The sequence below is a fragment of the Trifolium pratense genome, linkage group LG1, assembly GCF_020283565.1.
Source record: "Trifolium pratense cultivar HEN17-A07 linkage group LG1, ARS_RC_1.1, whole genome shotgun sequence".
NCBI lineage: Eukaryota > Viridiplantae > Streptophyta > Magnoliopsida > Fabales > Fabaceae > Trifolium > Trifolium pratense.
Genome location: NC_060059.1, coordinates 44,708,965 through 44,781,053, shown reverse-complemented (window position 1 = coordinate 44,781,053; position 72,089 = coordinate 44,708,965). Strand labels below are relative to the sequence as shown.

Below are 72,089 nucleotides of genomic sequence, written 5' to 3'. Positions count from 1 at the left end.
CTACAGTTTGATGAACTTTTTTGTGTTAACAAGGAATATTTTCCGGAACTTTAGGTTTAATGAATATTTTCCAGATCTGAAAACAAAAATCAAAGGTGACGATGAAGGTTTCTGTGGGTTTCGGCGAAGGTGACGATGAAGGTTTATGTTGGTTTCGTTCAAGATGACATGTTTATGTTGTTTTTGATTTTTTTTTTTTTTGAGAGAAGGATGAAATTATAGCAATATTGAAGAAGATGAACCTTCAACCCCAATTACTATCGTTTTTTTCTTCTTTTTTTCAGTTTTTTTTTAATTAAAAAAATAATAATTATACAATCATTAATGAATTGACAATAAAAAAATAAATATAAAATGAATTCATTCCACTTGTATGTGCCACGTCATCAATTTTGTCCAGTCAACATCCATGTTATCGACTGAGGGGGGTAAATGATGGAATCTTCATTTTACAGGGGGTAATCACAAAAAAAATTTTTGCAGGGGGGTAACGCAAAACTAACCTATTTTGCAGGGGGGTAAAACCCTATTTACCCTTTTTTTTTTTTCACCCTCTGGCATCACGTGGTTCCAGTCTCCTCCCAAATGCAGTTGTGGGGGATCGAACCGCGGTCCTTTCTACCAAGTTCAGCGTCAATCACCACTGAACCAACTAGCATTTGGTTAAAAAAAAATGAATTTTAGTCTCAAAAGATATATTTTGTCATTAAATTCAATATTTGGGCCTTTAAAGCACTTTTTTTAGTTAAAAAAGATACCACTTCTAGAGGGAAAAACATCCGCTAAGGTTAAATTTACAACAAATGTATAAATAGAGATCAAAAAGTTGGATTAGTAAAGGAATACTATTTTCATAATTTTAATAAAATAGGAGACTAAAAGTAAAATTAAACCAATAATATAACAATATATTAGTATAAAAAAATGGTCATGTTAAACAATGCCCCGGACACTTGTTAAGCATACCAAATAAGAAATAAAAGATAAAGTTAATGTTGGCAACACAACTTTTTACATTTTTAAGATATTGAATACACAAGTTCCAAGACAGAATTTCCTTTTTAATATGTGTAGGTCATAGTCCCCCTACTAGTTTCATCCCCGAGAGGGAGTACTTTTTATTGGCTAAATTTTTTATAATTTTTTACCGTGCCGCTTTGGTTCTTCCTAACTGTAGTAAGTTGGTTCATTGCTAATTGTTGCCACTCAATGCTTCTACTACTAGAACCTATTGTGAGTCTACTCCTTCCTCCTCCTGTGGACGATTTGGAAGACATAATTGGAGGGCATGTATGGTTGGGTTCCATTTGTATACTCGTTTATTTATTGGGCGGTCCATTCATAATTTTTGCCACCTTTTTTATAGACAATCCCCCCAAAATGAGTAAAAGGACAAAAGTTAATATGCATAAGCTTTTTCTTATGTATGGTGCATAAGTCATTCACGGCCATCAGATGATTTTACACATGTAATAATCATAACTGAAGAACTTTCTATTTTTGCTTGCTCAATTTCGGCCACATTTTACATGCGATTCGATCACCGATTTCGAAAAATAATACCGGAAACATTCATAAAATCGAACGACGATCAAAACGGTATAAAGAACGTCGAGTTTCGTTGATTATTGAGGGAGAACGAACCGGGTCGACGAACCGGGTCGTCGTGACCCGTTCCTGCAAAAAATGGGTGAGGAAGATGATGAACAGTGACGCGCGTCCACGCCCACTCTCACTGGAGGCGCGTGGGGGCGCGTGCGGTGCCAAGGAGACTCCAAATTTTTTTATTATTTTTACATAAAAATAGTAAATAATTTTCTGAGAATTTTGGGACCAGTTTGGTATTTTTCTGAGACCTGAAACTATTTTTAGTTAATTAAATGAGGTAAATATGCTTTTATAAATATAAGATATTAATAAAATTTTCCCAAAATTTTATTTAGGGTATTTTGAATTATTTGGAACGGTTGGGGATACCTCACTCTCTTCGGTTTTATATCGTCTTAAAAATTTAAATTTATTTCACAATTTTTATTAAGGGTTAAATATGTTTTTTGAGAACAACTCTTTGAAACCATTCCACAGCAAAAATGGTTTCATACCGTTATACACTGAAACCATTAGTCTAGTTAAATGGTTTCATGGCGTTATACACCGAAACCATTATTATAGTTAAATGGTTTTATATGAGCATTAGTGTCAAGATGTTATACACTGAAACAATTAGTCTTGTTAATTGGTTTCAAGATGTTATACACTGAAACCATTTGTCTAGTTAAATGGTTTGATACTGTTATACACTGAAACCATTATTATAGTTAAATGGTTTTATATGAGCATTAGTGCCAAGATGTTATACATTGAAACCATTAGTCCTTTTAATTGGTTTCAAGATGTTATATACTGAAACCATTTGTCTAGTTAAATGGTTTCATACTGTTATACACTGAAACCATTATTCTAGTTAAATGGTTTCATAGCGTTATACACTGAAACCATTAGTCTTGTTATTTGGTTTCAAGATGTTATACACTGAAACCATTAGTTTAGTTAAATGGTTTCATAGCGTTATACACTGAAACCATTATTTTAGTTAAATGGTTTCATATGGGCATTAGAATCAAGATGTTATACACTGAAACCATTGTTATTAAGTAAAACATCACAACCATTTTACAAAACCATGCTACATAAAGCAAAAAATCATATAAAGCAATTAGGGTTAGTTTAGTTGAAAAAAATTTGGATAGTATGCATGAGATATTGGATTCGTTCATTTTTTGATTGTAAAGAAAAATCGATATATATATATATATAAAATGTATGAAATTTTATTTATATTGTGATTATGATTGATAAAACTTAAAATTAAATTGTATGTTTGACAAGTATGCTTTATATATACATGAACCATTCGTTATTATGTTGGGCTTCGAGGGGGTGTATGACGAAAATTAATTAAAAATGAATTTTTATAATATATACTTCAAAGGAACAAAAATTATTATTTAATTGGAAACAGGGGGCGCGCTAGAAATTTGGGGGAGGGGTGCGCTAGAAGTTTGGAGGAGGGAAAAAAATTGGGGGCGCGCTAGAAATCTAGGAGAGGAAAAAAAAATTGGGGGGCTCACAAGAAATCTAGGAGAAAAAGGAAAAAAAAACTGGGGGGTGCGCTAAGCAAAAGGGGGGCGCACAAGTAATGTGGTAGTATATGGGGGGCGCGCGAGTAATGGATTGCCTAATTTTGGGCTTGGGCTGACCTTTGATTGACTTTTGGTGTAGGAAGCAAATATGGTGGGTGTAGGAAGCAAGTTTATGCATGGTGCATAAATTTAGGCTTATGCACCATAACCACACCCACCATATTTGCGTTTCCTCTTTTGTATGCAGTTGCACACCGGTAAAGAAGGCAATTGAACTTTCAAAATATCTTTCCAATTTCACCAGAAATCAACTTTAAGTAGTTTGTCAAAAAAAAATAAAAAAAATTCAATAAGTATAAATTTTGCCGGAAGATATTTTTCGATAATATATTTACACGAGCAATTACTCATTTTTGCCAATCCATTAACTTCCATGTCATAATTTTGCTTATTTGTTATTCCTTCGGGTCTCATGTACTTACAAACAAAAAAAAATTACATCCTTTATGAAAAGCGGTTAGTATTCTTAATCTTGGGTGTAGGTGGCGAATTGGTAGTGGCGATAATATTCATGTTATGTATGATGATCCCTGGCTGAATGGGAGTGATAATAGAAGGGTGTCCTCGCCTCAACCAGCAGGTCTATGTCAGTTATTTGTTAAAGATTTTTTACACGAAAATTATAAAGCGTGGAATATAGCTAATGTCCGTAACTTACTTTCAGCAGATGTAGTGGAGAGAATTCTTGCAACACCATTTGTTGGCTCGGTCAGAGAGGATAAAGTGGTCTTAGAGGAGGAAAGGAATGGATGTTACTCAGTGAAATCCGGTTATAAGTTAACCATGCATTATATTATACGTAGTGACAAATATCATGTGTGGGTCACCGGAATGGTATGTGAAAAGCTCAAGCCCCGCACGCCATCTATTTTACTAAAAGTAATTGTAATTTGTAAATTACTCTTCATGAGAACTTGTTCCATAAGAATAAGACAATTTCTCTTCCTTCCTCTTTTTCGTGTTGCTCAGAATTCCCTCAACTTTATTAGAAGATATCTTCTTATAGAATATTTTATTGCACAAAACGGAACAAAATGGGGGAAACAATTACAAGTTGTCTACAAGTAGTTAAAGTTATTAGTTGGAATATTTTTGAGTTTGTTACTTGTATTGTGTAAGCAATTATTATACTAAACTATCTCTCCAACTGACCATTACTAGTAATATTTTTAAGTAATATTTTTGATGTTCACAACTAATGAAATAACTTTGCATCCATTATTCATCTTTCTCATTCCTTTAGTTTTACGCAAGTGAATGTATGTTCATCTTTTTGCTTGGTTGCATCTATTGATAAGCTGAAGCCCAGGATTCAGGTTATGCGCCTATCGTGCTCATCCACTTTGAGCTCATCCTGCGCTCATTCCTGTTTGTGTTCTTGAGCCTATCTTGATTCTTGATCTAACCATTCCCAGTGTAGCTCCTCCACTGAGTTCAAACTTGACAGCGAGACATGGCTGAATTGTTCAGTATTAATAGATGTATTTTCACCCACTTAGTGAGATTCTGATTGCATGAGACTAAAATCTTGTGCCTTAAGAATAAGTACATGGAATGGAATCTCATGGCGATTGAGCTACAATAACTCTACACCACTTCAAACTCACTAACCTATGCAAATTGCTAAGTTAGGAAGATCAGTCCCTTAGTTTGGCATTGAAAGGGTTCACATTTCCCCTGATGCATAAGGATTGCATGACTATAGATGCTATAGTTAAGAGATTGCTCAAACAATTGAGCAATAAGTATAGGCAAGTTGTTTTACACCTTAAACATACTATAGTACCTAATTATCTATTAGGTACATACTAATCTCTCATTAAGAACAACAAAGGCATTCTTGATAAGCCGTGATATTCCAAAATTGTATATAAGTAATCCAAAAAGACCATTTTCAAAGAAAAATAGCCACTTTTGATTTTTAAAGGTTATTACATTGATTTCTACTTTCTAGTATACAAGTGTACTATATACGTATCCTCTTTTCTACTTGATGTAGCAGATCCAACCTAATGAGAGGTAGTGTCACTCATATCCATCAAGAGGTTCTAACCTCCACTCACTTCCATAATAAGAATTAGGCAAACCCAACCAAAACTTAAATGCCTCAGCAGCTCTTTTTCTCTCCACTCTTCTGTCTTGTCTAGCCTTTGAAGCATGTTTACTAGTAAACATTCTTGAATGCATTTCCACATATATTCTAGTATACTTGGTCTTGTTAGGAGATATCCCATTTTCTTCCATGCAAGCCACAATTTCCAAGGCCTTTTTAAAGAAAGCAGCCCTCACACATATATCAGCAAGTTTATCCAAAAGCCCTTCATCAGGTTTCAAAGGTGGAACAGAAGAATCAGTTTTCCCTCCTTCCTTATTCAACTCACACCTTTCCTTCACTTCATTCCAAAGTATAAGTGCTTCACCAGGTTTTCTTGCCAATGCAATTCCACTGGCAAAACTTCCATAGGTGCTCACATTAGGGTAAAATCCATTTTCCTTCATCTTTTGAATAACTTTCTTTGCCTCTTCTACCAACCCTAACTTGCTATATCCTTCAACCAACATATTCCAAGCAATTAAATCCACCCTAACTCGAGTGTCATTCGCCATTTCGTCGAAGACCCTTTGAGCTAGCTTTGGCTGACCAGACAAAGCAAAAGCTTTCATCAAAGTTGTGTAACTAATCTTTGTGGGAGCTATCCCCTTTGCCCTCATCTCATTAAAGAAGGAAAGAGCACCAGCACTGTCATCAACCAATATACAACCATCAATAAGTATATTATAGGACACCACATCAGGCTGAATCCCGGCATTCTCGTCCATCTCCTTAAGCAGCTCCCTTGCCATGTCCATCTGCAGCTGTTCACAGTAACCCTTGAGGAGAATATTGTAGGTTATCCGGTTTGCAGGCACACTGATTCTTGTCATTTCAGCAAGAACTTCACGTGCCCGATCCATGAAACCAGCTTTCACAAGTGCCGAAACCACAGTGGTGTACGAAACATGGTCAGGGTGACTGGCACTATCATCCTGACAACGCATTGCCTCGAGCATTCGTACCGTATCCGTAACACGCCCTGCCTTCATATAACCTTTCATTAGAGTGGTGTAAATTCTGGTGTTAGGTGTATATGCTTCTGGCAACAAAAGTGCATCTTTCTCATTACCATTGCCATTTCCACTCTTATCCATCATCAAATTTGGAAGCAACTTATGAAAAACAGAATCATCATCATCATCAGAATTTTCAAAAGAATCTTGTGAATTGGACTCTCTAAGTATCCTACAAATATCTCTCCTTTTTTCCCTCATTGCCTGAACAATTTTCTCAGCAGTTTCCAAATCATTAAAATCAACATAAGCAGCAACAAGTGAATGCAAAGTGGTCATACACAAAGGTATATTCAACTGAAGAATCCTCTCCAACACAAACACAAGCAAATCCTTCCTATTATTTCCACAACACAGTTTCATCACAATGTTATAACTCAAAGAATCAGGCAAAACACCAAACTGCGTCATTTCATCAAACACCTGCAAGAACATCTTACCATCACCCAAATTAGCACATGCATTGAGCGCAGCATTGAAAGCCACCGTGTCAGGTGCCGAATCCGCCGCCAAGTTGATGTCAGGGAGCTTCTTTATCCGGCGCGTGACAGCTTGGAAGAGACGGAGAGCCTCAGAAGGTCCCGAAACATCATCGTCAGAGGCGAGACAGCTTACAACGGCACTCCAAGCTTTGACATGCGGGAGGTAGCCGGAGCGAAGCATGGATTTGACAACAGAGGAAGCGTAGAGAGTATGGCCAGCTTTAGCAGCGGCGACGGCGAGTAGGCCGAGGGAGTTGGAGTCAAGACGGTGGAGTTGGGATTCATTACGGAGGCGCGTGAGGATGGACTGTGCGCGCGTGAGAGAAGAAGGAGTGTTAAGGTAAGAAAGCTGAGAGAGTAAACGGCTGAGACAAGTGGGGTTAGGGAGGTGAGTAGAATGAGTGTACACGATCCAAGCTTCCTCTGTTTTTCTTTGCTGTAACAATGTTAGAAGCTTTTGGTCGCGTGGTTCTGTTTTTGAGGTTGTTGTGATTGATGATGATGTGTTTGAGTAGTTTAAGATAAAAGAGTTGGTTTTTGTTTTGGTGTTGATGAAGTTGAATGGAGAAGAAGAATGGTGGAGTGGTGGGTAAGAGAGTGAGATTGGTGATGATGGTGGTGGTTGAAGTAGAGTAATGTTCATGGTTGCTTCTTCTCCATTTGAGAGTTCTTCTGAGTGTTTGTATGGATAAGGATGTTGAATTTGAACCTAGCTACGTTATTGTTTTCCATCCTCATGTTTTTCTTTTTGGACCATTTTCTTTCTTTCCTTTTCTCTCCCTATGAATAAAAGTTTCTTTTTGTTGAGAAAATCAGATATTTAAGTAGTCTTTTTGATATTTAAGAACTAATATAATATAATGATATAAATTACTAATCTAATTATAATACTATAAATATATATTATACTAATTAAAGAAACGAATAGAACAAATAAGTTTGCAAATATGGATCAAGTTAATTGCATCTAACCATATTACTAATTTCTTCTCTTTTAATTGTAGGGACTGGTGCTTCAAGAATCTTAGCAACGAGTATGGAGCGCAAAAAGAAGGGTGAACATCCATTTTCATGGTGGCATGCTGGTATATGTGGAAATGGCGAAACAAATCAATTTTCGATGAAAACTTTCGACGACCATCAAATCATATTCATGTGATCCTCAAGATGGCTAGAGATATTGACAGTTGCAAGCATAATCATATTATTAGAGGGCAACGGAAAAAGGACACCATTTTCATTGGTTGGAAGCACCCACCTGAAGGTTGGATAAAGCTTAATTGTGACGGGGCTTATAAAGAGTCAGTGGATCTTGCAGGGTGTGGCGGTTTACTTCGAGACTCAAATGGTCAATGGATTCAGGGATACACACAAAAGATTGGTGCATGTGATGCTCTACATGCTGAAATGTGGGGTATGTATACGGGAATGAACTTGGCTCGAAGACAAGGAGTTACTCATCTCATTGTTGAAAGTGACTTCAAAGTACTAATTGACATGGTTACAAGAAGATGCAATTTTAATGGGACCACCCCCATATTGATCCGTAGAATCCAGGAGCTCATAAACTTAGATTGGCACATCCAGTTTAAGCATACGTGGCGAGAAGGCAACAGAAGCGCTGATTGGCTAGCTAATCATAGTTTAGCACATAATTCTTTTGATGTAATATCTTTGGAGAGTCCTCCTAGAGAGCTCCATAGTATCCTCTTTGATGATTTTTCCGGGGCTTGCATGCCTAGGAATGTGTGTTTAGTTCCTTAATTTCTTTTTCTTTTGGGCTTTTGCCCTCTTCATGTACCCAAAAAAAAAAAGAACAAATAAGTTTGGATGAGATTTTTTATTACTCTTAAAGTATGCATTTTTAGATGAACCAAAGGGTGGTATTTATATTACTAAAGCTATGAATAAAATAACTTACGTTTACTATTGTAAGTTGACATTTACATTACTTTTTTAAGTTGACATTTTAGATAATATTTCAACATTAATAGTAACAAATGGCTTTCATGATAATTTAGTGGTTTTCCAATTTGTTATAACACTCCCCCGTTGAAATATCTATCACGGTACTTTAATTGAAGTTTAGTCAACGAGAATGTGATGGGAACATACGTTGCCTCGTTAAAAATTTTATTAGGAAAAACTCATTGGGATAAAAATCTTAGGGTGCGTTTGATTCGTAAAACAGCAAGGACCGGACAGAATAGTACAGGACAGAGCAAGATAATACAGGACAGGACAAACATGTACCGGAAAGATATAGGACGATAATATTTTTATATTCGAAAATAAAATGGGTATTTTCGTATTTTTTATATTTGTACTGTGGACAAAAAGTTGTCCCGTGATTTAGTGGGGGACAAAAAATCTTGTTTTTGTCCTGTCCCTTGCTATCTAATTTGTCCAGTCCATAACAAATTTCAAATCAAACAGAGTACAACAAAAGTTGTCCTGTTCAGTCCCCTGTTTTTTAGCAAATCAAACGCACCCTTAATAAGGGAAAAAGAGTACAACATTATGCTCTCCCTCAACCAAGCACATGTAGTTCTTCAAAGATCTTGAAGGTGGCACATTCCAATACTTCGTACGTGTTTCTTGAAAACTGATGTAGGAAATGCCTTTGCGAAAAGATCCGCCACATTAATATCAACCTCTTTATTTCTTTCTAGCTCTTTCATGAATGAGAAATTTTTTGGAGGATGTTGGTTCTATCACTTTTGATCCTTAACTTCTCCAAAGAGTGTTAAGTATGAACTTGAGTATTTTTGTGAGCCACTAAACTAATAAAGGCAAAAGTAGAAGTAAAACATAAAGATGAAAGAAAAATGGTGAGAAATAGATTTGTTTAGTTGATTGTGTTTTTAAAATGAAATGTACAGGAGCTATTTATAGGTCAAACTAATCCCACTAGTCAAAACACCATGACCTACAAACTTTAGCCTTGACCTTGCCTCATTTATGCTATTCTCGCAGGTAGTATGTTTCTTTCTTGGGTGTATGTCACATGTGGCGGAGCCATACAATGTTGAAGGGGTTCAACTGAATCCCATGGACTTAAAAATCACATATATTCATATATTCAATAGTTGGCATCAAATTTTCCATTAAACTATATTTAGTTACCTACTACCTGCTTTATCAAGTTTTCAATACATGATTCATCGCAGGTGTTTATTTTGCAGTCACAATGCATAAATGAATGGAAGTAAACAAGTGGAATGAAATTTCACTGAAAATCATATCATAAATAGCAAAGCTAGCAGGCTAGTATTATGTTATCACTGCAAACGGCCGTTAATCATTAAGGTCCCTTCCATATACAAAATACTAGTACTGTACAAAAAATATTAAAGCATGACCACTTAAATAAATTGCCCTCCGTTTCTATACAGCGGACACAATCGAAAAAACAGCTAGTAACTATCGGCAGGTTATATACACCCCCCAACATTTGTAGTCAGTGAAGACAGGAGCTTTGTCCCCAAGAAAGTAACTTGTTTGATCAGCACTGCCAGCAACTGGTTAAATACTAGTACCCCTTATCTACATCACTATCAATTACCCTAATAATTACACCTTCAAAATCCAAATACTTATCCAGTCAACAAGAGAATGAAGTCATGAAAGGTGGAAAGATCCTTGACCCTCTGTTATGGCATACAAGAGCTTCTCTTTCATCTTCAACTGAAATTCAACAGTGTCAGAATATTTAGATTTCTTTTTTTAAAAAATATTTGTTGAAAGTGTTTAAAAGTTTGAAACAGAAAAATTGATACGGTACTTTTGACGAATAAGGAGGTAGCTTAAGGTAATTTGCACAAGTCATCACACTAGGTAGGTCTGTGTCTGCTTGGTTGCTACAATGCTGTTGAACACACAATATAAAAATGTTACAAAAAAATTTAACAAGAAAAAGGATATGTTAGTGTAAAAGCCATGGTGAAAAATAGTGTATCAATATAATTTGTAGACCTTTCGGACAACTGTTAACTTTGGATTGAGAGATGCCAATCCTCCTGGAGGAAGTCGGGGTGTACCAGTCACGAACTGGAGAAATGCTCGTCGCTGGCCATGGTCAAAGTCTCGGATAATTTCCAACAACTGAGTCCCCATGACAGAAATTCAGTCAAAAAAACTAATTCAGAACATAAGATCAAAAAAATATCTAAAATTAGATGTGTGTATATATATATATATATATATATGCTTACATTAACAATTGGAGGACTGCTGGCGGTGTAACCATGATCGAACTTAATGTGATCTGCAAGTTCATTGACCTGCTAACAAGACATTACTATGATTAAACCTTTTTTTTAAAACAAAAAGTTGTTTTTCATTCCGCTCACTCAAATAGGAAAAAGAAAATACAAATTGATTAGAATAAATTACATACAGCCCAAGAATCATTCTCTCCACAAAGTATACGCTCAAGTTCTTCTTCGTAGAAAATCTGAAGATGTTCAATGGAAAAAACCTACAAGTTTAAAAAAATAATGAGAATCCCAACGAAGATACACAAGACATTCATGGGCGCTCTAATAGACACAAATAAGAAATAACTTTGACAGTCAAGTCACAAAACCTAGTTCTGACAATATATTTATTGAACATCATTTTTGCATTGAAGCAGTCAATGCAATGATCCTAGGATTGTTAAAGTATTTCAACTATTATTAAAGACAAAGCAAATGACCTGGTTAAAGCCGGATTTAAAAGCTTCCACTTGTCTTGAAATTCCAGACTTCACGGTTGCATCCACAATAAGTGAAACATAATCCTCCAAGTTTCTCATATTTACCTACCAAAAAGGTTGAAAATATTAAGTTTATAATCTAACAACAAAAGGGTTAAAAAAAAATTGCAATGCAAAATATTAAGCAATATTTTACCATGGTGTGATCCGACCCTGAAGCAAGAACAATATCAGAATACCCAGGAAGAGTAAAATCAAGACAAAGATCCTCTATTCTGGAATCTCGAAAGCTTAGTCCCTGCTCCAACTCAGAATTCCCTTCAAAGACAGATTCCAAACAAAATTTCCTGTTAACTAGTGCTTGAAATTCATGCAGTACCCTACCAAGCTCAGGATCAAGTGACTGTATGTCGTAGAGACAAAGTTCCTAAAAAGACAGGTTATAAGCAAATAGAAATGATAAGTCAGTTATAGTGGCCCTCTCGTTATACATCTTACTACATGACGCAAGCTTTCCAAAATCAATACCTTTCCAAGAATAAGTTTATAGAAGGCTTTAGAAAAGTGGAGATCTAAGACCCTTCCATCTTGAAGTGCTTTAGCAACAACTTGACCTAAAAGGAAAAATCTATTTGTTACTTCAGAGAAGTGTATGCCACCAGATGTATCTTGCGTTGACAACCATGGACGGGGAAAGAGTCCATAAAAAGAATGGATTCCAGTTTCCTCAGCCTGCAAGTTTGTCTTTAAGGTATATGAAGAAGCATCCTCTCTCCACATGCCCGAACCAGACTTCTGTAACTCCTGACACACCAAGGTATAAAATTCCAAAGTTGGTCCAAGACCAGTGCCCACTTCTTCATCATATTCCACTTCAAGAACCACTTTATGACTGGCATGTAGTTTCATCATTTGTGCAGCAGACTCCAAGATTCGGTCACGGTAAACTAAAAACTTCTTTCGAGGCAATACACCGTGGCTCGGTCGCCTGTCACTTACTGTTTCAGAAGAAATGTGAGGTGGTATCCGTGGCTGACCAAATGCTGCCAGTTTGAAGTACTTGCATCTTGCTTCAAAACTGAATAGGAAAGGACAAGAAGCCATTAACTCATTACACCACAAAGGCATACTGCCAATGCAGACTGCCAAAGAATCCCTCATCTGTTGCTCCAGCTTCTCTGTCAACTTGCTGCTCACAAACTCATTTAGTTGAACAGTAGGAACTGTTAGTTTTAGGCTATCCAGATTATCAGCTTTACCTTCAGCAAAAGCACAAATTCTTTCGCGTGACATAAGATGAAATATAAATCTGTTCATGCCTTCCAAGCTTTTAAGAAGAAACAGAATGTCATAAGTTGGACTTGACTTCTCCAAATCAGAAACAAGTTCACAATAGAACATGTCTGATAAAAAAGGTGTCTGCTGATAAAATGCTAAAACTTTATCATGAGAGAAATCTTCAGATGAAGAATGACAATCCGAAGGCATTATGTCCTCAGATTTCACAGCTGTTCTATAGGTTAATGTATGCACATGACTCCATAATTTCGCACCAAAACCAGAATCATTTTGTTTTATTATTTGGTGAAGAATTGCCTGATATAGAGTCAATTTCTGATCTAGGGGTTGTTCTTCAAGGTAAAAAGTAAGTTTATCAGCAGATTTGTTGCTACGAGATGTTGGATGCTCTTTTTCTAGTTTTGAGTCTGGTTCTGCAATGAAATGCATTTCTTCATCTGCAATCTGTTAGAAAAGACAGTTTAAATATATGTGAAAGTGTAACATAACTAGACATACTTTGACACAAATAACATACAAGAATGTTCTGCATTATATCCTAATTAGGAACAAGATTAAAACCTGCATTCCAGAAGAATAGTCCCCAGCATTCACATTGACTGCTTGATCAGGTCTAGGCTTTGATGACTTTGACTCTTCTCCCTGAAAAATCAGTATAGTTGAATTTATTTATTTATTTTAAAAGAAAACACTAATTTATGAAACAACCACTCATTCCCCCCAAAACAAGATAAATTTACTAGGGGAAAACATAAATAGGCTGTCACTTCAATAAACCAGTGACAGTGGTCACAAATATTACCTGTGATTCACGGAGATCTGTCGACATGCCTGCAGGTGCCGAAATTGCTGGAATTTCTTCTAGGCAGGAACTTGTATTTGATGGCAATTGAAGCGGTGGACTTTCTGGCCTTTTCACGCTAACCTTTGGCCATAGATATCTTTCAATGGAGTGCAAAGAAGAAAATGGGTCGACGGTAAAAAAATCCTCAGTGCAGTCACTCAAGCAAGTTTCTTCCTCCCCCTTGACAAAACGGACTTTCAGGCAAGGATAAGGAATGCAACATCCATTAGGAACAGTAGCAAATGAATTTCTCATTTTTTGTACATTGCTCAGAATAATAGGGAAAGCTTCCAATGAAGTCAGTGCACCCAACAGATTCCTGATTAATACAGAAAGGGGTGTGTCGCCAGAGAGAGGCTGAAAAATACGTAAGCATACACTAGCAAAAGCCTCAAAACGTTTTTCTATGACAGCAGTGTGACCACAAACACCATGCACCCTGTTGTTTTTCCTCATATAATGGCCAAGAGATAAATAATTAACAAGTGCTTTGGCAACTCCACTCTCAATAAATTCAAAAGTAGAAACTTCTTCCTTGCCAATAAGCTTATCCATAATTTGATCCAGTACCCTATTGATCTTCTCTTCATACACAGCAAGAGCACTTACGTCAGTAGACATGCTCAACAAATCATTAGACAGTGCTCTTAGATTCTTCAAAATATCAGTCAATCCTTTCTCAGAATCATATAGTTCCGGTGCTAAGTATTTTGTTTTAATATGCTCTGCAAGATGATGAACAGAGTCTTTGTCAAGTTTGCAATTTCTGGCTTCTGATGATGTAGGAGATTGGGTAGTTGAAAATGTGTAACATAGACACTTGAGGACCTCCCTAGAAGCAGACCTTTGACCAGAGTCTAATGACAGCTGAATGCCACTAAATACTGGGTACACCGATTGTGATGATCTTTCAGGTGTTAAGAGTGCCTCAATGGCAAAAAAGACACCCTCCTTTATAAATAACTTTAAGAAAATATCAGAAAAATTTTGAAGGATTATCTCAGCAATCTGTAAGGCTAACATTAGCATATGATGATCCTTCCGAGTGAATACTCCAGCCAAAAAGCTGTCACATTAACCAGATAAATCAATACGTTAACAAAATATAAATAATATTGCAAGTCCGAGGATAAGAAAGCCTGCTTCACCTTGAAATACTGGCATTCTTCAGCAGCTCCACAAGCATGCCAGATTTGGTCAAACATACAAACTTGTACATGACAAATAGACATCCATGGCAAACATATAAACTTGCACCAGAATTAAACACCTGTGCAAAGATGAGATAGGTTAGGTATTTAATTGTAATAATCATGAAAGAGTATTGAGCTAACTACAAGAAAATCAACTAACCTGGATTAACATGGGAAACACATCCATCCCAAGCTTCTGCAGGAGATCTGGATGATTAGCTAGGAAGGATTCTTTGTCCAATGCTAGTTGATTATTCTGATCTTTTTCCAGGCCAGGGAGAAGTTCATTGAGCAATTTGAGTACTTCATATACCTAGTAAGTCGACAAAAAATAAGAAAACCTTTCACACTGTTCGGTACAAGAAATCTCAGAAATCACACAAACAAGAATCAATTAGAAGAAAAACCATCCACTGTTTCAGACTGACACTACTAGATAAATACTAAGAACAAAATTAACCAATTGTACGAAAATAGTAATTTTACCTCCAAAGGCTTTTGTTGCATAGGTAATAGAATATAGCTCAGCTCATACCATAATAGTTTTAAAAAAAATGAATAGAACATTTATACCATTCCTCTAAAGTACAGAAATAAATCATTTCAGCCTCATCAGAAATTTATGCAATTAAAACTGTCCACATATGAAACTGGCCAGTGATAAAAATGAGTCATTTAACCCACCAAATCGATAAGAATTAAAAATGTGCGATGCAGAGATATGGAATGCTGACAATCAAATACACTCTGTAGTTCATGTCATAAATTAAATTTAAAATAAAATTGAATATGATTTTGAAATAGAATAAAGCAAGTCATCACTTTATTCAGCAACAACTATAGTTCAATATGTCTTATTGCAGCCTTCTAGATACATTTTTCACTTAGCTTCCTAAAAAGCAGCGTGTCATGTTGGACCATAAAGACTTCCCAGTTTGATAGGCTGTTCCAGAAGACATTGATAGACATTCGTCTGTGTTTTTCAACTTTTGGCACATTGGTGGTGCAAGCAGGTGGGTCAGGGAGCATAGGTCGCACGGTGAAGGACCAAACCTCAGATATCCAATGCTAATCAAGCTACAAGCTCATTGGATTTGTGTTCTCTTTTTCCTAAATTACTTTCTTACAGCCATGTGACTAGGAAGTAGGAAGTCACATGTTTGAGTTGTGAAATCAAACACTTAAAAAAGTAAAGACTTCCTACAGCAGACTCAATGAATCAGGTCCCTCCTTAGACCCAGTTATGATGAGAGTTTTAAGGTACCAAGTTACTGTTAATGTGTAGAGGAATGACTCTTTTAGGGGCTAGTGGCAACATAGGGATATTGGCTTAGATTCTCGGAAATGAATATTTAATTGTGGTCCTGCATTATTAGTACAATTAATATGAAAATTTGCCAATTACTGAACTTGTGACACAGCTAAATGACGATGCCAATATATTCCACTTTTAAACAGGAAACTTGTCATACTCTAAAACTGCACACCGGTAGAAAGACAAAAACAGAGCCAAAGACAAAAACAGAGCCAAATCCAAGCCGCATACCCGATTACAGTGTCCACCAACAAGCTGTGAAGTTGATACACCATGTGAGAGGTCAAATGCAGATAATATTTCTCTTAATATGCTGCCTATATTTAGCTCATATAAAGTCCTGAAGGCTACAACTGATCCCGATGAAAGTTTAACAAGTAATCCTATCAATCCCTGTCAAGGAAAATAATAGATTCATAATTTTATAGCATAAGTTCATACATAATAAAATGGAGAACTGTAGGATACGAAAATAGCATATAAAAAATTGCTTACATTATAAATTAATTGGGATAGGGTCGCTCGGCCATTTACACTTAAGAGATGTGTGACCTGTTGAATCAATCCATGCTTACAAAGTTCATCCAACATTTCTGAGGAATGAGAAACTCGATCAACAATTTTGATTAAGCAGGTAGCAACGTTTTCGACAAGCTGTGGAAGTACATTTGCACTTCAGTATACAATACAAAGAAGAAATTCAAAACCGTTACAAATACAAAAAGTATAATATCTGAAGTCCATTCATCGGTACCTGCCGATCCTCATATAGAAGAAGATTGCATAATATGGGCACGGCCTCCATGAAAGGCGTGGGGCTTTCTGAGGGAAGCTTCTTGCATATGTTCACCACAGTAGAAAGAGCCACTCTCTGTGAGAGGAAAAAGAGAGAGATCAGTAAAATAAGAAAATTATTCTCTACTCCTCTAATGACTTAAATGGTAAAATATTTTTTATTTTAAATTTTTGGTTTTTTAACAAAAAATAAACTGCCAATACTTATGATGATGATGCCTTTGTATTAGATGCTTACCTGTATACTTGTTGAGAAGAAATCAATATAATTTAGAACAGCCATAATTGCCCCAGCCTGCAAGCAAGCAAGTGGTTGTTCTCGCGATATTTTCTCCAATGCTTGAAGGCACTGAAGAAATACAATATCCATAACTTATATTCCTTTCCTTCTATCAGAAAAACAACAAAAGAAAAGCAAAAAAAAAAACATATCTTGCAACCAAATAAGTACCAATTACCTGTTCAGCTACGTCTTGGTACTCCATAGTCAGCAACCTTTGACATAAAGCAGAAACAGCATCATGACGAACAAGAAAACCAGCTGATCGAGGATACAGATCACATATATAGGTGATAGCCCTTATAGAAAACAACATTATATCCGGGTTACTATCATGCTTTGCCAGCTTTACAAGTAGTGGTGATAACAAGTCTGAAGTCATGCTGGAGAGTGAACCCTCTGTGCAAAATGATAAGACTTCACAGAGCTCAGTAAGTACAGCCAACTGACCAGAAGGTTCAGTCTGTCCACTCAAGCTTGATATAATGTTTTTAAATTTTCCATGATCACTCGATAGTCTCCGTCTGTGATATTCGTGGAGACTGCTATGATACTGCTCCATTTCATCTGAATCACATGATCCATAAGCTGAATCCTTCTCTGGCTCACCCTCTGATCGACTTGAAGCCGAAGCAGACGAGGAAGTATCCATGTCATTATCATTGGGCTCCACTGTGGATTGTGTTGAATTTATATCGGTTTGAACCGATGCGGTTGAAGAACTAGGTCTAAAATCGAACGAACTGCACGCCCTCTTATCAGCAGGCAGTTCATCTACCATTTCTGGACGCTTTTGACCACGACTTCCCATTAATTGCTCCTACCCCCAATTTGGAAATTGAACCCTGGGCAGTACAAAAATCTAGTCAATTTACATTCATTATTATATAATATAATTCCTACCAAATAAGTCAGATTTCCGAGCCGGAAACAGATGCCGTTTCTGTTCCAGTTTAGGAAGAAAAATAAAAAGGAAAGTTCATAACTCCAATCTAGAACAACAACCAAACTAAACTATACCGTTAATCAAAGCTTTCCTTAATTATAAACAGCACAAGTAACCATTTTTCATGATTTTCAACATCGCCCAAAAAAATCTTAACACTCACCCAAAAAAAATTAACAGTGCTACGAGTGTGGTGATGATGCATTCTCATAACATCATAATAATAACATTACAAACCACTTTAACCCAACACAAGCAAAACCAGTCACATTAGGATCAAAAGACTAAACCTAAAGTCTCATGCTAAACAAATCAAACACAGGTTCCATCATTGACTTTAACAATATTGTGCATTAAACATATGTTAAACAAAAAATTACAAAAACGAAAAGAAAATGAACAAAGCAAGCATAATAATAATAATAATAAAAAAAAAAAAAAACAAAAACAAACAGAAACACACAATGAGAGAAAAAAGAACAGGATCAGTTAAGAACATAACAAACACAATCAAACGAAGTAGAAAACTCAAAAACAAAACAGAAACAAAACTTAAATGGTTATATCTGATAAAATACCTAGTTTTAGTTGTTAATTGGTGTTCGAGAAAGTCGAAGACCAAATTTTTGTATGAACAAAGTAAACGATTTATGATGATTTTAACAAAAACGCTTTTGTTCTTCCGTTCACTTTATCATCATGATGATCATCGCCAAATTGTTTGTTCTGCGAGATAGAAAAATAATAATAAGCGATTGAATTGATGTTTAATAATGAAAAGGAAAAACAATAATGAAAAAATTAATTAAGAAAAAGAGATTGAAGAAAATCAGAGGAGGTGATGGTTACAGACGGAAGAAAGCTTGAAAGATACAATAGAAAAGAAGAGGGTGGTGGTGATAGTGTAAATAGTATTTTATGTGGATGATTATTTTGGTTAATTTACCGATTATTAGTCTCGTTGATAATTCTATTATTATTTCTTGGGGGAACGATGTGGTGTTTATATGAGGTGTCAAGCTTGATGCAATGCCTCAATCAGTAGTAGTAATCCTTATTTTGTGATCGTGGATATAATTTATAGGTATAGTTGTTGTGACTTTGGATTAGGTTTTTGATAGGCTTAACAATGAAGCAATTGTTAAATAGCGGTAAATTATTTTTATTTGTTTTTATTTTTTACTATTTTTTTTTGGCTTAAATGCAGTTTTGATCCCTCTATTTTGAATTTTTTGAAGTTTTGGTCCCCCTATTTCAAAAACCAACTTTTTAGTCCCCTATTTTAGATTTTTTTTACTTTTGGTCCCCCACCCACTTCATTTTGAGTTAATTTTCATGATGTTGCAGATGACACATGAAAACTACAATTACACGTGACATTATTGTTTATTTTATTTCAATAAATCATTTTATTAAAATTTATTTTGATTAATAAAATATTAAATAAAAAAATAAATTAAAAGAGATTAATCCCAAAAATCCCTACTTTTCCCAAATTTCTTCATCTACGATCATCATCTCATCTCAAATCTAGATTTCTTCCTCATCTCATCTTCAAAATTAGGGAATGCTTTGTTGAGTTGGTTTCCCTTTGGGTCTGAAGTTTTATACTATGAGGAAAGTTATAGAAAAATAAACTTGGACGGTAAATAGGTAATTTTATTGATATTGGGAAACAATGAACAATTTCCTGATTGAAAAAACATGGAAAAATTTCTTGTTCACATTAGTGAGATTTTTGGTTACGAGGAGTTAAGTGGAAGAAACATAGAAAGGTTTTGGTGGGGTTGGTGATGAAGTTGAATAAATTTGGATTTTTTTTTTGTTGATAGACGAATAAATTTGGATTTGGAAAAGAGAGGATGAACACAACTATGATGGTGAAGAATTCTAGGAAAATTAGGGATTTTTGGGATTAATCTCTTTTAATTTATTTATTTAATATTTTATTAATCAAAATAATTTTTTTTACTGTAATCAAAATAATTTTTAATAATATGATTAATTGAAATAAAATAAATAATAATGTCACGTGTAATTGTAGTGTCCATGTGTCATCTGCCACATCATGAAAATTGCCTCAAAATGAAGTGGGGGACCAAAAGTACAAAAAATCTAAAATAGGGGGACTGAAAAGTTGGTTTTTGAAATAGGGGGACCAAAACTTCAAAAAATTCAAAATAGAGGGATCAAAACTGCATTTAAACCTTTTTTTTTAACAAATTATCACCCACCAATGGAGAATCTCACCGGCACAAAGTGTACCAGAGAGAATCTCAAAAACATATAACATGGAATCAAATACATTGAAAACAAAAAACTTAATTGATGTCCATAATATATAAACAAAAGGGCTCGACCACACATGTGAGAGTGTAAACCAAGATTGACATCAACAAAGCGAATGTAACTTAACTTTATCTAACATTTGGTGAATTGGAGTTTCCTTAGTCTTAAAAGATCTATTGTTTTTAGGGTTGTCAATTTGCATCTGGTGGAGCAGATCCCCGCGGGGATTGCCTTGTTCAAAGCTCCGAAAACAATAATTTTATCCCCGTGGAGATGGGGATTGAGGCAAAAATTCCCCCGCGAGCACTTCGGGGCATGGATCAGGGACGAAGCATCGGTCCCCGCAGATTCCCTGAATCCGTCCATATATACACTATATATTATTATTATTAATATTAACTAGACTCTTACCCGTGCAATGCACGGGTGTTATTTGTTGTTTATAATATAACGTCAACTAAAAAATTTAAATAATTGAAGGAGGAATGACCTATAGTTGAAACTTGAAATAAATAAAAAATCATGAACATACATTTTTTTAGGCAATGACATACATAGTTCATAAGTTGTTTTTTTGGTACAAACATAATTCTTCAAATTCTTCCAACTTTGTAACCAAAAATCAAACAAACAAATCAATTATTAAGCATAAACAGTGTCAATTACTCGGAGAAACACAATTATACATATAGATAAAGTATATCAATCTCTAAATTAAAAGCAAAATATATATAATGCAAACATAAAAAGTATAAATAAATAAAAAATAATACACTAATGCTTCAAAAAAAAATAATACACTATTTAATATATATATATACTCCCGTAATAGAAACCCAAAATAAATAGTAGCATATATAAAGACAATTGTATAATAGTAGTATTATATTATAAATATATAAGCAATCACACCAGGTCTTACTTCCATGATGATAGTAATATCTACCTGGACAAAAATTAAAATAAAGTATTTGTTAGATCAACCAATGTAAATTAGTATATCTACAAAACAAAAGATTTTGTATATATTCAAAGCATATGAATTAAAACTACTGCTGTAAATATCTTGAATGCAAGTAATCAAGGGAGGAAACGAAAATAGTTAAAATGACGAACTATTACCTAATACCATGAGCAAGCACATTAAAAAAGAACTACATGAAAAAATAAGAAGGATGAAGAAGTGAATGTTAAAGGAAGATAAAAAAAAATATAGGTAAAGAAGAAAATCAATTATTTCCAAATGACTAAGGTGGTGGAAAGAATTGAAAAACAAACAAAGAAATAAAAAAGTATTTATAATGTCCACCGAAAAGATAGGTGCTTATATGAAATTAAATTTTTACAACTTTTCATTGCTTAAAACAACTTTTCATTGGAAACCATTAGATTTCTTGGTAATTAAAATGGGCATATGAAAAGGATAATGATATATGAATAGAAATGAAATGAAAAGACATATGAATACTTCAAATTAAATGTGGCATATGACAAATCATTAGAAATAATGTGGCATGTGGCTAAATAAACAATTAATTACAACTGTTAATTTTTTTATTATTTATTTTTTAAAGAAAATGATTTAAAAGCTATGATTGGTTAATATAATTAGGGTTATGATTAGTGGTAGGAGAACTATTTAGGATTTATATATATAGTGAAGGTGTGAAAACACAAGAAGGGGGGGGGGGGGGGTTGAATTGTGTTTTAGTCAAGTTTAAAACTTTTTCAAGTTCTTAACAAAACTAAAACGGCAGCGGATAAATAACACAATAAACAAGAAGAGAGAGAGAGATCACACACAAGCAATTTATACTGGTTCCTCTCACAAAACGAGAGTAGTCCAGTCCCCTTGCACTTCCAAGGGATTTCACTATAATCACACAAGATTACACCTGCTCAAGCACACAAGCAAGAGACTTCTCAACAATGCTCAAGCACACAAGCTTAAGACTTCACACTTAAGCACACAAGCTTAAGTTTCCTCAAGTAATAGTAAAGTATATAAAAATATACAAATGCTCTTAGATGAACCTAAAGAGAGCAAATACAAATAGTACAGAGTATTTGACTAAAGTGCAAAAACACTTGATGAAAGGTTCAGAGCTTGTATACAACGAGTTCAGAGTTTGTTCAGCGCACGTTCAATTCTTGATAAAATTGTATATGTTGCAGCTGATCCTTCTAGTATATATAGTACCAGAAAAGAGTCGTTGCAAAAAGAACCGTTGGAGTTGATAATCTTTTGTCTTCAAGCAGTCTGTCTTGATGCAGTTTGTTTGTATCTAAACTGAGTAAGAGTTTCAGATACTTTGACTACTGCAGAGTAGACTTTCCTTATTCAGCTAACAATTCTGAAGACCCACGTTCTCAAGAGAGTACAGACAAACTGAGGGTAGCTGAACTGATCAGGCTTGAAGGGTCCTTTTCTTCATTGGTAGAAGAGTTGACTTGCAAAGGGAATCTTCACAGATATCAAAAAAAGATCTTCAGAGGTTGATGACGCTTTAGTCACTAAAGAAGTTCTGAAGTCTTCATCCTCTGAAGGTTGTAACTTCTGAAGTCCAACATCTTCTGAGCGCTTGTGAACTTCTGAATTCACATTCTCTGAGCTTCATTCAGAGCTTATATGATGCTTATATCTGCACACTTAAAATAAATTTTTAGTCCTTCCAATTGTTTATTAATACTTTGTTATCATCAAAACCTTTATAGATTTAGGGGCTAACATTTTAAATCAATTTTGTTCCAACAATCTCCCCCTTTTTGATGATGACAAACATAAGTATTAATTGACAATTGTTGTTAAATTAACTTATCATGTTTCTCTTAGGTTTGTGAGGTTTGCAAGCTCCCCCTAAGATTGATACTCCTTAAAGCCAAAACTTTAGGTTATATCCATGATATTTTAATTTAGTATAAGATTAAGATAATTTTGAAATAAAACAAATTTCATATCTTTCTTCAGAGTGAGAGGTTTGCAAGCTCTCCCCCTAAGTCTCATAAGGCTAAGTTAAAATTGCACTCTTAACTTATCCTTACTTATGAAATTTTTTTTAGTTTCAACTAACTTAGTCTCCGCATTGAAATACGTAACACAACTTAAAAGTAACAACTTTTAACATAACGGATAAAAGCGAGATAAAAGTGTGGTTTCAGTTTTGAACTTATCACTTATCAATTAATGCGTAACTACTCCCCCTTTTGTCATTATCAAAAAGTAAAAAAAATTTATATAACCAAGACAGTCAAAGAAGAAGAGTGGTTGTTACAAAGGTGAATTAATTTCAAAAACGAAAACCAACGCGCTCAAAGGTTTATAAAAAGTGAACGAGTTAACATGCCTTCTTCACGTAAAAACAAGAATAAACAAGTGAAACAAGAGAGATTAGGAATAATGAAAAGATTTAGCTTACGCATCGCAGAGTTTAAGAGAAAGAAAGACGAAGAGAAACGCGAAAACGATGAGAAAGATAAAGAAGACAACAAGAAACCACAAGATGCTGAGATAATAATCATCTCATCAGATTCTGAAGCTGAAGAGAATGAAGATGATGCTGACTATGTTGAGTTCTTGGCTGGCTATGTTCCAGAAGAAGAACAAGAAGAAGAAGAAGAAGAAGAGCAAAACCCAGATCCCATAGAAATTTCATCAGATGATGCTGAGGAGAAATCAGAGATTTCTTCTGAGTTTTATCCATCTGATTAGGATTAGGTTGTCTTTTTCTTTTTCTTTTTACCAATGTACTCAACATTGTTAGATCATTAATAAAAATTTTCGTTTAAAAGCATCGTGTGTTCTTATGTTCTTATTTATCAAAGACATAAACAAAACATAAACAAGGATATATAAACCAATAACGTGAAAAAATATAAACCAGACAAAAATTGTTCAGAAGATAATCAAGAAAACAAACAAAAACAGGTTAAAACAAGTGCATAGAATCCTAGGGTTTCTTAAGGAAAGCTAAGAGTTGGTCAAATTTGTCATTCAGCGATCCCACATTGGAAACTAAACCATCCACCTTGGTTTCCAATGTTAGTTGAGCAGCTCTTTGCCTTTCCAAACCTTCCTGCTGTTCCCTCAGGGCTTCTTGAAAGATCTGCAACTGATCAGCCATCACAGGAGCTTGATCTTGAACCAAAGGCGCTTGTTCTTCAACCAAAGGTGCCTTGCCTTTATCAGAGGGTTCACCTTCCTCTGGGTAATCAATCATCAGGACATCATCCTGGTTCAGTACATTCAGTACATCCTCCTCTGTGGCATCCTCATTATGTAGCTCATTTGCCAACTGGGCAACTCTAGCAGCAACTTCTTCCAGACGTTCATTCTCAATCCGTTGATCCTCAAGACCTTGCAAAAGAGTAGAATCAACCCAGCAATCCTTGAATGCAGACAGACGCCTCACAGCAGCAGATATAGCGGCAAGCTTAGCACGCTCATGCTCTTCATGATTGAAAGGCGTTAACCTCTTCAACTCAGCCCTAGCCAAACTGTCCTTCATGAAGCTTATCACATCCAGATCCCTCTTACCAACAACAGCCTTAATCTCTTCAGCAGCATCATCCAAAGCATTGCAAATCCTTGCCTTAATGCTTGACACTTCTAGGTCCACATCAGAAGGACAAACTAAGAACCTGTCCTTTATCTTAGATAATCTAAGTAAGTCATCATGAAACTGAGTGGATAGATTACTAAAAGGGTTAGATGATGAGGGTGAAGGATTGGGAATGGTAGAGAGATTAGGTGTTTCAGTAGCAGGGTTGTCAATAATCACAACTTCTGCCTCTGAAGGCTTGGGAGCACAAGTGTGAATACGCTCAGGAGAAGCATGTTCAGCACTTGGGTTAGGATGGGGTTCAGGGGTTGCTTCAGATGATGAGATATCAGAGGTTGATTCAGGATAAATGTGTTCAGGAGATGGTTCAGGAGATATATGTGGAGAGGGTTGTTTGATGGGAGAGGTTGGTTCAGCATTTGGAATATCTGGTTGAGGTTCAGATGGTGGAATGTCAGGTGATAGTTGTTGTGGTTGAGGTTGAGGTAGAGGTGATTTTGGTTTAGGAGGTGAGTTAGATTTGTTGTGGGTTTCATGAGAAAGAGGTTGATTATTGAGAGGGTCAGGGCTCAGATGTTTTTCTAGTTCAGAAAGAGGGTTATCAGAAGTTGGAATAATTGTGGGTTCAGGAAGTATAGTCCTAAGTGGTTTTGTATAACCTATTCCAATTTCAGCTTCATTAAAGATGTACTTAGGAGACTTACCTTTAGGATCAGGAACATGTTTCTGACGCAGCCTAGTATTTAGAGTTTCTTCATCAGACTCAGTTTCTGATTCAGAGGATTCACTTTCTTCACTTTCCTCTTCATCATCAACAATAATAGGCTCCTTTGATGATGTTGCAGCAGCTTTTCCAGTCAAAGCTTCATGTTTCCTCTTTGTTCTTTGCTCAGCAGCAGCTTCTTCTACCTTAACCTTCTTCTGAGCCAGAAGATCTGGTTTTTCTTGTTCAGCTTTCCTCTTTGGTTTCCTCTTAGGATTATACATGTTTACAGGAGCTGGAGGGACCATACTCCTATCAACAGTATATCCTTCTTTTCTCAGAACTTCCAGATAGTCTTGGATGATGTGCTCAGCATCCATTTCAGAAATTACTGGATATCCATCCACATACAGACGATCTTCAAGACTAGCTGTAAACTCTTGTGGAGGTGGAACCACTTTGGATGAGATGAGACGCATCTTGGTAAGAAAGCTGGCATTCAGAATCTCAGGAGTGAATTTCTTTTCGACAAGTTCTGGATGAAACTTCTTCAGATTTTCAACAACATGACCTTGATATAGAAGGTCTGAGAGTAATCTTGGATAGGCTATAGCTGTCTTCCTCTGAGATTTGCTTAAGAAGATTGCCTCACAGATCCTCTCAAAGAAGTATTCTCCCAGATTCACCTTCATTTCTTTCAGAAGAAAGTAGATCAGATGACGATGAGTCCAGGAAATTGTATCAGTACCACCAACTCTTGGACTGATAGCAGCTAGTATGATCTTGAACAGCACTCTGCAGACGTCAGTCAAACCCTTGCCTTTACCCTTCAGTTTCAAATCTGTACACATCAGAGCCAGAAGATCATCTCTGTACCTTGTGTCCTTCTCAAAAACATCCAACTCTATCCCAGAGTTATCCAAACCAAGCAACGCATTAAAATGAATAGGTGAGAAAGCTAGGTTCATACCACAGATGTTAGACCTAATTTGTTTTCCAGTGAATTCCAATAAACCCATTTCTTTCCTAGATTTACCTTTTAAACTAGGATTTCTCTCAATAGCAGCAAGTTCTTCCTTCTTAGCTTCATGCTTGTCAAAGACCTTAGCTTTCATCCAGAATTTCTTCAAGAGATCTGGGTAAATAGGACCATTTAGCATGCTGAAGTACTTATCCCAACCTTGAGCGGAGAAGTAATGTTTCACATCAAACCCATTTGCCTTTAGACTGTCAAAGTCGATCATCTTTTCAGAAAGAAATATGAGCTCAGATTCTGGAAACTCCATTTCGTTCCCAACGATTTGGAGATTTTTGAACATAAACGGTGGAATCTTTGTTGACGAGGAAGACGAAGGTCCGGCCATTGTTGGAGATTAGGGTAGGGTTTGAAAACTAACGAGAGAGAAAGAAAGTTTGTTGGAGGTTTAGAGAGAAAAAGAAAGTGTAGGTTGTGAGAGTGAGAAGTGTGCAAGTGTATTGTGTAAGTTTTATTTAAATGCACACAGTTAACACGAAAATAGCAAATTTGGGAAGTTACGCTAATTGACAGAAAGTTGAATACCAAAAGTCATCATTAACCACCCACTACCTGACACACGTAGACCACGTGCAGAGATTTACTCGGTAACTGCTATTTTAATGGACAACTGTTCAGCAGTGAATACTAAACGTTTCCCACTTAAATAGTTCAGAGCCTCTGAGTTATTTAAAATTCTCTATCAGAGTTAGGTACTTCAGAGCTTGTGTTTCAGATGATCTGAATCATAAGTTCTGATATACATAACCTCTTACACTTTAAAAACCCAAAAAAAAATTTCATTCAGAGATTGAAAACATGTTCAGATTTTTCTTTATAAAATCAAATCTTTCAACAGGTAAGGCTTTAGTAAATATGTCAGCCCATTGATTTTCAGTATCAACAAACTTAATATCTATAATGCCTCTCTGAACATAATCTCTGATAAAATGGTGTTTAATTTCAATATGTTTGGCTCTAGAGTGTAGGATAGGATTTTTAGATAAATGAATGGCTGCAGTATTATCACAATATAAAGGAATATTGTTACTGCTTACCTGATAATCTTCCAACTGATATTTTAGCCAGAGTAGTTGTGTACAACACTTAGCTGCTGAAATGTATTCTGCTTCTGCTGTAGACAAAGCTATAGTAGTTTGTCTCTTACTAGCCCAGGAGATAAGGTTTTCACCAACAAATTGACAATTGCCACTTGTGGATTTTCTTTCAATTTTATCTCCAGCATAGTCAGCATCACAGAATCCATTTAGCACATAATCATTGGATTTCTTATAGAGAAGTCCAAGATTAGTTGTTCCTTTCAGATACCTAAAGATTCTCTTTACAGCAGTAAGATGAGACTCTCTAGGATCTGACTGGAATCTTGCACATAAGCATACACTGAATAAAATATCTGGTCTAGAGGCTGTCAGATAGAGTAAGGAACCAATCATACCTCTGTAGACCTTTTGATCTACTTTTCCTTCATCATCTGACTTGCTCATGTTGGTAGTTGAGTGCATAGGAGTGTTCATTATCTTGCAGTCATCTAGATTGAACTTCTTCAGAAGTTCCTTGGTATATTTTGATTGATGAACATAAGTTCCTTCCTTCTTCTGATTGATTTGAATTCCAAGAAAGAATTTCAATTCTCCCATCATGCTCATTTCAAATTCATCCTGCATTATCTTGGAAAAATTCTTGCACAAGGAAGCATTAGTTGAACCAAAAATAATATCATCAACATAAATTTGAATGATTAAAGTGTCTTCTTTGGTTGTTTTTCTAAAGAGTGTACAGTCAACCTTTCCTTTCTCAAAACCCTTTTCAAGAAGAAAATTACTGAGTCTATCATACCAAGCTCTTGGAGCTTGTTTCAGACCATACAGTGATTTCTTTAATTTAAAAACATGTTCTGGGTTTGAGACATTTCAAAACCAGGAGGTTGCTTAACATACACTTCTTCAGAAATAAAACCATTTAAGAAGGCACTTTTAACATCCATCTGATACAAGGTTATTCCATGATTAACAGCATAGGATAGAAGTAACCTGATTGCTTCAAGTCTAGCAACTGGTGCAAAGGTTTCAGTGTAGTCAATCCCCTCTTGTTGACTATAACCTTGTGCAACCAATCTAGCCTTGTTTCTTACCACTTCACCTTGTTCATTCAGCTTGTTTCTGAATACCCATTTTGTTCCAATAATGTTCTTGTGTGAAGGTTTGGGCATTAGAGTCCATACATCATTCCTTTGAAATTGATTCAGCTCTTCTTGCATTGCTACAATCCAAGCATCATCCTTCAGAGCTTCATCAATCTTTGAAGGTTCCATCATTGAGATAAGACCAACTAAGGATTCCTCATTTCTCAGTTGAGATCTTGTCTTTCTTGGACTATCCTTGTTGCCTAAGATCAGTTCCTCTGGATGTGATGATTTGTATTTGAAGGTATTTCTTGGGGGCTCATCATCTTCAGACTCATTAACTTCAGGTTCAGCAGTTGCTTCTGCTCTTTGTTGATCAGAGTCTGTAGGAACTGTTGTGTTCAGAGGTTCTTCAGAGAATGGATGTTCTGAGTAGTTTGGAATTTCTGAATATTGATCCTCTGATACCTGGAATCTAGACAAACCTTCCACAAGCTCTGACACTTGGTCAGGCTCTTTGTCATCAAATTTGACATGCATACTTTCTTCCACAGTGTGTGTTTCAGAAATATACAGTCTGTATGCTTTTGAGCGTTCAGAGTATCCTATAAAGATACCCTTATAACCTCTAGCATCAAATTTCTTTAGATGGACTTTGTTGTTTAAGATATAACATGTACATCAAAACTGATGAAAATAAGAAATGTCAGGTTTTCTTCCTTTGAACAATTCATAAGCAGTTTTGTTCAATTTAGATCTGATATAGATTCTATTTTGAACATAACATGCTGTGTTTACAGCTTCTGCCCATAAAAATTTTGCTACATTAGTTTCATGCATCATGGTTCTGGCCATTTCTTGCAGAGTTCTATTCTTCCTTTCTACAACCCCATTTTGTTGAGGAGTTCTAGGAGAAGAGAATTCATGCAGGATGCCATATTTTTCACAAAAGTTTTCAAAAGGTTCATTTTCAAATTCTCCACCATGATCACTTCTAACTTTTAAAATGGTGTAGCCTTTTTCATTTTGAATTTGTTTGCAGAAGATGCTAAACTCATCATAAGCTTCATCTTTTGTTCTTAAGAATTTTACCCAAGTCCATCTACTGTAATCATCAACAATTACTAATCCATACTTCTTTCCATTGATAGAGGCAGTGTGAACTGGCCCAAAAAGATCAATGTGAAGAAGTTCCAATGGTCTTGAGGTAGAAACAATGTTTTTAGGTTTAAAAGAAGATTTTGTAATTTTTCCTTTTTGACAAGAACCACAAAGTGTGTTTGAGTGATATTTGATTTTTGGTAAACCTCTGACAAGGTCAAGCTTGCTAAGCTTAGAGATCAATCTCCAGTTAGCATGGCCTAACCTCTTATGCCAGACCCATTTTTCTTCACTCAAAGTCAAAAGACACATCACTTTTTGTTCATTCAAATCAGAAAGATTAATTTTATAAACATTGTTCTTTCTAAGACCTTTGAATATAATGGAATTATCAGATTGTTTGGTTACAGTACATGATTCCTTATTAAAAATGACTACATAACCATTGTCGCAAAATTGACTTATGCTCAATAGATTATGCTTAAGTCCATCAACTAACCAAACATCATTAATAGATAGGGAAGAATTACCTACTGTACCTGTACCTATTATCTTTCCTTTTTGATTACCTCCAAAGCCAACAGATCCTCCTTCTTTCATAGTCAGCTTAGAAAATAGTTGTTTGTCACCAGTCATATGCCTTGAACATCCACTATCCAGATACCATGAATGATTCATGATACTTCTTTGAGTGGTAGGCTGTATGAGAAACAACTTTAATCATTGCGATAGAACTCTTCATCAAGGTTAATGATAAAGTCATCCCAGTATTCTTCCTCTTCATTTTCCAAGTTCTGATTGTTAACTTGAGAACTTGTCAACCATGTGTCTAGGACATAAGCCCTTCTTCCTTTGCATAGGACTTGTTTCCATACTTTAGGTAAGACATATCCTTTCCTAGTTGGTAAATCTGAATGATACATTATTTCAGCTTTTGGTACCCATCTTCTGGGTCCACGCTTGTTAGTCCACACATGCTTACTATGTTGTCTAGTGTTAGAGAAAGATCTTGGTTTGGAATAATAACCTTTTTGAAATCTTTTCTTTGTTTGAAATCTGTTATTGTTCCAAGATTTGGATTGTTTATGATTCCAGGGTTTGTATTTATCATCAATCCCATGTTCTGATTGATTATATCTACTGACTCTAGAATCATAAATAATCTGAGTCTTGTACTTCATCTGAGATTTGGAGTTTGAATTTTTCTTTTTAAAAACTTCTGATGTTTTAGATTGACTAGCTTCAGGTACTGAAGTTCCTTTAAATCCAGAATTTGAAGTCTCAGATATTGAAGCTTTCAGAACTTCTGAACTAATGTTATCAGGTTCTGAACAACTTCTATCTTCTGAACTTTTCTTTCCAGATCCTGAGGAACTGGGTTCCTCTGAGCTGTCAGCTTCTAAATCACTCAGATCATCATTGTCATTTTCACAAATACCAGGATTCTTTCCCTCTTCACTTGGTGGAACAACATAATAAACCCAAGATTTTCCAACCTTTTTGGCAAAGGTCTTCAGCTTTGAATATGTTCTACCATATTCATAGCCAAGTCCTTCTCCTCTATGTCTCAAAACATTATAAATTCTATTAGCAGCTTTGCTCTTCCCAAGGTTGAGATGCACAAACTGTTGAAGAGCTATTTCTTGCTCATCAATAGGTTTGTGACAAACAGCACAACCCTTTTCAAAGTCATTTACTCTATTCAGAGTTTCTTGATATAGACCTTGAAAATGTTCTGTTTGTTCAGTCAGAGTGTTAAGCTTTTCTTGTAAAACTTTTTGTTTACTTAACACTCTGAGATGTTTCTCAATGACCTTGTTAAGTGCAGTTATAAGTTGAGATTTAGAGCAGTCAGAAAATACCTCATCAGTTACTTCTGAATCTGATTCTGATTCATCGTCTGAGTCTGCATCTGAGTCAGTTGAAGCCATCAGGGCTAGATTTGCCTCTTCTTCTTCCTCAACTTCTTCCTCAGATGATAGCTCTTCAAAGGTAGCCATCAGACTCTTTCTCAATTTACTCTTGAATTGTTGCTTCTTTGAGCTGTATCTTTTGCTTTTGTCTTTAGCAGACATTTCTGGACAATCAGCAATAAAGTGTCCTGGCTTCTTACAGTTGAAGCAGTTCTTCTGATCATCTTTTTTGCTGACAAAATTTCTGGAGCTGTTACCTCTGAAATTTCTTTTGTTAAATCTGTTCCATTGCTGAAACTTGGTGAATAAAGCAAACTCATCCTCATTCATCTCATCCTCTTGACCATCAGCAGAAGATTCTTCTTCAATATCAAGAAGCTGAGTCTTAAGAGCCTTAGAAGTAGTCCTAGTTGACTGTAAAGCCACTGACTTGGACTTCTTCTTAGTTTCTGAGTCAGCATCCAGAACCATCTCATGGCTTCTGAGATTGCTTATCAGAGCTTCAAGACTCAGAGTCTTGAGATTTTGAGCTTCCTCTATTGCAGTGACCTTGGGTCTCCAAGCAATAGGAAGACTTCTCAGAATCTTCTGAACATGGTCATAGGTGGAATAGCTTCTCTTAAGAGCTTTAAGACCAGATACAAGGATTTGAAACCTTGTAAACATAGTCTCAATGTTTTCATCTTGTTGCATAGTGAATAGTTCATATTGCCTTATCAAAAGACTAGCTTTAGCCTCTTGAACCTTTTCATTACCATCATAGGTAGCACACATAGAATCAAAGATAGATATGGCAGTAGACTTGATCTCTATTCTGACATAATCTTCATGTCTAATAGCACCAACAACAATGTCCTTTACTCTATGATGCTTAGTGTAGGTTTTTAAGTTAGCTGGTGTGAGTAACTTTCTATGCTCAATGGACAACCTTCCATGTTCATTTAAGTTTTCAAAAGTTACTCCCAGCTCAACCAAATCCCACAACTCATGATCAATAGCAGTAATATTGCTATACAATCTTTCTTTCCACCACTCAAATAATGAAGCATCACCATTGAATATAGGGGCTTTTCTATTGCCACTATGTTCATGTGATTCATTACTTAAGTAGTCATAACCAAAAGCATTTCTAGGACCACCACCAGCACCACTGGCCTCACCGGCTTCACCGGTTGTTCTAGTGCTACTATCGTCTCCTCCAGACATAGTGTTCTCACAAGATCTTTACTGTCTCACTGTTAAGTGAAAGTAACAGACCAGAGCTCTAGATACCAATTGAAGGTGTGAAAACACAAGAAGGGGGGGGGGGGTTGAATTGTGTTTTAGTCAAGTTTAAAACTTTTTCAAGTTCTTAACAAAACTAAAACGGCAGCGGATAAATAACACAATAAACAAGAAGAGAGAGAGAGATCACACACAAGCAATTTATACTGGTTCCTCTCACAAAACGAGAGTAGTCCAGTCCCCTTGCACTTCCAAGGGATTTCACTATAATCACACAAGATTACACCTGCTCAAGCACACAAGCAAGAGACTTCTCAACAATGCTCAAGCACACAAGCTTAAGACTTCACACTTAAGCACACAAGCTTAAGTTTCCTCAAGTAATAGTAAAGTATATAAAAATATACAAATGCTCTTAGATGAACCTAAAGAGAGCAAATACAAATAGTACAGAGTATTTGACTAAAGTGCAAAAACACTTGATGAAAGGTTCAGAGCTTGTATACAACGAGTTCAGAGTTTGTTCAGCGCACGTTCAATTCTTGATAAAATTGTATATGTTGCAGCTGATCCTTCTAGTATATATAGTACCAGAAAAGAGTCGTTGCAAAAAGAACCGTTGGAGTTGATAATCTTTTGTCTTCAAGCAGTCTGTCTTGATGCAGTTTGTTTGTATCTAAACTGAGTAAGAGTTTCAGATACTTTGACTACTGCAGAGTAGACTTTCCTTATTCAGCTAACAATTCTGAAGACCCACGTTCTCAAGAGAGTACAGACAAACTGAGGGTAGCTGAACTGATCAGGCTTGAAGGGTCCTTTTCTTCATTGGTAGAAGAGTTGACTTGCAAAGGGAATCTTCACAGATATCAAAAAAAGATCTTCAGAGGTTGATGACGCTTTAGTCACTAAAGAAGTTCTGAAGTCTTCATCCTCTGAAGGTTGTAACTTCTGAAGTCCAACATCTTCTGAGCGCTTGTGAACTTCTGAATTCACATCCTCTGAGCTTCATTCAGAGCTTATATGATGCTTATATCTGCACACTTAAAATAATTTTTTAGTCCTTCCAATTGTTTATTAATACTTTGTTATCATCAAAACCTTTATAGATTTAGGGGCTAACATTTTAAATCAATTTTGTTCCAACATATAGATATATATATTAAATGTTGTTTTTAAAAAAAAAAAAAGTAACTTGAGGAGTCATCCATTATTTTCTCCACTGATTGTTCACTAATTTCAAGTGTTCATTGCGTATTTGCGTTTTCCAAGTTCCAACTCTAAACCCTAAAAAAGTGACTACTTTTTTCTAGACCCTAGAAGTAATTTTATTTATCTAATTTGGTTGGATATTTACCAATTACCAACTGTTTTGAGATATTTTGGTTATGAACTTTTGTATTATTATGCATACTTTGATATGGAAAATTTTGGCGGTTAGGTTTTGTATAATTATTGGTAGTCAAATGTTTTTGCAATGTTTTTTTGGTTATGAATGCGTTATGTGTTGTTTTTATTTTTTAAAAAAGAAAGATGCAAAATATTTGTTTTTTTAAATAAGACAGAAAAAATAACATCATACTACCGTTATAATTTGACTGAAAAATATAGAAATTTTGTCAATATTTGATATCCGTGGATCTCTGCGAGAACCGTGGGGATTTATGGGGATGAGGACAAATATTTCCCCGTGGTGACGGAGATGGAGGCAAAATCTCTCCCGCATGCACTTTGGGGTGGGGAACGATGAAGCTTCCCCCGCACATTCCCTGCCCCGTTGACATCCCTAATTTGTTCCGCTCATCCACATAACTCAAATGCAACATAACCTAACAAGCTGCAAGAAAGAATGAGTCGCGGGTTCGCAGTCCTCCAGAAGAATGAATGAATTGAACAAAATGGTCATGTAACAAATCCCGAGCAGCCGAGGAAATATCAATCCAAGTTCTAGCCAGACACCAATGGTCCTGTAACATATTATTTTAATTATTATTATTTTTTGAAAGAATAATTAAAATATTTTATGAATGATAATTATTATTCCTTCCGTCCCATTTTATGAATGACTTTTTTTTTTACTTTGATTTGTCACAAAATAAATGATCTATACAACTTTTAAAGCCATTTTTTCCAATTTTACCCTTTATGTGGGTCCATGTTTATGTGTGACATACTCAACCAATTTAATCATTACTACTAGTAATGAAAAATATAAGGGCAGTTTAGTAATTGTGCAACTCTCTCTCCTTTATTTATGCATTTTTCTTAAAGTATGTGAAATGGTCGAATAAGTCATTTAAAACGGGATGGAGAGAGTACTATCAAATTAAACAAATTAGACCATCTCCAACGGTGTAATACATATTAGGTACTCATGATACTTATTAGGTACTACCATTTGAGCAATACTCATTTGAGTACCTAATATGTACTATTTCTACAATAAGCATTAGTACCTATTTTCTTTTCATGGGTCACATTTATAATGATGTATAGTTATTGGTGAGGTGTGTTATTGGTAGGGCTTGTTTAGAACTTTTTAAGAGATGTTGGGTTTGAGAGATTAAGTATTTATTAGGTACTATTATTAAAAAATTATAAATGAGTGATGTGTACATGTGAGACTCAGTTAAGTATTCAAAAATGAGTATCTTCATTGTGGATGCTCTTAGAATGACATAGATATTAAATTTGTCTACCTAAACACTACCATGTCATTAATGACATAAATTTATATTATGTTTTTAGCTACTCCCTTCAGTCTTTTTTATAAGGAACAATTTAGAAAAAACACACAAATCAAGGAACATTATCTTTCTTATTAAAAATTCTAAAATTTTAATCTATTTCAAAACTAATCTTTAGTGCATAGATAGAGAATATGTTACTCTAATTAATGCATAACACTGGAATGCATTACATTTGATACAATTTAATAAGGATAAAAATAGAATTGTTTAATTAATACACAATAAATTTAAAGAAGGACTGGAGGGAGTATTATTTAGGATAGTTTTTTATTAGTTTTAGTATCTTTTGAAAACAAAATGCAAGCAAATATCTAAAGTTATGAAGTTACTTATCAAGAAAAAGAGTAGAAGAAAATGCATCAAAAGTGGCAAAAATTGAAGAAAAGAACTGTGCCACGGTGGAAGTCATTGTAGCATGATGGGCTGGACATTTATTCGAAGAAAATTTGAGAAATTTTGGAAAGAAATCAATCCCATTGTGCCACGATAGAGGGCATCGTGCCACGATGCATCTCTGTGAGACATCGTGCCACAATGGTGCGTGAAGCCCAAGTCCAAATCTACTATAAATAGAGCTATCCTTCACCACAATTATTCATTCGGAAATTTAGAGAAATATAAGTTTGTAAGGAGCAAAGGATGAGAAGAAAGGAGGTCTAATAAGCTCTCAAGGGAAGACAACTCTTTTCACCATAGGGAGACGTAACTTCCTCAACAAGGAGTTGAGGTTACTTTGTATGCATATTTTTACTCTTTGTATTAATATGTCTATTAGACGCTTACTCGTGCGATGCACGGATCTTATGCACTGTTTTATAATATATAACGTCAAAATATTATTTGCATAAATTGAAACAATATATATATAAATGGCTCAAGTGTTTTAACTTAATTATTCCACCAAAAAATTTAATTAGTCCACTAAAATAATAAAATAATTAGTCCACGAAATATTTCCTCTATTTCAAATTTGTTGTTCTAGCTATTGTGTATTAGGAGAAATTCTACTATGGACACAATCTCAAATCTTTTACATATAGGGGCACACACATCAAACATAAAAAATAAATTATAAATAATTTTGTTAAATCAAGCAATATCAATTAATCTTTTTGTCTTTAAATTTTATTTAGGTATGTATGTGTACCTAAATTTAAATAGTTTTTAGTTGTACCTATAGAAGTGTTACTCTATGTATTAGAAGACATGTTTTCAAATAGTGATTTTCTTTTCAGGTAAAAACTAAACATAGTAGAAAACTATATATGCATAAATGACTAACAATATGAATTACATTAGCATCTGCATGTCAAACAATTTATTTGTAGAGTTTAGTAAATATCATGCAATCTGTCGCGGTGATTTTCGGAGATCAAAGCTATTGATTAGACTTTGACTCGCAAAATAAGAAGTCACCACCGAACTTTAATTTATCCAAGGGAAGGGGAAAAGATCGAATAAAACCCACAAATAAACATGCAAAGCTAAAAAAGCAATAAAGCAATAAGCAATGCAATAAGAGATCAAGGTACGGGGGTTGATTATGTAAAGGGAAGGTATTAGCACCCTAAACATTTATAGTACTCTATAGGAACCTCTTGTAATATATATGTTTTTGGCTAAAATTGTTTGCTTGTAAATGATTGGGGAGATGAGAAAAGAAATACTCCATCCGTCTCAAAATATAAGTAAAAAATGGTCAATGAAAGTTGATGTATTTGGTTTAGAATTTAGTCCAGATACATTCACTTTTGTTGACCTCTTTTTGCTTATATTTTGGGACGGAGAAGTATCTTTTTATTAATTTTTGATTTGGAAAGACGTGAAAGTCTCATGCCTACGTACCAACGAAGGATCAAAACCTCGTAGTTCGGGGTAAAAATAATAAAGTGGTTTGTTTGATTGTTTTTAGGAGAAGAGACAAGTTGTCATCTTAAGTTAAAACTCCTTTAATCCACCACAAACATGATGACGATAGATCTTTGCTTCACAATAGGGAAGGGCTCTAACTTGGATATCAAATCAACAAGTATGCCACTAACTCTCCTAGGTGGAAAAGAATCAATATCTTTTGATTAAATGTTATGGGAATTTTGAGTTTTCAACCATAGATGACTCATGTCTAAACTCTTTGAGAAAAGTTTTAAAGTCAAAAGCCAAATGGCAAAAAGGTTTGAGTGAGTTTTTGTATTTTTTAGTCTTTTGAAAATGTTTGAATATGCTTAAGTGTGTTAAAGCATTTATTGAAAAAGAAAGAGTTGAAAATCTCTTGACGAAAGTCAAGGTTTAAAAAAAATCCTTTTGAAGATTAGTTTTTTGAATGTTTAGGGTTTTGTGTTTTTTTAAAGTAAGGAAGTGCTTTTGAAAAATAAACTTAAGATGAAAGTATTAATTCAAGTAAGCAATCCAAACATTAAACATGAGTTTATTAAAATAAGCTTGAGAGGTTTTGATTAATTAATCACTTAACTAACAGTCACTTATTTAAGTGGTTAACCATTTAAGCACTTAGTAATTTAAACACTTTTTATCAAACAACTTAAATGGTTACTCACTTAATCAAGTATTTAATTAATTGACTAATTAATCAATAACTCAAATAATCATTTTCAAAAAATAAGCACTTATTTAAATAAGCACTTATGCAAATAAGCACTTGAAAATAAATAAACCGCCACTGGGGGTGTAAACTGGGTTCTGAGGGTGAAGAAATATCAATCTGCAACACCAAGCCCGGCCCAGCTGATTTTCGTCCAGACAAACAAAATAAACAGGAGAGGATCTAGTGTGGCATGAAAACAGAGGTGCACAATAGACACCATGGATCCAAGCCCTTTGATTAAATCAGGCGGCTAGGATTTAAGAATCCTGTAACAGATCTCAGCCCTTGGATTATTTAAATGAAATCTGACGGGTATGACTTAAAATGGGGAGGGAGCCAATGGCGTGCTGTCACGTCATCGTCTTCAACCTCCCCTCCTTCAAACCTGAAGAAGAACACGGCTAAGAAGCCATGGAAGCTTCAAGAGCTTCGGGCGAGCAACAATAACAACATCAAAACTTCATCAAAAGTTAAAAGATTATATACCGTTTTTCTCGAAATTTAATGAGGATTATGAATATACACTTAAAGTTTATCAATTCTTACTCAAACATTCGAATTTTTCAAATTAAAGTAAGAACCCTAAAACTTCAAATACAAATTAAATATTATTTAAGCACAATAAGAACTCATGCGTATAGGTCTTTCACTTATCACATCATGGACTACATTTTGTATTCACGAATCATCCAAAGATAATGCATGTATGATGGAGTTCAAGGTCACGAAAATTTACCTATTGGAGCAAGGTCCAATGCCCCTTCAAATGATGTTTCGAGATGAGAAAATGATACCTTTAGCTTCCTTGAGTCCCCAGGAGTGTAATGGTATAGTTACTTTTCCTTTAAACCTTCTGAAATGTTCTACCCAATTCAAGTTGAAAGTGACAAAAAATGGGATTTGGGAGATGGTAATGGAGTGGTTACAGTTGATGATCAATGCATACAGAAGTTTTTATATGATGTATGAATGATGATTCAATGAAAAAAGTAGAGAAAACTCGAAAGAAATGCAAGTTTCGAAATTAAGATTTTGAAAGTGTAGTAATGGAGTTTTTGAGTGAATTTTGTGGATGTTTGTTGATGATTTAGTTCTGAGGCTTGAGGGGATTTTATAGAGGTTCCAATGTGTCTTCAGAAGTTGATGGAATTGACTCTAGTTGCATCTCAATGCTGGTTTGTCTCCAAAGTTACAAAAGTGGTTGAAAAAGCTTTGTGGTTCCAAGGTGAAGATGGCTTGATTCATGGACAATAGGGTGGCTTTTTCTGAGTTTAGGGAGTTGCTTCTGAGCTTTGAGGTGGAGTGTGATCAGAGAAAACAAATGGGAAGCTCAATGCATGAGTTGTTGGAGAAGAGCAAGCTTTACAAAATGTCAATGGAACTTTATGCAAAAAGTGCTCCAAAAAGGACATGTAATTTGGACAATGCTTCAAACACTTGGATAATGCACTAAAAGTCTGTGTAAAACATCAGTTTTGTTGAGATTTAGAAACAACATAGGCCTGCAATTACTGATCACAAGGTTTGGATTTGGTTTGAGCAAGAACTTGACATGGTTTTTTGACCCATAAATCAGCTTCACCATGGTCACTTCTCCCCTTCGAAACTTGGTTCTCAAGAAAGATAAATTCATGCTCTTGGTGTCATTGGAAATATGGCATCCGCCTATACAACTGTGATGTTTATCACTTGTCCTGAATACATTGGGATCATAGAGAAAACTGGCCGCCAAAATTCAAACATAAAGCTGTCGGACACTTAGAAAAAATTTGACAGTTTTTACAATTTGACATCTCATGTTTCCTTGTTGTTATAAGCCACTCAGGAACTCTTCTGAATCTAAAATCTTCCCCATGATATAGTATCATATGAAATCTTAAAATTAAGCTCTTGTTTGCTCAAAATGGATGCTTGGATTGGAAGTTATAAGCTTGCAAAGTCATGCACATGATAAGGTTAAAAACAACTTAGAAATTTGGAGAATCAACTTTGGATTGGAAGTGTTATTTTCAACAATTTGGAGAATCAACTTTGGTCATCCATTTTAAGCATTGTAAAGATCCTTTTGACTTCAAATCTTTTTACCACATTTCAATATGCCATGATAGCTTTCCAAAGAGTCGTTGTTTGCAAATTTTTGATACTTGAGGAAGAAGATATGATCTTGAAAAGTTGGCTCCATGAACATGAAATTTAGAAAAATTTCAAAACCCTAGTCTTTTATTTTTGGAACCCTTTCTTGACTTTCTTGATTCAAAACCATGTCTTACCAAAGAGGCAAGCACAACAAGATATCTTGTATTTTATTATTTTTTTTATTAATGATGCATGAGGTGGGATCTTAGGTCAAAAATTGGGGTATGACACAATCCACTGAAAAAAAAATCACAAATGAAAGAATAAAAATGCATAAAAAAAAAAAACTTGAATATTAGAGAAAAAAAGCTCACCTCCAATTTTTCCAACAATATGAATTATATTTGTTTCTCAAACAATTTATTTGTAGAGTTTCATATATATCATGCAATCGACTACAAAAAAAAAAACACAATTGAGAGAATAAATATACAAAGAAAAAAATAATAAAACTTGAATATTAGAGAAAATTGCACAAAAATGAATATTAGAGAAAAAAGCATACCTCCAAGGTGTCTAACAATATGAATTACATTTGCATCTCTCAAATAATTTATTTGTAGAGTTTCATAAATATCATACAACCTAATGCAAAAAATCACAAATAATCTATATTATATATATATATATATATATATATATATATATATATCCTAGATAGTTGTGGAATTGCCTATCTAAACCCTAATCCACAAACCAATGAAAACCTTTCATTTAGCCACATCATCCACTTACATCCATTTAATGTGGGGTACTAATTGTAATTATTATTATTATTATTATTATTATTATTATTATTATTATTATTATTATTTTGGGTTATTATTCATTTTAAATTTTTTTGTTCATTTTATTATTTTGTGTATTTTATTGTCTTTTTTTTCAAAAAAGTTAATGTTTTTGCTAATAATATTTTGTCCAATCTTTATAAATATAAGGAGTTTGTCGATTGTTAGGACTACTTTCTAATGTTAGTAAAAAAAATAGATAAATATAAATTTTACTAATGGCTGTTATGCCCTGTATGATTTTTATCATATTCGATATTTGAGTATGAGTTAAGTTGGTTTATCTTTGGTCCAATAAGTTTCAAATTAATATAAATGTCAAATTCGATAATACAATAGTTTTTTGGTAAGAGATAATGAAGTAGTTTATCCAACTCAGAATCCTCCAATGAGATTTATAATATAAATAAAAACTTATGTTTCAACATCAATTGTTTTTCATAGTCAATTATATGTTATCATTTCCATAGTTATTTTGAAGAATGAGTTAAAGATATTGTTAATCAATGGAATAGAGAAGGCAAAGAAATGAATAAATAAGGATGTGAAAGAGGTTTATGGAGAGAAGGGTTCACTATGATGAGGTATTTAAATGGAATAGAGAGAGTAAGAGATATGTAACTTACGAGTAATGAAAAGAATAGAAAAGGGTGAAGAATTACAACCATAAGAATTTACTGAGAGGTGGTACACTTAGAGCAATTATATTGGCTTCAAAAATATGAAAGCATTTAAGCATTTTAATTCTCCATCATAATAGTGGGTTCATGCATTTTAACACTCCATCATAGTGGAAATAATATGATATTAATCTACAATAATATTGATGAATTGTATTTTTTTATTTGTATATTTATTCAACAACATGAAAACTTTTCATCTTATACATTAGGTGGGATTTCATAGGTTGTGTTGTAATTGCCTTGAAATTATGATCAGAAAAAAACAAGTTAAGCTGCTGCTTCCTGCGCGAGGCGCAGCTGTGATATGCAGGTGGAGCTTTAGCCACTGCCTCCTGCGCGAGGCGCAGCCTGCGCGAGCCTATTTATAGGCAATGCGTTTTTTCTGATTTTTAAGTTGTTTTTAGGGTTTCTGAGGCCAACATACATACTAGGGTTATAAGAGAAACATCTTGTATAGACTCTAGGGTTGGGTAATCATTCTATCACCTTGGGAAACACTTTCATTGAAATCTCTTGGTCACGGGAAGAGATTTGGGAAAAGGGTAGAAATAGGATAACTCTATTTTCTTGTAACTCTTTTGAGAATCTCATTGTTATCAAGGAACAAAGTTTGATAGTGGAACGGAGAGCTGCTCTCTCCCCCAGAGTAGGTCACATTGACTGAACTGGGTAAACAATTTATTGTGTCCTTTTCTTTCTCGCCGTTTATCATTATTTGTGATTATTATTGTCGTTCGCTTATTTTGATTGCTTAATCGTATTTGCTCCACACATCAAGATTATTATTGGTGTGATTTTATCGAATTCACAACAATTGGCGCCCACCGTGGGGCAAAGGATCAAACGAATTAAGTATCATGGGTTCTAAGTGGGACATCGAGAAGTTCACCGGGAGTAACGACTTTGGGTTGTGGAAGGTGAAGATGAGGGCAATATTAACTCAACAGAAGTGTGATGAGGCGCTTCTAGGAGAGGCACACATGCCTGCTACTTTGACACCAGCAGAAAAGACCGAGATGAATAATAAAGCACTGAGTGCGATTATTTTGTGCCTTGGGGATAAGGTGTTGAGAGAAGTAGCGAAAGAAAAAACAGCTGTGGCTTTGTGGACCAAGCTTGATGCGTTGTATATGACGAAGTCTTTGGCACATAAGCAGTGTTTGAAAGAACGGTTGTTTTTCTTTCGTATGGTGGAGAATAAGTCGGTAATGGAACAACTATCGGAGTTCAATAAAATTATTGACGATTTGGCGAACATTGATGTGAATCTGGAAGATGAGGACAAAGCGTTTCACCTGTTGTGTGCTTTTCCCAAGTCTCTTGACAATCTCAAGGATGCATTGCTATATGGCAAAGAAGGCACTATCACCTTGGATGAAGTCCAATCGGCCTTGAGAACCAAGGAGTTGACTAAACTCAGAGATATGAAAATTGATGATAGTGGAGAAGGCTTGAATATTGCAAGGGGGAGAAGTGAAAACAAAGGGAGAGGAAAAGGGAAGAAACACAGGTCCAAGTCTAGGGCAAAGGGTGATGATGGTGGCAAGTTCAAATGTTACCATTGTCATGAACCAGGTCACTTCAAGAAGGACTGTCCCGAGAGAAGGGGTGGTGGTAGTTCGTCAGTTCAAATTGCCGCTAGTGAGGAGGAAGGTTATGAGAGTGCAGGAGCACTAACAGTTACAAGTTGGGAACCTGAGAAAAGCTGGGTCATGGACTCAGGGTGTTCATATCACATTTGTCCAAGAAATGAGTACTTTGAAACCTTGGAATTTAAAGAAGGTGGAGTTGTCCGTCTCGGTAACAATAAGGCGTGCAAGGTTCAAGGTATGGGTACTATCCGTCTCAAAATGTTTGATGACCGTGATTTCCTTTTGAAGAATGTGAGGTATATTCCCGAACTTAAGAGAAATTTGATTTCCATAAGCATGTTTGATAGTCTAGGGTATTGTACTAGAATTGAACGTGGGGTAATGAGAATTTCAAATGGTGCATTAGTAATTGCTAAAGGGTCTAAAATTAATGGTCTTTATATTTTAGAAGGTTCCACTGTTATTTCTAATGCATTAGTAACTAGTGTAGAGGCTGCAGATATAACCAAACTATGACATTTGAGGTTAGGGCATGTCAGTGAGAGGGGTTTAGTTGAACTAGCTAAACAAGGTTTGCTAGGACAAGAAAAATTGAACAAACTAGAATTTTGTGATAACTGCACATTAGGCAAACAACACAAGGTGAAGTTTGGGGTGGGAGTGCATAATTCTAGTAGACCATTTGAGTATGTTCACTCGGACCTTTGGGGTCCAGCGTCTGTTTCCACTCATGGGGGAGGTTCATATTTTCTTACTATGATTGATGATTATTCTAGAAGGGTATGGGTTCACATAATAAAGAACAAAAGTGACACCTTTGAAAAATTTAAGGAATGGCATACCTTAATAGAAAATCAAACAGGAACTAAACTGAAAGTGTTGAGAACTGACAATGGCCTGGAGTTTGTTTCAGAGCAATTTAATGAGTTTTGCAGGAAACTAGGTATAAAGAGGCATAGAACCGTTGCATACACACCGCAGCAGAATGGTCTGGCTGAAAGGATGAACAGGACCTTGCTGGAGCGCGTGAGATGTATGCTGTTGGGAGCTGGATTACCCAAAAGTTTCTGGGGAGAGGCAGTTAACACTGCTGCATATTTGATCAACAGATGTCCATCAACAGGAATTGATCTAAAGACACCTATGGAGGTTTGGAGTGGCAAGCCGGCAGACTACTCTAACTTGAAAGTCTTTGGAGCTTTAGCATTTGCACATGTCAGGCAAGATAAGCTTGATGCTAGAGCTGTGAAGTGTGTTTTCATTGGTTATCCCGAGGGTGTGAAAGGTTACAAGCTGTGGAAGATGGAGCCTGGAGGATCAAAGTTTATCATAAGCAGGGATATCACTTTTGATGAGACCCGGATGGGGATGAAGTGCAAAGACCTGGAGAAAAGACCAGAAACAGGGATGGAGAGAATTCAGTTTGAGGTGGAATAGGGAAACAACTGTTCCTGACTATCAGCTTGCAAGAGATAGGGAAAGGAGAGTTATTAAACCACCTAATAGACTCGGTTATGCTGACCTTATTTGTTATGCTTTGAATGCAGCTGAAGAAGTGCAAGACTCTGAACCAAAGAACTTCAGGGAAGCATCAGAAAGCATATATAGTAAAGACTGGCTGAAGGCAATGAATGAGGAAATGCTTTCATTGGAGAAAAACCAGACTTGGAAGCTTGTGCCATTACCTAAAAATAAAAGGGTAGTTGGTAGTAAGTGGGTGTTCAAAAGGAAAGAAGTTATACCAGGGGTCGAAGCACCAAGGTATAAGGTGAGACTTGTAGCAAAGGGTTTTACTCAGGTAGAGGGGATTGATTACAATGAAATCTTCTCACCGGTGGTGAAACATTGTTCTATAAGGGTACTTATGGCTATTGTCAACATGTATGATCTTGAGTTAGAACAGATGGATGTGAAGACCGCATTCTTACATGGAGAGTTAGAAGAAACTATCTACATGCAACAACCTGAAGGTTTTGTGGAAGACAATTCTAAAGTATATGTCTGTTGAAGAAATCTTTGTATGGGTTGAAGCAGAGTCCGAGGCAGTGGTATCGTCAGTTTGATGATTTCTTATTGAAGACTGGATTTGTGAGAAGCAACTATGACAGTTGTGTGTACATGATGAAGAGGAATGAGAAAGTCATTCTCTACCTTCTTCTTTATGTAGATGATATTCTTATGGCAAGTTCTGACAAGCATGAGATTCAAAAGCTCAAGGAGAAATTAAATGGTGAATTTGAGATGAAGGATCTTGGAAATGCGAAGAGGATACTTGGTATGGATATCTTGAGAGACCGGAGTAAAGGTGAGTTGTTCTTATCTCAGCATGATTATTTGAAGAAAGTGGTGGAGCGGTTTAGAATGACAGATTCTAAGGTAGTGAATACACCACTTGGTCACCATTCAAAGTTGTCGATAAAACAGTGTCCTCAATCCGAGGATGAGAGAAAGAAGATGGAGAGTACTCCCTATGCAAGTGGGGTTGGAAGCATCATGTATGGCATGGTTTGTAGTAGGCCTGATTTATCATATGCAATAAGTGTGGTAAGTCGGTTTATGGCAAATCCGGGCCAAGTTCATTGGCAAGCTTTGAAGTGGGTTCTGAGGTATTTGAATGGTTCTTTGAAGGGTGGTCTAAAGTACACAAGAACTGATCCAGGAAGAGATGCTTTGGAGGGATATGTGGATGCGGACTATGCAAGTAATATAGACACTAGAAAATCCTTATCGGGTTTTGTGTTTACATTGTTCGGTACAGCGGTAACGTGGAAGGCCAATCAACAATCTGTTGTAGCCTTGTCAACAACTCAAGCAGAATACATAGCTCTTGTTGAAGGGGTCAAGGAAGCCATATGGTTGAAGGGTATGATTGGAGAAATGGGGATTAGTCAAGGGTGTGTGAAGATACATTGTGACAGTCAGAGTGCCATTCATTTGGCAAATCACCAGGTGTATCATGAAAGGACAAAGCACATTGACATCCGGTTGCACTTTGTAAGAGACATGATTGAAACAAAAGAGATCATGGTACATAAAATTGCATCAGAGGAGAATCCAGCTGACATGTTCACCAAATCGTTACCTAGAACTAAGTTCAAGCATTGCTTGGACTTAATTAACTTCGTTGAAGAGTAGACGGAGGTTGGAGAGAGCAGCATGATGGTTGGTGGGAAGTTGGCATCACCATCAATTTAAAGGCAAGGTGGAGAATTGTTGTAATTGCCTTGAAATTATGATCAGAAAAAAACAAGTTAAGCCTGCGCGAGCCTATTTATAGGCAATGCGTTTTTTCTGATTTTTAAGTTGTTTTTAGGGTTTCTGAGGCCAACATACATACTAGGGTTATAAGAGAAACATCTTGTATAGACTCTAGGGTTGGGTAATCATTCTATCACCTTGGGAAACACTTTCATTGAAATCTCTTGGTCACGGGAAGAGATTTGGGAAAAGGGTAGAAATAGGATAACTCTATTTTCTTGTAACTCTTTTGAGAATCTCATTGTTATCAAGGAACAAAGTTTGATAGTGGAACGGAGAGCTGCTCTCTCCCCTAGAGTAGGTCACATTGACTGAACTGGGTAAACAATTTATTGTGTCCTTTTCTTTCTCGCCGTTTATCATTATTTGTGATTATTATTGCCGTTCGCTTATTTTGATTGCTTAATCGTATTTGCTCCACACATCAAGATTATTATTGGTGTGATTTTATCGAATTCACAACAGGTTGTAATTAAAATTGTTACATTTAATTTTAAATAGAAGAAAATAATTTAAAGGCTATGATTGATTGATACAATTAGGGTTAGATTAGTGATAGAAGAACTATCTAGGATTTATATATATATATATATATATATATATATATATATATATATATATATATATATATATATATATATATATATATATATATATATATATATAGATATAGATGAGTAGTTAAACCTCTTTAGATTAGGTCGAGTAGATGAACTCTTCTACGAATGCTTCAAATTATGTAATTTGGTTAGAAAAAGTTTATATTAATTACTATTCAGTTTATTATCTATTATTATCTCCGTTGTAATGCTTTATTCTTAATATTGATCATATTATAGAATAAACTCAAAGGATTAAGTGATCTCGTGACAAAACTTCTAATTCCAAACTAAGAGAGAATATAACTAGCCAACATTGGGAACAGTAGTACAAGTACCCTGAGATTAGGGGCAAAGGGTTAATGGTACACATATTATTAGGTTGAGGAGTTCAAACTCATAATTTTACAATGTGTCAGCGAAATTCAATGGTATTTGTAAATTCATTTACATAACACTAGAACATCGACCCGTATCGCACGAGTCTGATTAATCGTAAGATATATAATGATTAAATAAGATGCGATAATTTCGATAATGTAAGTTATATGAAAAAAGTTGAGTAACATTAAACGATAGTTCAACAATAATTTTGGATAAATATTCATACAAAGAAAATTATGTTATATTACGGAAGACTTCCTTATAGACCACATTCGAATTCTTAGTCGTATCTTCACTGTTATCATCGATGATCAATATTTTTAATCCTTTTCAAGAAGTAACTCTTGAAATTGCAACATACAACTGACCATGTGAAAACACCGGCGACGAAAGATATATCCCAACATGCTTTAAAGATTGTCCCTGACTCTTATTAATAGTCATCGCAAAAGAAATCATTATAGGAAATTGTCTCTGTTGAAATTTAAAAGGAATTCTCACGTCAGATGATCAATATTAATTAGTGACATGACTATGGTTGTGTTTGGTTGTATTGCAAAAAAAAAAAAATTGATTTAGCAGAATTGAGTTTGATAATAACTTTCCAAATCACACGTGATAATAACTTTCCAAATTTCACATGATAATTATTCTCTAAATTTATGATCCGGTAGAAAAAAAAATCATTGATCGGGAAAGACATAAAAATATTTCGTGGTGAATAATATAATCAACAATAATTTTCATATGATATACTTTTAAAATTGATGGTGCTTATCAATTATTGCACATAATTTTAATCACAAATGGTATACTTGCTATAGTGGTTGGAAATATTGCCTTCCATTGAAGGGTTGCGGTTTTGAATCCTAATCAAGACAAAATTGTATTATTTTTTAATAAAAATTGCAAGATAAAATGGAGGGAAAACAGGAAAAACAAATTAGGGTTTAGGGTTTGCTTGTGTATACAAGCTTATAATATAAAAGATTAGCAGTTTTGAATATACAGAAAGAGAGAGGGGAAAAAATAGTCAAAATTTGTGGCATATTACATTATTCTATCGTGGTGCGGGGCGTGCAATGGAATCATCAATAGCGAGGTAATTCTCCGCTGCAGCAAGATCCATAGAACCCATGTTGATGGAAGAGTGAACTGAATTTCTTGTCATATTCTCATCCTCTGAGATGCTTTCTGCCTCTCTTTCAATAGCAATTGCGTCTTGAATTTCTTTCACAACTTCTGATATTGATGGCCTCATGTGTCCATGTGCTTGAACGCACATCAACGCTTTCTCTGCTATTTTCCACATTGATTGTAAGTCATAGTCTCCTCGTAATGCTGGATCTATTATACCTTGTATATCACCACTCTCAATGTGCATTTTTGCCTGCATGAGTCATGTCACATTGTCACAAACATCTTATTTTGTTACTTAGGCCTTGCCTTAGTATGATCTACTGTGATTCTGACATATTCACGCCCATACCAAACATATGGTAAGTCAAGTAACATAATATGTTGGAAAGAAGACTCACCCATTGGACTATGTTTCTGCAATTAGCACCAAAGCTATCATTAGATATTGCTTCTTGACCAGATATGAGTTCAAGAAGAATTACCCCAAAACTATAAACATCGCTCTTGTCAGTTAGCTGCTGAGAAATATAGTACCTATTAATTAGAGCATATATAGTTACAATGAATGATAAGCACTTTGATAAGGTAATCAATCAACTTAAGAAACAAACAAACAAACAAAATTAATTATGTAAAAAATAGTTAAGGTCGTCTTACTCAGGATCCAGATATCCTACTGTACCACGAACTATGCTAGAGACGTGAGAGGCTCCATCAACAGCAAGTTTCGAAAGCCCAAAATCTGAAACCTTAGCTCTCATGTGCCTGTCAAGAAGAATGTTGCTGCTTTTTAGGTCTCTATGGATAACTGCTGGGACACATCCCGTGTGTAGATACTCAATCCCTGAACAAACACAACAATAATTCAGTTCATACATTGTAATCTAACAGTTAGGGGAAATATTCATCAATTTAATTTGTATACACTATCGGTGTAAAGTTATTTTATACATTGGATGCGTGTATAAAATAACTTTACACTAACGGTGCATAACAATTAAATTCATAATATTCATATGTATTAATACAATAGCCTTAAATGATATAAACCTTTGGCAGAATCTTCGGCGATCTCAAGTCGCTTAATCCAATTAATACTCCGTCCGTGTGTTAATGGGCCTGCAAGTTAGGCACAGCATAACAGAATTGACCATATGGAAATTTATTATTGATGCTTGATTTAAAATCATGCAGGCTTACCATAAAGATGTTCCTTGAGAGTTCCATTATGCATGAACTCATAAATAAGAATACTATTCCCTTCTTCTCGGCAATAACCTAGAAGCTGTACTAAGTTTCTGTGATGTATCCTTGACAGAAGAGTCACCTGAATCACAAGATTTAAACAAAAAATGCAACAAGTACATCAATGTCTTTTCATTTTTCAATTCCAACATGATTTAGTCGGAAAATCATAGAGCATAATATGAAGATGTAACTGGTAAATTAAGCCGTGAAGGCTGCAATGTTAGATCACTTAAAGTTGTTAATGAAATGCCGGTTACCTCATTTGAGAACTCTTTTTTGCCTTGATATGAATTACTAGTTAAAACTTTAACTGCTATTTCTCTTCCATCTTTCTGTTTCCCATAGTAAACAACTCCAAAACCTCCAGATCCAATTTTCTTCTCAAAATTATTTGTGGAGCTTTCAATTTCAGAAAAACTGAAGCAGTGAGCAACTTCTGCATGGCCATCACTCTTAGATTCCAGGTTTTGAGTAGAGAGTGAAACAAGGTGGTCTGCAAAGAAAATATATCAGGTACTACTACCATCTCAAATCTCAGAAGTAATGATATGTAGTTTTTGATTTAGAACCCTACCTTGATCGTAGTATTTACTCTTTCCCTTATGCATACACAAACATGATATAATAGTAGCCAAAAGTAAAATGGCGGCCCCAACTGCTGAACCAATAATGACATACAATTGATTGTTTTTTCTGCTTCCTTTATTAAGACCGTTGTTTCCGGAGTAGCTGTTGAGGACAGAAATAAAAGTAGCAGCCGTTATGTAAATATGGTGATGAGGGAATTAGAAAACTTGTAGAGAAAAAGTAATAAGAATAAACTTAGAAGAAATATATTGATTGATTTTGAAGCAATGGTATTTCGAGGAAAGAAGTTCAGAATGTTAAATGTACCGAGTGCACACTGTCGTATTGGCTGACAGATACTGGCATTATTTATTTAAGCAATAAATCAACATGATTCATCCCACAGAAAGTTGGAAATCGAGAGATTATGCTAAAAGTCTAACATGTAACTTGCCAATAATTTTCTTTACTTTTACATGTGATATGCTGCACTATGCTCAAGTTTATACTAGTGAAAACAGTACTCACTTAAACAGCAAAGATTTGCTCAAAAGTTCTGACGGTACAGATCCAGATAACATATTGTTCTGGACATACCTGCAACAGTTATAAACATAATATCAAAACAAATGGATATATGACTTGTAAAAGTCAATAATATTTGTGAGCATGCGTCACACGTGCACACATACTATTTACTAAGCTCTTAAAGTTATATTTGGTTGTACCAAAGTATGCCAATTTCCAATTTTGATAAAACAACGCATTGTCAATTCGAGATAGCTTACAGTTCCTTCAAATTCGGAAGGCTCCCCAAAGAGGCTGGGAGCACACCCGCCAACTGATTGTTCTCAAGATGACTGGAGAAGAAAAAGAGGTTGTAGTTAACTTTATTAAACTAACAAAATATGAATCAGATGAATCCTGGGGGATGAACTTATCAGCAATTACATTATCTTTAAGTACATGCATCCGGTGAAATCTGGTATTGGGCCTGTTAGCATATTTCCATCAAGCCATCTGCATCATGACACAAGTTTGATATACAAAACAGTAGACATCAGCAATTTCACTGAAGCCAAATAAGAAAGCAATATAAAACTTACATTTCAACCAGACCAGTCAATTTGGTGATGTCCAAAGGAATATCGCCCGTCATGTTTTTCCCAGACAACAAACTGTCACCAATAGCAACACAATGTAACTGTTACCAGATCACCAAATTGAGTGTTCTGTATAAGAAGTTTTTTCTTTTTTTTGTCCCGAGGCTAAGCTAGGAATATGAATGAATGTACAGACAAAATAAAACTTCAAGAAATATGAACAATTACATTGAAACTATTCTTGGCTGTTGATCTGAGCTACATCGGACCCACGACCAAGGAACAGGTAAACATGGATCACCCCCTTCTTGTGCCCAATCTGCTGACGAGTAGTGAGAAAGTACACTAGATATAGCTTCTCCTGCAAACCATCCAATCCAAGTACTACATACATGAATCATAATGCTTCAAAAAAAATTTAAAGGACATACTCTATAACATATCATAAGGTGGATACTTACCATCAGGAGAGCCATCATTTTTCTCTAGATACTTATTAATCTCCATGGCATTGAGAAGAGGACCCTTGGAAGAATCAGATGTTTTGGCTAATTTAAAGGACATCACAAACGGTAGGGATACATTGTTAAATCCCGGTTCATAAACACAATATTTTCCTGGAGCATTCTCTTCGATATTTACCACGGCCTTACTAATTTCCGTCTGGCCTGGAAGTACTAGCCTGAATTTTCGAGATTCATTATGCGGAAAATCTTCTATCTCTGCAAGATAGCTGAATGCCCGTCCCATAGCAGGAAAACCATCCAAGTTCAACCGGTATGTTAGAGATCCATTTGTACCTACTACAGCTGTCTGCATTACTTTCACTGGTGGCATTTCATCTCTGTTGGTATCAATTGATACATTGGTGGAAATTTTCTCGGTTCCATAAGCAACGTCAACGAGGTAATTTGCTTTCTTGACAGAATCTGACTCCCAAATTCTATCAAACGGGTCATCAGGATACCTGATATCACAGAAACATACACTTATAGTTATAGCTCATATGAAAACAGTTTGTATTTATTTTATCTTTTGCTATAGAAATAATTTATACATCTTTTGTTATACAAATAATTTATACGAATGCATTTATTTGATAAGTGTTTGTGTTATAAGCGCTTAATTTTGTTTATCCAAACAGGACCTAATTTGCAAAGCAGCAGACTATGGAGCAGCAGAGAGTCGGCTCATTACCTAACTGGGGCATCACTCTCTGCACCAAAATTTATCCTCGCAGAGACGCTGAGGTAAAAGTCTTCCTCAAAGAATGTAAAGTAAACTGAACCGTTGAATTGCCTAAGTTCAAGTGTAGATATGAATGGCTGCCCAGTTGTTGCATTGGATAGACATACACTAACAGTAGGACTTGAAGCCAAAAAAATAATTTCTCTTACTTCTATAGTGTTTGCATCAGATATAACAATAGTAGACCAATCAGTAGCCCCAATAGAAATGTCAAATTTCGGATAAACATTGTTGTTATCAAAGTCTCCATACAAGAATGTTGCCCTCAGTAGATACCTTGTCCTACTGACAACATCAAGTGTATAGCAGTATTTTCTGGAATCGGCAGGAAAGTGTCTAAGTGTCGTGTATTGCTTCCGTGTCTCGTTGGCAACCGAAATAGTACTTATATCTCCATAAGTAATCTTATCATCAGGAGTCCATTTAAGACCAATTTCATCGGTGAAATTTTTATCACCTCCACAGTCCAAACTTACAAAACCTGTTTAACAACGTGAATATCATCACAAATTAAAAGCATAGATGATATTAATTAACTTTACAATCAATTCTAGCTACGAATATCACACAGCAAGAAATATATATATCTCTTAAGTTCCACCTTGTAAACAAAGTAACACTAAAAACAGATTAATCAGTGTTCCATTATGTATACAATAAGTAAGCCATTCATGTGCAAATAAAACACATCAAGATTGAATCTTTGAAATTGAAAGAGAAAGGAATTGGTAAAGTTGTTTTCAGAATTGAGGTTATAATAAATCACAACATGGAAAAGAAGCAGCAATATTAACAAGAACCATTGCAAGAGAACAGAGGAAACAGAGCACAAGGACAAACATTAATCAAAAACTAGAAGGCATGCAAGAAATGAGTAGTAAAGGAGAAAAAGACTCAATCTTTGTGTAAACCTCAGTGGAAGAGAAAAAGAAGAAGAGTGAGTGTAACTAACTACCTGGCATCTGAGCAGAGGAAAAAGGGAAGAAAAGTAAGAGGATGAATGAGAGAGCGGAGAGAAAGAAAGGTTCCATTTCAACTATGGAGAATTCTTCAGCGAGAAGAAATGAGCATAGAAATGGTGAGAAAGTAGGATCTGAAGTTAACTACTATAAAGCAAGGGTGGCGAAATAGAATAGAAGCTTTGTGTTGTGTTTTCTGCTGCTAAATAACCCACTTTATCAACTTTTTCTTTTTCATGTTAGAAAAAGGCTCAAGAATCATACTTAATTAGTTTATTAGTTTATTGGTCACTTAAAAGAAATTTTAGGTTAAAGAAAAAAATGTCTGGATTGATCCTTAAAAATATATATGTTTGCTATATTAATCATTTTTATTAAATTTTAACTCTAAATATAACAAAAATTCCAATAGTTGAAATTTTAAAAATTAATAAGGTTTTTGGTGGATCACCTACGTTTAATGACATTCATAATTTAGTCAATTAAAACTAATGTTTTTTTTAAAAAATTGATGGAAAGGACCAATGTGAAAAACAAATGTGTCTTTAAGGACCAATCCAGATTTTTTTTTAAGCGATCATTGTGAAACATAAAATGCCTTTAAGAGATCAATAGACTAATTAAGCTTTATATACTTTAGAGTATAGTTTAAAAAATGTTATTTTATTTATTAGAAATTACAAATATATAATACTTTTATTTAATGGAAAAATAACTTAATGTATAAGCAAGAAGTTGAGATAGTTGTTAAGATTTCCATGGTTTGGAGAAAATGGAGAAAACTTTAGAAAGTCTTCAAGATAGTAAAAATCATAAGGATTCATATTTGATAAAAGATCGTGAAAATAGTACAATGGTAGCTCTTATATAGAGCAATTTAGGGGTTAACTAACTAACCACCTAATAACAAACTCTAACAAACTAATATAAACTCTAGCTAACTAATGGAAGATACTAGCTAATCACCATTATTCTTAACATCCTCCCTCAAACTCAACATTGGAAAATTTTCCAATTTGAGTTTGAATCACAATGAAAATACAAATGATTAACTATACTATAGTAACTAATGGAGAAATGAGGGTAAACTAGCAACAACAAAAAAACATAGAACTGGTAGGAAAGTATGAGAGGCCAAGACTGCAACTCAACAAGGTTTTAGACCCAGACCCAATAGAAGAAAGCAATTCTCCATCAGCAACTGGAAGCAAAAAAAACTTCTAAAATTCAAACGCAGTGTTTTTGCTCAAAACGCAGCTTCTGACGTTGTTTCAAGCTCTTCCAGCAGACCTGTGCAAAACGCAGTGCTTTGATGTCATTTTCAGATAATCAGATTTGCAGTTGCGATTCAACATCAATTTTCTGCTCACATCCCTTTTGTAACAATGAACGACGCTAGTGAATTCACGGTGAGCGGCAGCGGCGATTTCCACCAGAATCAATACTCTGACATACTCTTCACTGCCACAAGCATCCACCATCACCAAAAAATGATTCTCCATCAGAATTTGCTTAGACAGGAGAGAAAACGATCCAGGGCGAAAACAAATAAGGAATTCAAGGCTTCCCTCTCTTGAAGCATTTTGTTGTTTCTGGAGGGATTGTGACAGTAACAAACTAATTGAACGCATCAAACTCATCAGACGATTTCCACCGGGATCAACAACAGTGACGGTGAATTCACCGGAAAATTCAACAACTAAGACGATAATCAAACGAAAAATTAACAGCATAGAAGATATCAAGGTTATCGTACCACCAAATGTTGCGACGGAAAGAGGTTCAACTCCACCGCCGGGATCGAAAACCGTTTCGACAGTGAGAATTGTGTTGTTGACGTGGTGAAGCAAGGAGCACATGTATAACGAAACGAGATTGAGATTAAAACGAACCGTATCTTCAAGAGCATGACTAACACAGGAGGTGATGGAGCGAATTTTGTTGCAAAAGGAATCGACCTCATGGATGATCTCCATCGATTTCTTGATCAATTCAGAAGAATATTCAACAAATGTTGAAGGAATTCTCAATTTCACAATAGGTTTCTTCTTCTCTAGTTCTTTAACCTTCATTGTTGTATTCATGGATTGTGAAGTTTCAGATATGTTGAAGGAGGCAAGGGAACATGCAATTTCCCCAATCTTGATCGCGCATCCTTCAATCTGTGGTTTAACGGCTTTGATCAACTTGATTGGAACGCTTTCAGAATAAAAATTACCAAAACTAAAATTGCAACTGCTATCTAATGTAATTGATTCAAGAACACAGGCTGAGGAACTTGAAATTTCATCTTCTGCTTCTGAAATTGAATTGCAGGAAGGTTCTTGAATATAGATTGAAGTTCGCAGTGGAGGAAGTGGCAAGAATTTCTTCTCCATCTTTGATTTCTTCCACAAGTGACAAAAAATGGAGTGAACCATTAGAAATGAAGGTGGATCAAAAAGTACGGTGTAAATTTCTTTGTGATAAGCAATGGAGGAATTCTCCGGTACCGGTACAATGGCGGAAGCGGGACGGATTCTCGGTGATCGAAACCGAGGCGATGATACCATGTTAAGATTTCCATGGTTTGGAGAAAATGGAGAAAACTTTAGAAAGTCTTCAAGATAGTAAAAATCATAAGGATTCATATTTGATAAAAGATCGTGAAAATAGTACAATGGTAGCTCTTATATAGAGCAATTTAGGGGTTAACTAACTAACCACCTAATAACAAACTCTAACAAACTAATATAAACTCTAACTAACTAATGGAATATAGTAGCTAATCACCATTATTCTTAACAATAGTAGTGCATGTGGGAGGGAATATGGGATCCGAGGGAATATCATGACTTTACAGAATGCAGAGGTTTCAGCACTGTGTGTAGGGCCGCTGTAAGGACCTACATAAGTGTGGTTTGACGACACAGGGTCGTATAAGGACCCACATAAAGCTAGTGTACTATATTAGTTGTTGTATTGTAGTAGGCAGGCACAAATCATATTTATCTTTTAGAAGAACGAGTCTAGGGGTGCTCGCGGTTTGGTTTGGATCGGTTTTGAGGCAAAAACTCATCCGATCCAAAAATAAATTCATTTGCGGTTTGGTTCGGTTTTGGATGACAAATAAAAAAAATCCGATCCAATCCGATCCAATATTATGCGGTTTAATTTGGATCGGTTTTTGGATATCCAAATTATAAATTGTAATTTTTTATAATAAATATAAATATTATAAAAAACGCTACAAAATAATAGTTTGACATTTTTGACAAAATAAATATTAAGTTTGTAATATATTGAAAATTAATATTTTGGAATGACAATTACCAATTATATTCGAAACATATAAAAAGTAAAATAAATAGATTAAATTAAACTAATATATTGTATTATCAAAATTTAAAATAGATTAAATTAAACTAACATATAGTATTAACAAAATTTAAAATGAAAAAAAAAAAGGTTAATGCAATATATATATTTATAGAGCTGGGTATGCGGGCTAGCCCGCCCCGTTTAACCCGCCCCGCATAAGCCCGCATATTAAACGGGGCGAACAAGCCCGTCATCAAATATAAACGAGTTTTAAAATTAAGTCCGAGTTCGGTCCGCGTAAGCCCGCGGGTTAAACGGTTAACCCGCAGACTATTACAAAAAAAAACTTTTTTCAAAAAAATAAACAAAATTAGTAAAATATTGATATAATAAAAGCTAAAAAAACTATATTATTAATAATTTTATGTTATAACTTGAACTAACAAATAAAAATAAATAAAGTTTGTGATATATCATTGAGTTTATCTATCTTCTCTTTGAAAATAATGCAACTAAAATAAAATTCAACTCGTTTTTATCGTAATTATTTCTCCACACATACTTCAAATCCATAAAATAAACCCAGATGATATTGAATAAAAACTTTAACTTGTTCAAAATATAAAAAAGAAATTTAATAATCCAAACCAATATTAAAAGTACAACCAAAAATCTAATACCACCAACCGATTCAAAAACAAAACAGTAATGTATATAATTAACTAATTGAAAACTGAAGAAAAATAGTCACTCCTGCTTGATGCCTCCATTGTAACACTTGAATTGGATCCTGATGTTTTGTGTTGTTGTCCACGTGAGTAAAAATAGGAGTGTGTTATTGCTTTTTATAATTAGGTTTAGACATTTTTTTTTTTTTGTTAAAAGTGTTGGATTTGGATATGAACCAAATTATTTATAAATGGTAAATTTTGTAATTAATTATATATATAAAAAAAGAATGCGGGTCACGGGCTAACCCGCGGATTTAACCCGCATAACCCGCGGTTTTAACGGTCCAACCCACACGGGCAAAAATATAAACGGGCCAAAAAAAAATGGTCTTAAGACCGCGCGGGCTGCGGGTTAAACGGGTTGGCCCGCAGACCTTGATCCGTATACCCAGCTCTATATATTTATACTAATAAAAAGATAAATAAATATTAAAAAATATGTATGCGGTTTGGTTCGGTTTGGATCGGTTTTAAGAAATCAATCCGAAATCCGATCCGATCCAGCGGTTTTCACAAAAGAACATCCAAACACATCCAAAAAACTTCGGTTTTTTGCGATTTTCGGTTTTTTTGGATCGGTTTTCGGTTTTTATTTGGATTGGTTTGGATTTGAGCACCCCTAAACGAGTCTATCTTTTAATCATATAACATATCATATCATGTATATAATAAGGAAAATGCTAAACAGTGCTCCCGGAGCACTAGTTAAGGATATAAATATAGAAGTTTTATCTCGTAAATTGTGCATTCAATATTTTAATGATATGAAAAGTTATTCTCTCTCATCATTAACTTTATCATTTGTTTCCTTTTTTAGTATGCTTAACTAGTGCCCCAGGGTCACTGTTTACCATGACCCATATAATAATATCCGTAAAAAAAATGTATATATAATAATAATAATAATAATTGGGAGCCCCTAATATGCACCCATTTTTTTAGGTGCACCGGTGCACCTCAGTATTTTACCTGCTATAGCAGGTTGCACCAGTTTTTGGATAGTGGGGCCCGCAAGAGAGAAAAAATTAAATTTTAAATAGAAATTGTTTGATTCTGTTTTTGTCTTTGACTCTCAATCTCTCTTCTTCATTCATTTGCAGAAAAGTTATATTTCTCTTCTTTTTCAAGAAGAACAACAACAAATCTGGACCCAAATTCTAATCCAGAATTTTCATCACCCAATTTAAAAAGTAATCTTTCTCTTTTCTTTTCTTTTTATAAACAAAAATGAAAAAAAGAAAGAAAAACACCACCGTTGCAAGCCACTATTTTTCCTTAATCTCATTCTCTCTCAAAACCGAAAACCACCAACCCCATGCTCCCTCAATCGTTTCATATGAGATTATTATCACAATCCTCTTATGCATCCGGAGTCTGATCGTAAAAATTTTGATTATCAATTATTTGTTAGTCCAATTAGGTGATATTGAATGGTCGGATCGATGAAATTCTAATTCTTAAGTAAATGTCGTTAGTTTAATTCGAACTTCACGACACTTTATAGAAACACGAGGTCCTATGAGTATGTTATAACAATTTGTCTGTACATACGGAGCCCAGTCGTAAACATTCTGAATCTCACTCGTAGTCAAATTAGGTGATATTAAAAATCTCTAAAAAAAAATATTAAAAATCAATTAAATAAAAAATGATTTTTTTGTTAAAAAAAAAAAAAAAAAGAGTCACCACAATCATTGTATCATCATCAAATATAGAAACAAATCCCGTGTTTAAAAACACAAACCCCAAATTTCAAATCTAAGAACACCATTGGATCCTAAATCAAAAAACACCAAAATCATCATTATTATTAATCATATCTGGATTAAAATCAAAACACAAAGTTTCCTCGTCGGTGAAGACGTCAGATCTCGTCGGTGATAGCTGTTTCACCGAGATTCAAAGCTTAAGGAAGAGTCAGAATTTGTCTGTTGTTTTAGGTGATTCGAGTTCTAGATCCAGTTCCGATTTTGCCAGGAGAAATTTTTAGTTTTGTGTGATTCCATAAGATTTCGGTAGAAGTTTCAGTTTATATTTGTTTGGAGTTTTTTTTAGATTTGATGATGGTGATGAATCTGGTATTGTTGTTCATGGTGATGAATAGATGTCGTTGATGATGATGAAGAAAGAAGAGTTTTTTTTTTTTTAATTGAATAAAATTAATCATAATAATAATAACATGGGGCAAAAACGTAATTAACCACTCTCTATTTAGAAAATCTGTTTTTTGAGGAGTGCATACACTCTTTAACAAACACACTTTAACACACATTCTCTCTATTGGTTAAAATTTATATGGGTCCCATAAAAGTTATATGGGTTCACATTTTTTTATGGGACCCAAGTGAATTTCAACCAATAAAAGAGAGTGTGTTAGAGTGTGTTTGTTAAAGAGTGTGATGCTAGCATTATTCCTGTTTTTTTTATTACAAATTTCGTGGGCCCCACTCACCAATAAAAGGAGCAACCTGCTATAGCAGGTAAAATAGAGGGGTTCATTGATGGACCTTTATTTTGGGGGTTCATATTAGGAAAATTTCTCAACGCACCCACCCACTTTCTCCCGCACTCCCTAGCGCACTTAAAAAAATTCGGAAAATACGTTCCGAACTGTTTTTTAGTGTAAAATTTACACTATAAAAAATTCGGGAAATGTTTTCCGAATTTTTTGGGGAGTGCGGGAGAAAGTGGTGGGTGCGTTAAGAAATTTTCTCATATTAGGGGGACCCATAATAATTTATATGATCCAAAGTAAAATATTTGGGTTCAAGCAATTAATAAATTTTATTTTAAAACGAATTGTTCTTTTTATTTTTTTACAAATAGAAAATCATATTATTTTGTAACAAAAAAAAATCATATTATTTCATTACAAATTAAGTGTTCAATACAAAATCAATTCAAATATGTAGCGATTAGGCCAAAAAGCGGCCGCTCTAGCCAACGGATGGATAACCGTGTTCACTTGTCGCTTGATGAATTTCACTTCGAAGTCGTTAAATAATGTCAACATGCATCTAATCTTACAAATAATAGCGCTAAATACTGACACACTGGAATTCATATGACTAATAGAATTTACTACAACTTGCGAGTCTCTTTCAAAAATCACATTTGTGTTGAGAATGTAATCGATTATTTTGGGGCCTCTAATAACAAGAAAACTAATAATCGTTGTTGGCTTGTTTGATCTCTAATCACTCAATCAATCGATCATCATCACCACTATTTTCATAGAAATCAATATAAGTTTCCTTAAATCAAATTATACATTGTTTACTCATTAGTCTATGTGGATTCAATACTCTTTTTATTACGACGATATATTCGAACACTTGCAAGCATATCAACTTTTTTCTTTTACTGCCAACAGATTCGCAATTTAGAATGCAAACTTGATTCGTAGTGTAGATAGCGAACAATTTTTTTAAAAAAAAAAAATTGGTATTTTTACACCAATCGCTACTTAAGAGATGTAAAATTGGAAACTCAAGAGTATACCCAAAAAAAAAAATGGAAACTCGAGGGACACTTGAACAGGGGGACATGAAAAAAAATCCCAAAATGTTGGACGGAGAGAGAAATTAAAATAGAGGTGAACGCCCCAACTTTTAATAATCTACTAGTAGCTAAATCCTACCCTTAATATACTTGGAATGTCCAAAACCATGCCCCTGCACATAATAATATCACTACCAATCGAAACTATCCTCGTGGGAGAAGGGAAGTGGGCATCTTTTAATTTGTTTTAATATAGGATCGATATTTTTTGGCGACTGGGATTAGGTGCAAACACTTTGACTTACGCCATATGTCAAAGGATTCCTTATCTTCCACTCTACTTTTATCAAAATTTTGGTACTTATATAAAACCAAGAAAAAAATTTTGTACATACCACTGTATTAAAGTCATATTTGTTGCATACAAGTGAATAACAGGGAATTCCAAGTTTCAAAATAGTAATAAAGTCTGAACAAACAATTTCAGGCATGAAGAAAACGTCAAATCTAGATGATCTATTTCACCATTCATAGCATGAACTTCCCACCATTAAGGCCCATAACTCCTATTGTAGTTTATATTGTTTGATGACCAAATTGCTTGCAACCTAGTTTAACTGCATAGATAGGGTAGAGTAGAGAGCAAGTTGTCAGCAACTGATCATATATAAAAGGCAAAATTTAAGGTATAACCATGGAGCAATCATAGGGCAGTGATTTCAAAAGGAAAAGTTCAAGTGGATTTTACAAGTGCTGGCTTCATCCTGCAATGTCTGTTAGCACACATGTAAATATATAATATTTGTCAAATTGCCAATGTAAAACTCACCATAGTAACTGCCAAGGTTGGCTCTCCCGACATTTACCCCATAGGAAAAGCTGACACAATTTACCAGTTACGTCTAACAACCGTAATGCACTGACCCAGATTCCAGTGCTTCGCAGTGAAGCTAAGCAAACAAGAGTGGGTGAGGATTGCCATTGACCATTTGATGGCAGACTACTGATAAGGAATTCAGGGTACACAAATTCCAAACAGATTTGAAACAATCAAGGTACAGCTAGACTGCCATAGTAAAACACAATTTCAGCCAAATAAAGGAATCTTTTAAGATTGAGACATGTTTGATCCACACACTACCATCTGAGAGTCTTTTAGTGCATTGAAGGGAAATTGAATCATAGTTGACACATAATCTCCACCATGAATACTACTTGATCAGTCAATTCAGGTGCTTAGACTTGATATTCTCGTAACTAGGAATGAAATTGTTATATCCTCCTATTTCATTATTCAACACTTCAGACATAGACAGGCCACTGAAATACTTGGAATCATTCCAACTTCCCCACTGGTTATTTGAACCTAGAATATTACTATTGAACTGTTGAGAATGCAATTGTTCAGAAAATGAAGGTGTGTTAGACTGAAATTGATCAAGAAACCTTGAAGAAGTTCTATAAGCATCACTTTGAGGAGAAAACCTATTTCCAAAATGATCTGTAAGTCTTAAATTCTGTGAAGCTGTAGATTGTTGTAGTAACATCTTAAGTCTAGCTTCATCTTCATTAGGACTAAATTGTGGAAGTAAAGTTTGCCTCAGGTTAAAAGGTACACTATTCAGCTTTTCATCCACTATGCCCCTACTAGGGTCCAATACCATAGGGTTTTTGAATTCAACGTCTCCTATCCTGCCGATATTTACAGATGGAGGAGCATACTGCGGTCGCAAATGTTCAACTGGAAAATAAAAGATTTATAAGAAATTTATCTAAAAGAAGTACAAGATGTAACTAAGAAGCAGAAATATGCGAGAAAAAGTTAAAATAAGTGGAGTAATTTGTGAGCCATGAAGAAAGAGTTATACCAGAACCATTACAACTCTGTTCTACTCTCCCACGTGAAAACCCAGGAGGGATTCTGCCTGACATTGAAAATCCAGGTGGACTTGTAGCATGAGCTTTTGCCACTGATAAAAGACAACATGGGAAAATATCAGTTTGATCAAAACATAGTTCCACAGTGAAGAAAATTAACAAAAAATGAAGAATGTCCGTGTTAAAAGGAGACCTGATATGTCACAGAAAGGAGTTAAGTGTTATATCAGATTTAGTCATAAATATTTCATGATACACCAAGGGCCAAAACTTCTATTTCTACTATTATCAACTAAGAACCTCAGCTTCAAAGATACATAACATGATACTGAAAGACAAAAAATATTTTCCAATTGATGAATTTATCCATATGTTCTTATATAATAGTTGAAATATTTAATAGGTTATCACTGTACAGTTAAGGTCCTTAATTGGCGAGTTTTAAAGTATAGCTCCTTAATTCACAATAACAGTAAAATTAAAGTCCGTGCACAAACTTTTCTCTTACTGCAACATTGTCTAATTACGATCAAAACCAAATAACTTAATCCAAAAAGACATCCAGAATACATATACAGAAATAACAACTTAACAACAGCCAAAAAATAAAATAAAACAGAACTACAGAAGAAAAATATACCATCATACTTTCATTCACAAGCAAAAAACAGAAATCCTATGAACAACAAATTTCATGTACTATTTATATTGTAGTAACTGTGGGGATTAAAAGCACTAAACTAATGTTAAACTTAAAATTAACTTCGTAGCTACTTAATGAAATGGATCACTAAAAACAAAGTCGTCAACTATCTAAGCCTAAGCATGTGAAATGCTCAAATTACCTTGTTTCTCCATCAATTAATTAAACAAGATAAAAGTGAAAAGAGATTTGCAGGATCTTTAAGAAGGCAATAGGAAAAAGAGATGGAAATCCAATTAATTGAGCAAGCAGGGTGCCACAAGAAAACTGTCATTATGCATCTATATTCAATAAAGTAGAAGCAACTATGACAACAGAGAAAAAACCTGAATGGAAGGAAACCTCTATCCACACTATAGATGAAGTAATTAAGTATTTTACTGAATAATACTCACTGGAAAATTTAGAAGGCACCAAAGACGGACTTCCATCAAATTTATCTGATAGCACAGAATTGCTTGATGGGAAAGCATGTGGGTGTTGTTTTCCAGTGAACATATCTTTGTTTCCATTATAACCACCAGATGCATAATTCACTTTCGGATCAAATCCAATAATCCCAAATGACTGCAAATCAGATGCCCCATTCAAAGAACCATCGTGTCTGGCAAAGGAAAACCTGGACTGATTCTTGTCTTGGATATTCCGCAAAGCAGGTGCTTTGAAGGATGTGTATGGTTCATCACTTTCATCCAACAACTTAACTAGTGAATCTTCCCATGCATCTAATTCCAAAGACAAAATGTTAGATATAATGTGGTTTTCTCCAATGTCTGAAGAAACCTTGTTATCAACATTTGAACCAGTATCCTCACTCTCCACGAGCTTCTCAAATCCTGCCCCTAAGGGTTCAGTAAGAGATTCAGAAGGTTTACCGAAATGATTCTGGTTACAAATTTGATTTTGTTGCTTCAGTTGATGGCTTGATTGGGTTAGATTCTGAGGACAACAAGGTGAATGGAGCACGGATGCTAAATTATTTTTGCCTTTGCAGAATTGTTGTTGATCATAGTCTTTATTTAGACTATCATCCACAATTATATCTTCCCAAAAAGCTGGTGTGGTTGAATGATCTTTACAATACCCATTATCTTGATGCAAATGCTTCCCTAAAGAGGAATTGATTGAGTTCTGAGTAAAAGGTATTCTGTCTGAATCACGAGTGAAAAATGAATCTTCAAGATGACTGTTGATGCTAACAGATGATAACTCCGAACATATGCCATGCACATCCCGACTTGAAACTGCCTTGTTAGTATTCAAATCATGTAGTCCAGCAATCTCCAGGACGCTTGTACTCACAGAAGGTGCAGCCTTGTCTTGATCAAGGCCCACAAAAGCTGCTGAAGAAGTTTCACAGTTAGACGATATAATGCCAGAAAGTTTCTTCACAGTAACCTTGTTGATAACATTTGACTCACATGTTTGAGAATTTCCACCAACGTGGTGTTTGTTCAACTCTGAAGGTACAATTACACTATCGGAATGCACATCAGAGCTATTTTCATCTTCGCCTGATTTTTTTGTATCAAGAATAGACCTTTCGGTGCAAACAGCCTCTGGCAATAGGGCTTGGGAATCATTAGATGCTTCAATCTTTCTATTAGCCAGATTACTAGAACATGATGAACTAATTTCCTGTGGAAGACTGCCAGATACACACCTAGCCCTAGTACATTAGACCAAAAAAGTCAGTATTCCCACTACAAAAATATAATGCTATTAGTGGATTGCTAGTTAATGGCAGCTAGCTAAACTGCCATAAAAATATGGCTGATGTGGGTGTACCAGCCTATGGCAGAAGCATGCGGCTATGCTATGATGAAAAATATTATCTCAAATTATTTATAAAAAAAAAAAATGTAGAATATAATATAAAGAAATAAATTAAGGAGGAAAAAAAAGAGAACAGCTAAACAAGGAAGACAAAGTCATCATAGAATAGAAGATAAAGAAAATGAAATAGGATGAATATTTTGCTTGAAGAACAGAATCTTATAAACTCAAAATTTACTAAACAAAGAAATAGAGAACATATCTAGAACAGAATAAAACAAGAAAAGATAGGGCACTGCTAGGCAAGGAATACAAAGTCATAGAGTAGAAGCTTAACAAAAAATATATAAAAAAGATGAATACTATGTTTGAAACTCTAAATTTACAAAACAAAGAAATAGAGGAGAGGAAACAGAGAAAACAGGGGAATGCAGAACAGAAAGGTAGGAAGGAAAAAACAGCTTGCCCATGCCAGACGTAGAACCTATCACAAGATATACTTGAAAATTATGAAATCAATGGAGATGGGTTGTTCACTTGAGATGTACTGTTCAACGGAGATGTGCAAATGAGAAATGACGGAGATTTCCATGAGAGATGGTAGAAACATCAATAGGGAGTGTCAAAAGGGTTTTTATTAGGGTTTAAAGCTGGTAGGTTCTGCCATGCAAAACAAATTAATGGGAGAATACCACACATTCATAAATTCATTACCAAGAGTTCGCTGCAGGAAGTGCTGTTGAATTGGCAGCTCCATTGCTTGAACATGACCCTTTGATCTGGTTAAATTTCAAGATGGATAATGGACAAGTGAGTTTAATCAAGAAATTAGTTCAATTCACTGCCTACAAACTAATAAGACAGTAGAAAACTGAGCTATCAAATCACCATAAACAAGTTTACCACAAAAGTGGTGTTCATTAATACTTACATCTAAAGGACTTGTGGACACTACTTTGGTGGCTGATGACATGTGTCTAGGATCATCTGGCGGTGGAGGTAAAACACTCCCTGAACGACGATGCAAATTATTTGTAGCACCAATGATTTGTAGGACTCTACTCCTGTAACATCCAAAATACAAAACCAAAACTACTTCAGAGAAGATATAACTTTCAAAAAAAAACATAGAATAGGATAGTAAAAAATAAGATAATGTCTAACTGCGAAGAGAATGCAATCCAAAACAAATCAAAAGAGGTCATACAAGAGGAAAGTAAGAATAGTACAGAACTGGGACACGCCCAGTACCTGTTTGACATATTTGCGGAAATTGTGGAGAAACCTAAATGACTGAGTTATGCAAGATGTAGGTTTTTTTACTATATGAAAACTGAAAGCAAATCAACCAGCAGAGGGTCCAACACCAGAGAAGTAAAAATACATTGATGTGTAAGCATTAAGATTTGAACTCCCAAATGAATACACAATATGGTTAAAAGACAGCCAGCTGAGGGTTAAATAAGCACAAAAGCAAGTTCAAAATGGAGTAAAAAATAAGAGTATGTCTAACCAGGAGGAGGAGAACAAAATCTAATACAAAGAAAAAGAAGTCAAGCAGGAGGAAAGTGAAAATACTATTGAACCAGGACACACCCAGTACCTGTTTGACATATGTGTGGAAATTATGGCAAAACCTAAATGACTGAGTTATGCAAGCATAAAGATTTGAACTCCCAAATGAATACACAATATGGTTAAAAGACAACCATCTGAGGATTAAATAAGCACGAAAGCAAATTATAAAGTTCAAAATGGAGAGATGGTGTAAATGAGCTGAGAACCAATCATACCTTGCAAAAGCTAATACTAATTCATCTTTGGTAAAGCTATCTTCATGAGCACCATGATCGTGTAGATACAAACATTCTCTATTGCTGCAAGGCTGGACCATCAAGATAATTTATATAGTATGTGAGGAAACCACCTATTACTAAGGTCTATATTTAGGATACAGCAGAAAGGAAATCAAGGAGAATTGAATAATCAATGTAGCATATTGCATGGAAAACAACCAAGGTACACCGAGCATTTACGTAAATAAATAATTGGGTAATTTAGGTGACAAAATAACAAGGTATCTGGGAGAATAGTTGACCTATATAGCAAGAAGAAAAAGGCAGGAAATAAGTAGTCTGACAAAACAGTAAAGGAGAGTGAACGGTTTCTCTAATGCCCTGTATTATCTTTTCATTTTTAGTCTTTTAACGCTGTTGTAAATCTACTACTCTGGTACTGCTGCCTCCTGGTGCCAGAATTATTTCAGGAATAATACAGTAAATTTACCCATTTTACGAAGTTTGATCCAGTTTCTAACGTGGTAGCATAAAGATGTAGTTGTGTGTGATAAAGCATTCATAAATTCAGCATAGAGTGTCTATTTTACCACATTTCTGAGCCATGCATGGCAATACTTTGTTGTTCCAAAACAAGCCCTGCGAATGAAATAACCAGCCGTCATCACAAGATCAAGAAAGCCTCACAAGCCACAACCCAATCAAAATAGTATATCCATACCTCAATGATCTACCTTCTAATACAAAAAAATGAACTGATTGAATACATCGAACTGCTTCAGATTCTTTTGAGTAAGTTATATACCTAAAAATAAGATAAATTAATTCAACAAATACAAAACAGCCACAGGAACAAATGCCAAGTTCCAACCTTCAAAAGTTACAAGATAATTACATAAAGAAAATAATTACATAAACAAGGGAAATACTATAATTTTCTACTTGAACAACAATTCGCGGTTTTTTTAGAAATTCATAACTTACACACAACAGCTGTTGTTTGCAGAGTGTTGAATAATGCCCGTTGATGTACGAGATATTGAGACTTTCAAAACCTTTCCATACCTTCCAAAGTACTCCTTACGCTGAAGTAGCTGGTATAATCCAAAGAATCATGTTATCAATTGAAGGAAAAAGTGGCTAAGATGATCTACAAGTTAAAATACACAAAAACTAATATGGACTATGCCTGCCATGCTCCACACAGTTGCATCTAGCAACAATTAGAGACACAACAGCATTGAAGAACTCACATTTTCATCTGCAAGGTTAAGAGGAAGTCCAATTATATACACAAGGTTGCGCTGAATGACTCTAACATCAGTAAGATGTTTCCTTCCATCTGATGATTTAGGCTTCAACTTATGTATTTTCTTTTTATGCTGTGAGTTCATTTCAGCAACCAATCTGATAATTCAAGGAAAGCATATCAGTATTACCTAACAATAGCTTAATAATAACATTTAATATAAAAATTAGAAATTCCAGCAATAACTAAAACAACCTTCGACAGTTAGCTGCCATTGCCACAATGCGTTCTTTGTCATAAGGTGAACGGCAGGCAGGACAACGGCCCTCAGTTTCATCCTTCTGTGCCATTTCCATTATGTGATGCCAACACCATACACAGATCTGTGATAAGAAAGAGTGAGAATCAACAAATAATGAGCCATTTTGCTTTTCTTGTTTTTAAATGAAGAGCTGGTAAACAAGTTTTTGCAAACAAAAGTAACTGGCCAAATAGTTTTTTTCAGTTTTAAAAAACAAAAATAGTTTCCTATAAGACCTCATAATATATCTTCAGTGAAATGCCAAGTACACTACACAGTTTTAATTCTAACTTCTGATTTTCAGTACACAAGAAAGATTTATGCATATGGATAAAGCATTAATTTGAACAATAAATTAGGAAAAGCAAAAAAGAAAATTGAAGAGTTTCATAAACAAGTTTAAACCTCATAGCCACATTTGCAAGGCTTCAGATGCTGATCAGTCAGGTCCATCTCCTCAGTGCATATCGGACATGATTTTCCTCCTTTGTCAACCATTGTTATGCAGGATATTCAGCTACACAATAAATTAATAAAATATTAAACAAAATCCTAAAGATGAAAAAAAATTCATCCACAAAATGATAAACCTACTCAGAATGCACCATAACAATTAAAGCTCGGTAGTTAAAAGCACTGCACATTAACATTTCGCTAATGATTTTCATTTCTTTGTGAAAACTACATCCATTTTCATATACAAAATTCAACGGCAACAGCAACCAAATACTTGCAACAAATTTCAACTAATTTAATTTCAACGTCAATTAAAAATACTAGATAAATAAAAACCCTAAGTAAAATGAGTGTTCCCTTTACTCTGACAACATTTACAATAATAAGCGGAAAAATGAAATTAATCGAGCGGAGAATAATAATCAGTGATGATCTTCTCATGTTGAAAATTGAAATCACGAAAAGCATAAAACATAAAACATAGATTACATTGTGATTAACAACTCGAAACTAACTAAGCATATAGTAGAAAATGCAGTTGAATCGAAAATCGTAACCCTAAGAGCAAAGAAAAAGTGAAATGAAAGCAGAGAATGAAACGACGAATCGAAGATAGAGATGCATGACGGTTAGGGTTTTGAGAAATGAGCTTACATCGAGAGCGAGGAAGAGAGAGCAGAGGCAGAGCAATGTGTGAGTGAAGTGAAGTGAAGTGAAGTGAGTGAGTGAGAGAGAGAGAGAGAGAGAGAATGAAGGATAAAGCACACGATATAATAGAAGAGAACGATAACGCGAGACAGCAGAAATCATGTACTGTATTGTGTACGTGTAAAATCCCGTGTTGTTAAAAGCCTTTTTACCTTTTACCAAAAATATAATTCTTTTTTTTTTTTACCTTTATCGGTTGCAAATTTTTTGCTTAAAATAATGCTCAATCCTCACTCTAGTTCTAACTATAAAAAAAAAAAATTTACTTTTTATATTCATTACACTATAATTCATGTATTTAGACAATATTATAGTTTAGATACATTATTTTTATATTAAATCTAAAAGTAAAACTTTTATTACATATACATATATAGGACTAAAGAAATACTATTGTTTTGGGACAAACACAAACTTAAAGCAATTTTTTTCGATAAATATTCTCCAACTTTTTTTTTTAATTATAGCATACTCTTTTTAATAAAGAGAAATATTATTAAAAAATTAGGTTACAGCTTCCATATCATTTTGAAAAATTGGTGGACCAAGAGCTACTTGGCTTCGAGATGGCCCAACGCATTAGAACCTGAGCTACATGGTTACCCTTTTTATTTACCCACGAGACAATCAAATTATCCATGTGAATAGTGATCACGAATCCTAGAGCAATTTCGCACAAGTTGACCCTAATGAGTTATATGAAAATTCCTCTTTAGCATGGCGTTGACTATTATTTTTTCAACATCTAACTCGATGATGATGTTGCTAAGATGATTCGATTCCACTAACATAAGAGACTCTCGAAGACTCATTGCTTCCGTTGTAGCCACGTCATTCGATCCTTTACAAACCCTAGTCGTCGCTCCAACATAGTGGCCATCTTCCCTCCGCAAAACTGATCCAAACCCCCAACGGCCATCATCTGAAAGATGAGCATCCACATTGAGCTTAAGGAAGTTCAACGGAGGGGGACTTCGGCTCTTGTTACGGACAACTAAGGGGTTCGATTTCGTGGTCATAAGGTGATCTTCAATGAAATGATTTTGATAGTCACATAGAGTCTTCAATGTGAGATCTATAGCTTCTTTCACAGGTGTTTTTTTACTTTGAAATACGTTATTATTTCGAGTTAGCCAAATGTTGTAGGTTATAGATGAAATAAGTTGCATGCTTTTTTTAGTGGTATTGTGTAGCATACTAGCATACACTTGATCTAATCAGAGAAAGCCTGAGTCTGCATATTAGTAGTCATAATGGTGAGAGGGGAGCTAAACCAAACAAGTCTAGTGTAACAGCCCTCGGGCCCCATCATGGCGATCCCGGAGCTGCCACCTCAAGATCTTCTCTACCCCCCTCACTAGTAGAGTTTTTGCCTTCCGTGGGAATCGAACCACGTACCCTGGGGTTCAAGTACATGTTCAATCCATTCCCACTACCAATTGAGCTACTAGCCCAATTGGTAATGGGAATGGATTGAACATGTACTTGAACCCCAGGGTACATGGTTCGATTCCCACGGAAGGCA

At 35.0% G+C, this 72,089-nt stretch overlaps 4 protein-coding genes across 8 annotated transcripts; all 4 read right to left on the bottom strand.

Moving 5' to 3' along the window:
- Nucleotides 1-5,040: 5,040 nt before the first annotated feature.
- LOC123881702 (pentatricopeptide repeat-containing protein At3g09650, chloroplastic) lies at nt 5,041-7,599 on the bottom strand. The gene has a single exon (XM_045930428.1). It carries the CDS (start codon nt 7,434-7,436, stop codon nt 5,229-5,231), a length of 2,208 nt encoding a protein of 735 aa, XP_045786384.1. The 5' UTR covers nt 7,437-7,599; the 3' UTR covers nt 5,041-5,228.
- A 2,411-nt stretch (nt 7,600-10,010) lies between these two features.
- On the bottom strand, nt 10,011-19,267 carry LOC123922139 (E3 ubiquitin-protein ligase UPL4). Of its 3 annotated transcripts, none has more exons than XM_045974892.1 (19): nt 19,111-19,267; nt 18,743-18,890; nt 17,397-18,063; nt 17,177-17,287; nt 16,898-17,014; nt 16,639-16,797; nt 16,375-16,536; nt 14,989-15,141; nt 14,784-14,905; nt 13,594-14,701; nt 13,353-13,433; nt 12,021-13,235; nt 11,689-11,919; nt 11,493-11,597; nt 11,193-11,273; nt 11,008-11,076; nt 10,769-10,897; nt 10,578-10,661; nt 10,011-10,480 (listed from the first exon to the last, which is right to left on the bottom strand). In XM_045974892.1, the coding sequence occupies exons 3-19, from the start codon at nt 18,027-18,029 to the stop codon at nt 10,415-10,417; spliced, it is 4,626 nt and encodes a 1,541-aa protein (XP_045830848.1). In that variant the 5' UTR covers nt 18,030-18,063; nt 18,743-18,890; nt 19,111-19,267; the 3' UTR covers nt 10,011-10,414. The 3 variants fall into 3 exon arrangements, with proteins under 3 accessions (XP_045830848.1, XP_045830853.1, XP_045830840.1); XM_045974897.1 differs by having other exon boundaries at nt 19,014-19,208; XM_045974884.1 differs by having other exon boundaries at nt 19,018-19,208.
- Nucleotides 19,268-48,765: 29,498 nt separating this feature from the next.
- Nucleotides 48,766-54,354, bottom strand: LOC123901337 (probable LRR receptor-like serine/threonine-protein kinase At1g67720). The gene is made up of 15 exons (XM_045951622.1): nt 54,162-54,354; nt 53,156-53,687; nt 52,420-52,925; nt 52,187-52,319; nt 51,962-52,033; nt 51,807-51,875; nt 51,644-51,715; nt 51,384-51,452; nt 50,863-51,017; nt 50,546-50,781; nt 50,241-50,367; nt 50,091-50,159; nt 49,698-49,884; nt 49,439-49,574; nt 48,766-49,290 (listed from the first exon to the last, which is right to left on the bottom strand). Exons 1-15 carry the CDS (start codon nt 54,235-54,237, stop codon nt 48,961-48,963), a joined length of 2,769 nt encoding a protein of 922 aa, XP_045807578.1. The 5' UTR covers nt 54,238-54,354; the 3' UTR covers nt 48,766-48,960.
- A 7,684-nt stretch (nt 54,355-62,038) lies between these two features.
- On the bottom strand, nt 62,039-70,680 carry LOC123911316. 3 transcript variants are annotated; one of them, XM_045962727.1, is made up of 15 exons: nt 70,511-70,654; nt 69,806-69,917; nt 69,355-69,482; nt 69,104-69,257; nt 68,835-68,944; nt 68,572-68,655; nt 68,441-68,489; nt 67,848-67,939; nt 66,986-67,118; nt 66,769-66,833; nt 65,700-65,947; nt 64,674-65,621; nt 63,566-63,667; nt 62,527-63,438; nt 62,039-62,314 (listed from the first exon to the last, which is right to left on the bottom strand). In XM_045962727.1, the coding sequence occupies exons 2-14, from the start codon at nt 69,896-69,898 to the stop codon at nt 62,921-62,923; spliced, it is 2,724 nt and encodes a 907-aa protein (XP_045818683.1). In that variant the 5' UTR covers nt 69,899-69,917; nt 70,511-70,654; the 3' UTR covers nt 62,039-62,314; nt 62,527-62,920. The 3 variants fall into 3 exon arrangements, with proteins under 3 accessions (XP_045818683.1, XP_045818685.1, XP_045818678.1); XM_045962729.1 differs by having other exon boundaries at nt 64,674-65,618; XM_045962722.1 differs by having other exon boundaries at nt 64,674-65,947; nt 70,511-70,680.
- Nucleotides 70,681-72,089: the final 1,409 nt, after the last annotated feature.

Excerpts from the sequence above, each read along its gene's own strand:
- LOC123881702 (XM_045930428.1), bottom strand. The coding sequence starts at position 7,436 with ATGAACATTACTCTACTTCAACCACCACCATCATCACCAATCTCACTC.
- LOC123922139 (XM_045974892.1), bottom strand. The coding sequence starts at position 18,029 with ATGGGAAGTCGTGGTCAAAAGCGTCCAGAAATGGTAGATGAACTGCCT. Across the intron at positions 17,288-17,396 it reads ACCAAGACGTAGCTGAACAG|TGCCTTCAAGCATTGGAGAA; the intron begins GTAATTGGTACT and ends GTATTTCTTCAG. Across the intron at positions 11,920-12,020 it reads ATAAACTTATTCTTGGAAAG|GAACTTTGTCTCTACGACAT; the intron begins GTATTGATTTTG and ends CTGTCTTTTTAG.
- LOC123901337 (XM_045951622.1), bottom strand. The coding sequence starts at position 54,237 with ATGGAACCTTTCTTTCTCTCCGCTCTCTCATTCATCCTCTTACTTTTC. Across the intron at positions 51,453-51,643 it reads CTTCCGAATTTGAAGGAACT|GTATGTCCAGAACAATATGT; the intron begins GTAAGCTATCTC and ends TAACTGTTGCAG. Across the intron at positions 49,885-50,090 it reads CGCCGAAGATTCTGCCAAAG|GGATTGAGTATCTACACACG; the intron begins GTTTATATCATT and ends GTGTTTGTTCAG.
- LOC123911316 (XM_045962722.1), bottom strand. The coding sequence starts at position 69,898 with ATGGTTGACAAAGGAGGAAAATCATGTCCGATATGCACTGAGGAGATG. Across the intron at positions 69,258-69,354 it reads ATGGCAGCTAACTGTCGAAG|ATTGGTTGCTGAAATGAACT; the intron begins GTTGTTTTAGTT and ends TTGAATTATCAG. Across the intron at positions 63,668-64,673 it reads GGTGCCTTCTAAATTTTCCA|TGGCAAAAGCTCATGCTACA; the intron begins GTGAGTATTATT and ends GTCTTTTATCAG.